Source organism: Leucopleurus acutus (genome assembly GCF_964270905.1).
Source record: "Leucopleurus acutus genome assembly, chromosome: 2".
In the NCBI taxonomy this organism is placed as follows: Eukaryota; Metazoa; Chordata; class Mammalia; order Artiodactyla; family Delphinidae; genus Leucopleurus; species Leucopleurus acutus.
The window spans coordinates 186,714,602-186,785,605 of record NC_139143.1 but is presented as its reverse complement, the minus strand read 5'-3'; the positions used below and the strand labels follow the sequence as shown (position 1 = coordinate 186,785,605).

At 50.8% G+C, this 71,004-nt stretch overlaps 1 protein-coding gene and 1 pseudogene across 4 annotated transcripts in view; both read right to left on the bottom strand.

The window, feature by feature from the left end:
- LOC309975271 (solute carrier family 2, facilitated glucose transporter member 7-like) overlaps positions 1–6,637 on the bottom strand; it is an 18,886-nt pseudogene extending 12,249 nt beyond the window's left edge. Inside the window, exons 1-3 of the transcript in view lie at positions 6,569–6,637; positions 3,005–3,165; positions 565–686 (exon numbers count right to left, since the gene is read on the bottom strand). The product of the transcript in view is annotated as a solute carrier family 2, facilitated glucose transporter member 7-like (transcript). The remainder of the gene's footprint in view (positions 1–564; positions 687–3,004; positions 3,166–6,568) is intronic.
- Positions 6,638–15,874: 9,237 nt separating this feature from the next.
- LOC309972947 (solute carrier family 2, facilitated glucose transporter member 5) lies at positions 15,875–62,402 on the bottom strand (the record flags this gene model as incomplete). Of its 3 annotated transcripts, none has more annotated exons than XM_082856842.1 (12): positions 15,875–16,078; positions 16,171–16,298; positions 16,750–16,825; positions 17,119–17,220; positions 17,697–17,807; positions 17,926–18,113; positions 18,225–18,350; positions 21,054–21,206; positions 25,597–25,721; positions 30,507–30,667; positions 31,462–31,560; positions 62,313–62,402. In XM_082856842.1, the coding sequence occupies 12 exons, from the start codon at positions 62,400–62,402 to the stop codon at positions 15,875–15,877; spliced, it is 1,563 nt and encodes a 520-aa protein (XP_082712968.1). The 3 variants fall into 3 exon arrangements, with proteins under 3 accessions (XP_082712968.1, XP_082712969.1, XP_082712970.1); XM_082856843.1 differs by lacking the exon at positions 62,313–62,402 and adding an exon at positions 48,768–48,821; XM_082856844.1 differs by lacking the exon at positions 62,313–62,402 and adding an exon at positions 38,938–38,970.
- Positions 62,403–71,004: the final 8,602 nt, after the last annotated feature.

Below are 71,004 nucleotides of genomic sequence, written 5' to 3'. Positions count from 1 at the left end.
TCCTCAGACTCTCGGGGACACGGCAGGATATCCTCTCCGTCCTAGCTGCGGAGCTGGGGCCACTCGTTACAGACGAGGACTGTGTTCCTGGGATGTGGGGCTGAAAGACAGGGCTTTGACTTGGGATTATTTTCTGATTTTTCTGAAGCACAGGTTACTTGTATAGAAGAAACCACCCTAGTTAAGAGACCTCGGTCCTGCTGACAGTCCCCAGATTCTGTGCCCTTTTGCTTGAAGCTTCGCACCCTCAGTGCGAACTAGACACCTTCCTTGGACGATACCTTGCAAAGCCTTATCAGTTTGTACTTCAAGGTAAAAGTGTGTTTTTAAAGATCTTCCCCTGATAGAGTTTGTTAAACAAGGGGAAGGGGAGAGAGAACATGAGGTTTTCGAGAGTCTGGGGATGGAGACAAGAGGATGCCCCCAAAGGGAAAAGAGCCATTCAGAACCAGGAAGACCCTGCTGCCCCTGCTTCCCGCCTTGGCCAGTGTGTCTGACTCAGACCTTTCTCCCCACAGCTGACCCTGAGCATGGGCCTGGGGCTTCAGCCATCACTGTAGGTACCTGCACAGAATCCCAGTGCCACTCGAGAAAAGATGATCAGCTCGGAAGGTTTGGTCACGTTGCTGACTCCCTTCGGGAAGGCAGGGATGGCGAAGTCATTGTTGATCAGCAGTGTTCCCTTCCTGCAAGGACAGCAGAGCCCAGAGGGCATGGGGGCTGAGGCAGCAGAAGCTCTCCTGACACCAACTCCTATTCTCCAGGGCAGCCGTTATAGAAGTGCCGGAACGTGCCTGAGAAAGGCTGATGGCTGGGAAGCGCGGAAAGCAAGGACCAGTGGGCAGAGGCCCCAGGAAGGGAGGTTTGGGGTCAGCAGGGGTGGCGGGAGGAGTGGGAGCATGCTAACCATTGGAGCTGACTGAAGACAGTGAGGAAGGAGGAAGGAATGGGCCTGCCTCTGCAAGGAGGGAGCTCCCTGTCACTGGTGGTATTCAAGCAGAGAGTAGGCCGGATGAAGACTGTCAAGAATGGTGAACAGGGGAACCCCACAACAGGTGGGAGACAGAGCTGGATTAGATGATCGCTAAGATTCCTCCCAAGGCTGAAAAACCATGAGTCTATGAAGTGGTGGGAGGGAGTGTCTGAAGAATAGAACACGCTGGATGCCCCTGCCTGTCTCCCAGGATCCATAGCTACATTCCAGACTGTGTTCTGTGCCCCATGCTGACTGGCATCGGTGGCTCCCTTGCCCCCCTCATCCGCACATGTGGCTTGGATTTTGCCAAAGGAGAAAACAGCAGTGGATCAGGAAGGAAGCTGGTGGCCCAGCTATAGGGTGGCTGCTGGCTGCATCACCCTTGGTGATCTCTCCACACGCTGCCCACGTTCGAGGACCATCAGGGCCCTGAGCGACACAGGTGCATCATCTCTGAGGCCAGGAGTGGAGGCGGGGGATCTCTAAACAGAAACCCAGACACCCCTCCTGGGGGGATAGTCCTAAGAGTTCTACAAAAGTCCCCTTCTAGGCAACACTGAGGACTCATCAGATACACAGACTGGTTTTCTCAGGCCACTTTTCTCTTCCTGGGGTGGCCATACCTCTGAGAGAACTGCCATCCAAGCCCAAACTCAGAGCAGAGGATCAGCCAGCCCAGAGGCTGCAGGTCAGGAGAGAACAAACAGCCCACACGAACCCCTTCCTGCTGACCAGGAAGCCTTAGCTTAGCTCAGGGCTGGTCCCGACCCCACTAGGGCAAGGCCAGCTCCACCGCACCAGCTGGTCTCAGGGTCCTCATCTGCAAAATGAGGGCAATGATGAAACCGTCTCTGAGGTCCCAAGTCCTGTAACTCTGGGTTCAGACAAGGAAGTGAAGGCCAAGCTGCTAGAACAGTCCAGGCACTCTTGGTGTAGCTGAGAACAGCACAGTGTGAATTACAAAAAAGCCTGGATTATGGCATAATTGCAAAATAGTGAATGTTTCCTTCATTCAAGTATACAACGAATGGCAAATTAATTGTTAATCAAGTATCTATGAGAAGAGGTCCTATGAGTCCTGCTTTAATACATAATTCATTTTCAATTGCCAATATTTTCTTTGTTTTTGTTTGTTTGGCTGAGCCTTGCCATTTGTGGGATCTTAGTTCCCTGACCAGGGATTGAACCCCGGCTCTCGGCAATGAGAGCTCGGGGTCCTAACCACTGGACCACCAGGGAGTTCCCCAATATTTTCTTTTATGCATGAAAACTGAACTGGTATGGTTCTTCAAGAGCTAGTTTTCTTTAGAGGACTTCCCACTCCTCCCTACAAACTGCCGGCCATGGCACATCAAGTCCAAGTGTAACTGCGAATTCCCAAGAGTGAGATCTGGCCATACGGGATTCCGTGCGGCCTCGCCCTGAGAACTTGGCTCACTCCCTTCCTTCCCGGGAACCTTGATCTGGACATCCCTCCTTATCTGCAGAACCACCTCTTGGCAGCAACTGGGCTTACGTGTAAAGATGAGTGAGTCTGTGCAAACCAAGCAAAGTACAAGAACTATTCTTCATTCTCAAACAAGACACAAGTCAGGGGCACATGGACTGACTCGGTCTGAACCCCAAAGCTCAGAACAACACGGCTGAGGCTGCACGGGGAGAGGCTGCAGCTGTTACAACTTGGAGCCATGGGTCACCCGACCTCGAATTAAACCCAGTCAACGGGCATTTATTGAACACCTGCTAGAAGTGCTGAGTATGGTCAAGACTTTGCTCTCAAAGTCTGATCCATCTCCACGGGGTGGACAACAGAGGGGCTGCTGTTCCCGTGCAGCTGACAAGGGGAAGAAATCCCAAGGTATTCAAGGACTTGCTTTAGGGTCAGGATGTCTATGGCAAAGTGGGGGCTGGACTTCAGGCCTCCTGATTTTCAAGGTCGCACATCTCCCCACCACGGGCACAAGTGCCAAGAGACAGCATGGTTTACTAATGTGAATTTTGAGTGACAGCAGCACCCTTCTTCTTTACCTGCCTCATTTGTCAACCAGCAGGCCAATAAGCAGGGACCCCACCAAGACGCCCAGAGGAGACATGGACATGGTGCAGGACCACAGCAGCAGCGTGACTTTCTTGTCCATGAAGGCTCCGTGTCGCTCAAAGTAGGTTTCTTTATAAAAGGACTTCAAGACCTGGAAGACATTGCCCCATCCATAGACAATCAGGCAACTCATGAGAGACCAAGAAGTAATGTTCTCAGTTGCCCCTGGTCATTGTCCTGAAGGATGTGTCTATCAATACGCTCAGGACACAATTGATTCTCTGTTGTTACCTGGAGATTAAAAAAAAAAAAAAAGCCTACAGTATGATGGGGTGAGATGAGGAACCAGGCTGCTCAAAATGTTAAAAATTCACTGTTGGGAATTCCCTGATGGTCCAGCAGTTAGGACTCCAAGTTTCTACGCCAGGGGGTGCAGGTTTGATCCCTGGTTGGGGAACTAAGAACCCACATGCTGAGCGACATGGCAACAAAAAAAAAAAATTCACTTTGCAGAACCTTGCTGTGCAAGAGGCAACATAAGAAATATTGTTACTTCAAGACAGTATAGTACTGGCACAAAAACAGAAACATAGATCAGTGGAGCAGGATAGAAAGCCCAGAGATAATCCCACACACATATGGTCACCTTATTTTTGATAAAGGAGGCAAGAATATACAATGGAGAAAAGACAGCCTCTTCAATAAGTGGTGCTGGGAAAACTGGACAGCTACATATAAAAGAATGAAATTAGAACACCCCTAACACCATACACAAAAATAAACTCAAAATAGATTAAAGACCTAAATGTAAGATCAGACACTATACAACTTTTAGAGGAAAACATAGGCAGAACACCCCATGACATAAATCACAGCAAGATTCTTTTTGAACCACCTCCTAGAGAAATGGAAATAAAAACAAAAATAAACAAGTGGGAGCTAATGAAACTTAAAAGCTTTTGCACAGCAAAGGAAACCATAAACAAGACCAAAAGACAACCCTCAGAGTGGGAGAAAATATTTGCAAACAAAGCAACTGACAAAGGATTAATCTCCAAAATATACAAGCCCCTCTTGCAGCTCAATATCAAAAAAACAAACAACCCAATCCAAAAATGGGCAGAAGCCCTAAATAGACATTTCACCAAAGAAAATATACAGATTGCCAGGAAACCCATGAAAGGATGCTCAACATCACTAATCATTAGAGAAATGCAAATCAAAACTACAATGAGGTATCACCTCACACCGGTCATAATGGCCAGCATCAAAAAGTCTACAAACAATAAATGCTGGAGAGGGTGTGGAGAAAAGGGAACCCTCTTACACTGTTGGTGGGAATGTAAATTGATACAGCCACTATGGAGAACAGTATGGAGGTTCCTTAAAAAAACTAAAAACAGAACTACCATATGACCCAGCAATCCCACTACTGGGCATATATCCTGAGAAAACCATAATTCAGAAAGAGTCATGTACCACAATGTTCATTGCAGCTCTATTTACAATAGCCAGGACATGGAAGCAACCTAAATGTCCATCGACAGATGAATGGATACAGAAGATATGGCACATATATACACTGGAATATTACTCAGCTATAAAAACAAAACAAAACAAAATTGAGTTATTTGTAGTGAGGTGGATGGACCTAGAGTCTGTCATACAGAGTGAAGTAAGTCAGAAAGAGAAAAACAAATACCGTATGCTAACACATATATACAGAATCTAAAAAAAAAAAAGTTCTGAAGAACCTTGGGGCAGGACAGGAATAAAGACGCAGATGTAGAGAATGGACTTGAGGACACGGGGAGGGGGAAGGGTAAGCTGGGACAAAGTGAGAGAGTGGCACTGACATATATACACTACCAAGTATAAAACAGATAGCTAGTGGGAAGCAGCCGCATAGCACAGGGAGATCAGCTCGGTGCTTTGTGTCCACCTAGAGGGGTGGGATAGGGAGGGTGGGAGGGAGACGCAAGAGGGAGGAGATATGGGGATATACGTATATGTATAGCTGATTCACTTTGTTATACAGCAGAAACTAACACACCATTGTAAAGCAATTTTACTCCAATAAAGATGCTAAAAAAACAAAAAAGAAATATTGTTGCTAATTGTATGACTTTGGGCAAGTTCTACCTCTGTAAGTCTGAGTTTCCTCCTTGGTTATAGAAATAATATATATCCAATAGAGAATTTAAGAGCTTCACTGTGATATAGTGATGGTACATTGCTTGACTGAGAAAAAAAAGTTCCTTCAATGGTAATAATGATAAGTATATTAATATAAGCTATGAGCAACTACTGCAGTACCTCCTATAAAGCAGAATTAAGTGTAGCTATAAAGTAATGAGAGTGATTTTTTTTTTTTTTCTTGCGGTACGCGGGCCTCTCACTGTTGTGGCCTCTCCCGTTGTGGAGCACAGGCTCCGGACGCGCAGGCTCAGCGGCCATGGCTCACGGGCCCAGCCGCTCCGCGGCATGTGGGATCTTCCCGGACCGGGGCACGAACCCGTGTCCCCTGCATCGGCAGGCGGACTCTCAACCACTGCGCCACCAGGGAAGCCCAATGACAGTGATTTTTAAAAGTAGAGCAGGACTCATACACCCATATGCATGGGAACAGACACTGGGTCCTCTCCTTGCCCTTTCAGGGACCTTCTTCCTGTAACTATTCCGTGTCTGTCCTGCATCACTGGTTCCTTTATTTTTTTGGCCATGCGGCATGGCTTGTGGGATTGAAGCTTGTGGACCCAGGTTCAATCCCTGACCTGGGCCCTTCACAGTGAAAGCCACTGGACCACCAGAGAATTCCCAATACACCTTTCTTTATTGCATCCTTCTCATCACAATACAAACATGACTCTTGCCCTATAAAACCCTAACACAACCCCCCTTCTCCCTTCACTAAGCTTCAGTTTTTTGTTCCCCTGTACAGCAAAACTCCTTAAAAAGCTGTCTCTCCTCCACTCTGCCCATTCTCCCCGAACCCACTCCAGTCAAGCTCTCAACTCAGCTGCTCTTGTCAAGGTCACGCATGCCCTCCATGAGGTCAAAGCCAGTGGTCAACTCTCACGCTTCATCTTTACTCGTCATCAGGGCCTGTTCCTCCCTCCTGACTCACATGCTTTACTAGGCCTCTGGGAGACTCTTTTTCCTTTGCGTCCCCTCACCCCAATCCTAACCCCTAAGGGTTTAGTCCTTGACTCCATCCTCTTTGTCATCTGCAAGTGGTCTTCCCAGGGGAAAGGCAGTGAGACTAAGGCCCAAAGCAACTGGGCAGGGAATCCAAGCCCATCTCCTCCCACCCGCTTCCCAATGTGCCTGGAAAGGATGACATGGTGGGGCGGGGGTGGGGCGGGGTGGGGTGGGGGGGAGGGAAATAGCCCACAACTCTAGTCATTCCCCGGTCTGCAGAGGCCGCCTCCCAGGACTACTAGAGGAAGGCAGCTGCTTCCGGAAGAAAGCCGGTGGCTTCCGGAAGAAAGATGGCGGCCTCCACAGAGCAAAATGGCCACCTTCTCCTGCCCACCTTTTGCCCACCCACCCACAGCGATGTTGCAGCCGTATTGGAAGGCCTCGCCAAAGGCTGTGCTCGGCGTGGCCAGCACCAGCGTGGATTAGAGGCGCTGCGGGAGAGGAGGTTTAGGGTCAGGGACTGGGAGGTTAGTCCTGGGACTTCCGGAAGTGGGGCCGAGGCTGGGCTGGAAGTGGGGGTGGAGGACCCCCGGCCATGTCCAGGGGAGTGGGGGAGGTGCCGGAGGTTGGGGGAGTGGATGGCATCATTTCCTGTTCCTTGAACGAATCCCCCTCCTTAAAGATACAGCTATGCGTCTCCTCTGGGCCTGGCCCTGGATGAAGTAGGGGAAGCTTCAGGAAAAAGGTCCAGCGTACTGTGCCCTTGAGGAGCTTATATTCTAGTGAGGGGAGGCCAACAAAACAAAAACACAGACAAGTACGAGACCTCCAAATAACGATAATGCTATGAGGACAATAAAACAGGTAACGGGGTAGAAGCCAATGGGGGACAGAGAAGGGGGCTCTCTGAGCAGGTGCCTTTAAGCTGAAACCTGAAAGGATGAGGTGGGCCTGTGAGCTGCTGCGGGAGGAGTTTTCAGACAGAGGAAGCAGCAAACAGAGGCATGGCTTGCCTTTCACTCCTGGACAGGCCCTGGGGAAAACCAAGGCAATCACGTTTCCATGGCTACCGCAGCACCCAAGGTAGTTCCCCGGGAACTGACCCCCGGGGCCAAAGTCTGAGGAGGGGCCAGCAGAACTGGGGCAGGGTCTGTGGCTGCCTGAGTCGGTGCCACCCAGGGCTCCAAGAAGCCAGCTGGTGCAGAGCCGTGGCCCCAGACCATCCCCCCGCCCTCTGCTTGCCTGTTACCTGTACCTCTGACCCCCACCCCCACTATCTGCCTGACTGCCGACAGCCCTCAGCCCTGTGCAGCCAGCAAACCAGCCAGGCAGACAAAAGCAGGATTTGGGCAACTTCAGAGGCTGGGGGAACGGGACGGGGACAGGGGTCTCCCACACTTCCCTAGAGCTGGACTCAACCCCTCCTCTCTTGTGTCTGAGCTGGGATGTTTGGGGAAGCTGCTTCCCCCCCACTGCTCTCCCAGGGCTAGTGGCTCCCCAGGAAAGGCAGGGGCAGTGTTGTCCTCTCCTTGCTAGAAGCATTTCAGGGGTCTTCCCCTCCCTCCACAGTCCCCTCACCTGGTGGCAAAGGGACAGTGGCAGTGACAGTTTCCTAGACTTGGCACTTACCCCTTCCCTGGGGTGGGGTGGGTGGAGGAGTCCCTGCCCCTTTTTTTCTCCGTCCTTGTTCAGCTGAGAAACAGGTGTGCTCTGCCTCCCAAGTGACACCTGGGTCCTGCTCTGTGTTGACAGCCTGGGGCCTGTGAGACTTTATTACCCTTTTGGTCTCTGGACCCTGCTGACTTTCCCCAGGAGAATATTTTCCTTGGACGTGTTGATAAGATAAAGATTCACACTCAGCATGAATTTTGTCTTTGTCTCCATCAAGTCTCAAACCAGAAACTCTCTGGTTGCACCAAGGAGAAGAAAAACACCACCTGCCCTGGGTCCCTAGAAATGAGGTGTCTTGGAAACCAAGTCGGGCCTGATTGCCGGGATCCTTTATGCCATCTCCTGTGTTATCTCTCCATCTGTGCTTCCTCTTACGAATTTGGACTAATCGTCCATTTGGGGGAAAGAGCAAACTAAATGCTTTTAAAGAGATATAACTTAGTTATTTCTACTTACACTTATTAGTATTAAATAAGTCAATAAATTATTGAACAAAAAAGTGCTTATTTCAGAATTATCACTATTAGAAAGAGAAATATCATATGATATCACTTATATGTGGAATCCAAAAAGAAATGATACAGATGAACTTATTTACAAAACAGAAACAGACTCAGAGACTTAGAGAATGAACTTATGGCTACCAGGGGGGAAGGGTGGGGGAAAGGGATAGTTAGGAAGTTTGGGATTGACATGTACACACTATTATATTTAAAATGGATAACCGCTGATCTACATTTCTATTTTTGTGCCAGTACCATACTGCCTTGATTACTGTAGCTTTGTAGTATAGTCTGAAGTCAGGGACAGATGAATGGATAAAGAAGATGTGGTATGTGTATATAATGGAATATTACTCAGCCATAAAAAATGAAATTGGTCATTTGTAGAGATGTGGATGGACCTAGAGTCTTTTATATACAGTGAAGTAAGTCAGAAAGAGAATAACAAATTTCGTATATTAACACATATATGTGGAATCTAGAAAAATGGTACAGATGAAGTTATTTGCAGGGCAGGAATAGAAAGGCAGACGTAGAGAACGGACGTGTGGACATGGGGGAAGGGCAGGGTGGGATGAATTGGGAGATTAGGTTTGACATAAATCCACTACCATGTGGAGAACAGTTAGCTCGTGGGAACCTGCAGTATAGAGCACAGGGAGCTTAGCTCGGTGCTCTGTGATGGCCTAGTTGGATGGGACGAGGTGGGGGGAGGGAGGTCCAAGAGGGAGGGGATGTGTGTATGCATATGGCTGATTCACTTCACTGTATGGCAGAAACTAAACACAGCATTGTAAAGCAATTATACTCCAGTAATAAATAAAAATAAAATAAAATGGATAACCAACAAGGGCCTACTGTATAGCACAGGGAACTCTGCTCAATGATACGTGGCAGACTGGATGGGAGGGGAGTTTGGGGGGAAATGGATACATGTCCATGTATGGCTGAGTCCCTCTGCTATGCACCTGAAACTATCACAACATTGTTAATCGGCTATACTCCAATATAGAATAAAAAGTTAAAATAAAGTAAAAAAAAAAAAAAAAGGAATGATCTATATTAGCAAAACAAAAACGTAGGGAATAACTGGATAAATTATGACAAATCAACTGGAATGTCAGGCTGCCATTTCAAGGGACAATTATGAAAATTACGTAGGGACATGGGGACATGTTATGAACGTCATGTTAGGTGACTAAAGCAAAATACACTTGTGTGCCTGGGTAAAAACGTGTTGGCACATGGACAGCAGTGTGATGGCCACCGGGATAAGAGAACATGGGGGCCTTATTTCTCCTAACGGTCTGCTCATGACAATTTAGGTATTCTCCCAAGTGCTACATGTTTTGTCTGCTGTGCCCCTCATCCCTTCTGAGGCCTTGCTAGCAGAGTGTTAACTCTTGGAAAAGGCCTGGGCCCGGGACACTTCCCTACCAAGACAAGAAGAGCCCTCACGGCCTGTGCTGGGCTTTTCACCCTGGGAGAGACTATCTTTCCGTTTCAGGCTCAGTGTGCGCTCCAGGGTTCTGCTTAAAGCACGTTCCGCGGTGGCCAAAGGCAGGCCCCCAGCTTCTGTATTTCAGCCCTCACGGGGTGGCAGGGGAGAAGGCGGGGTCCTCCCACGCAGCACAAAGTGGGCGTGTGCAGCCTCCAGGGCTGCGCATCCACTGGCTGTGGGGTGGCGGATGCTTGGCCGGGAGCTGGATTGGCACGTGCTCTGTCTCCTCTTTTGCAGTAAGTAGACGCTGTGCCACTTGAGCATGGTGTGTGCGTGGTCTGTCCTCAGCAACCTTGAGTCATGCACTCATCTCTCCCCTGGGGGGCACCTCCCTGCCTTTTCACCTTGGCTGCACAGCCTGGTCCCCAGTGAGCAGTGAAATCTTAACATTTCTATTTCTACCACGTCTGTCCAAGCCCATCTAGGCTTTTTCTATCACGTCCCTGAAAGTTCTTCCAGCCTCTTTCCATTGCCCCACGCCAAAGCCACTTCCATGTTTTTAGGTATTTGTTACAGCTTCCCCTGCTTCTCAGCACCAAGATCTGTATGAGTTTCCTGTGGCCACTGTAACAAATTGCCACACATTTAGTGGGTTAAAACCACACGAATGTATGACAGTTCTGGAGGCCATAAGTCTGACAAGGGTCTCAGTGGGCTTAAATCAAGGTGTCGCCTTTCTGGAGGCTGTAAGGAAAGGCCATTTCTCTGTCTTTTCCAGCTTCTAGAAGCCTTCCTCCATCTTCAAGGCCAACAATATCAGACTGAGTCTTTCTCATGCTGCCGTCTTTCTGGTTCTTCCTGCCCCCTGTGATTACACGAGTCCCACTTGAATAATCCGCAGCAGTCTCCCATCTCAGGGTTAGCAGACCACAGTTATCTCTCAGTTTGTTCCTAAAGGCTCTCGAATGCTAGCCCACTCCATCTTTCCACTTTATCAGCCGAATTCTGTATCCTTTTGGCAGAAATCACAATACCTAGTCCCAATGCTTACAGTCTAATAACATTGATTCAACACTGTATGCCTCCCCTCCTTTCTCTGAGTCAACTGCAGCAACAAAGTCAAGCTGATGGCAAAACCAAGCTCCTTCCTGCTGTTCCTTCCACTTGAAACATTCCTCCCCCAGGTCTCAGGTCAAATGTCACCTCCTTGGGGAGGTCCTCACTAGCACCACCCTTTTGAGAGTAATCCACACCCCTCACCCGGCGCTCTCCACCGCTTTGCCCTGAGCACTAGCTGAAAGGACCTCCAGTATTTGCTTACTTGTATTTTTGACCATTGGCTCCATTACATCCACTGGCTGGCACATAGTAGGTGCTCAACAAATATTTGTTGAATGAGTGAATGTCCTTGTTTCATGATGCTCCCTCCCCCACTACCCTCCAAACACCTTATCCTCTCTTGCTATACAAATCTCACCCATTCTTAGAGGCTCAGCTCACCACATTTTCCTTGAAGACCACTCCAGGTCACGTCCATTCAGTCAACGTTTACTAAGTGCCAACAAGTGTCAAGCTCCCAATCAGACATCGGCGCTGCTCGGATGGTTAAGACAATGCTCAGAGCAGACTCAAAACTAGACACAACAGTCTTCTGTCGATTCTCATTGCCCCATAATTCCCATTTGCATGTGGTTTGCATCTTCCTGCCTAGACTGTAAATTCCTTGAAGACAGCAGATGCCGCATAGGCAACTCTGCCGTGTCCCAGTGCTGAGCTGGATGTTGGGTGACTGGAGAGCCCTCAGCAGCACGTGATCAGCTGGTTAAGGAATAACAGGGGAGGGGAGGAAGAGAAACTATCCACGGGTAAGAGAACCAAATCACCACGCACTTTTACGATGATACCCATGCAAGTGAGGGTCAGAACGGCAGCCACCTGCCGCCTCATTCTTCCTCTGGGAACTGAGGAACCAGCCCTCGAGGAAGCTGATTGAAGATGGCAAGACTCTGTGTCACTTTCATTCCAAAGTGGGACTTCAGACTCTGCCCTCCAAGCTCTTCCATAACAAACAACGCCAGCGTTGCAGCCCTCCCATTCCTGAAGTCTGTCTGCTGCTGGTTAAGTGACATCAGGACAGAGGGCAATGTAGTGAGGTTTCCATGAAGAAAAATCTATTCGATTTAGAGGACTGAAATTTATTCTGTGGTCACATCCTCCCTATATAGTAAAATGCCCTTTCTTTTAAATCACCTACTTCTCATTATGATAGTAGTTGAGAGTTATTATTATTATTTTAGGTGGTTGTTTTTTTGGCCACACCACACAGTGTGGGATCTTAGTTCCCTGACCAGGGATTGAACCCACGCCCTCAGTAGTGAAAGCACGGAGTCCTAACCACTGGACCACCAGGGAATTCCCTATTTTAGGTTTTTACTTACAAAATAAAAAGTAGGCAGCCCAACGCTAGTTCACCCAGTTTTGGTCTGTGAAATCCAGAAGTGTGGAAACCACGGTGAAAGCTACCTGCCTCATGGGGTTATGAACGTGTTGCCTTGCGGCTGGCAACTCCTCCAATTATGCTCTCCCTACATCAGCTCAGCCTCTCGCTGCTCTGCTCTCGCTCTTAAAATCCTCCCGGACAAGACTCATCGATTCAAAACAACGCCCAGTGAGCCCTGCTGCGTGCTCTCGGCACTGTGGATACACAGCAGCGAACAAACAGGGTCTGTAGCCCCTCACCGCCATCCCTCAGGGCTAACTGCCCTGACGTTGACTGACCTTGAACAGCATCCACGAACCTCCCATCTCCCGACATTTTCTAATGGAGGGGCTCTTTAAATTGCAAATCGGATCAGAATTGTCTGACTCAAGTCAGCCAGTGACTTCCCCTCACGTTCAGAATAAAATCCCCAATCCTCCCGGTGGCCTGCTGAGTCTCTGCCAGCTACCTCCTTCCTTTCCCTTTCTGCTGCAGCCGTTCCACCGACCTCTCGTCACTCCCGAGCTGCGGCCAGCCCTCTCTCACTTCAGGACGTTTGCACCAGGCCGGTGCCTGCGCAGATTCTCTTGTGGCTGCCCCCTCCCTCCCTCAGGGAGGCCTTCCTCCCCCTCCCTGGAGAACAGCCGTTCTCCACCTGTCACCCTCACGCTACCCGATCTTTCTTGATCGCACCTCTCACTCAGCGACATGGTTTTCTTCACTGTTGCAGCCCCAGTGCCTGGAACACAGTAGATGCTTGATAAGTATGTGTGTTTCCCCCAAATCTACATCCTTGCTCTTCCGGCTTCAGAGCCATATGGTCAACTTCCTTCTAGATGTCTGCCGTGTGTTCCGTGAGCTCCCCCATCTCAACAGGTCCAAAACTGTTAGTCTTCTCCCAAAACCTGGCGCTCAGCTCCCCAAACCATTCGCCATTGGCCCCTGTTAGAAACCTGGCACGTATGCCAGATGCCTCACCTACAGTGGCCGAGGGCCCCTAAATCCCACCAAGTCTCTCTGAATTCTCCCTCACTTCTCGGCCTCACCACTGCTGGCTTTGCAGGGCCCTTGTTATTTCTCACCAATCGGTCTCCCTCCCCAAGTCCTGCCTGGTCTTGTTACTACAGCCACACTCTCTGAAACTCAACGGTCACGTACCACCAGGTTTATCTTTATTTTTTGGCTGCGTTGGGTCTTTGTTGCTGCGCACGGGCTTTCTCTAGTTGCGGTGAGTGAGCAGGGGCTACTCCTCGTTATGGTGCGTGGGCTTCTCATTGCGGTGGCTTCTCTTGTTGCGGAGCACGGGCTCTAGGCAGGCGGGCTTCAGTAGTTGTGGCACGTGGGCTCAGTAGTTGTGGCGCACGGGCTTAGTTGCTCCACCATGTGGGATCTTCCCGGACCTGGGATCGAACCTGTGTCACCTGCATTGGCAGGCGGATTCTTAACCACTGCGCCACCAGGGAAGTCCCGCCACCTTGATCTTGAGGACAAGGTTCAGGCTCAGTGTGGCTCACAGAGACCTACAGAATCTAGTTCGGGCTTTCTGGCTTCACAAAGCTACCTGGCGTTCCCCTCAAACCCTCTCATCTCTCTGTGCTGTTCCTCGCCTGGAATGACCATTCTTCTCCTTCCTACTGCATTTTCTCGTGGAGAAATCCTTTTTGTCTTTCCTAATTCCCCATCTTCCTTCTGTGTAACCACAGCACCAGGCCCATCTTTTTCTCCTCCTGCTGTACTTTACCAACGCATGTAAATCCACATGTCTATAAATATTTCTGTGTGTAACCACCTGTGTCTCTATTCAGCTGAACAATATCTCCAACTCTAGTCTATTACCACATGGATCATTCTAGACTCTCTCTCTTGGCTTATCTGTAATTTCCCACTGCAAGAGTGAGATGGTTCCCAGCATCTGCCATCCGCTTACTTGTTTAATCCCAGTATTCGTGTAGAGTGGGGTCTCTCACTGTATTTTACCTGTGTGTTTATTTGTCTACAAGATCAACATCCCAAGCGCTTAAAAATAACTAAGTGCTTAATACACACCAGGCACTGATCTAAAAGCTACAAGCAGAGAATTTAATTCTCATAACCAACCATGTGAGGCCTTTACCATTAGCTCAACCAAAAAGGAAACTGAGGCACAGAAAAACCAAATAAGTTGCCCAAGTCGCTCAATTACTAAGTGGCAGAACCGTGGTTGGTTGACCCCAGAGAATAGACCCGCAGAATCGTGAGCTCCAGAGCCTCCCCTGGGTTAGAGGTGCTGCAGGTAACATGAGCGGAATTAATAATGCCACAGTCCCTTAATTCTGACGTTCTGGCCTTACTGTTTCTCAGCACTGCGAGCTGCCATCTATGGTTGTTTTCTGTGCCCCCTCACACTGTAGGTCCCTGTGGCAGAAGGTAAGGATGGTTCAACCACAGGATCGTCTAGGCCTTCACTATATTTGTAAGTCATGGAATTCACCACCTGGGGAATCCCCATTCCACCCCCAAGAACGCTGCTCCCAACCCCACCTCTGTCCCACCCGGGCCCTGGCCTCTGCCTCCCTAACTCCCGGGAGAAGATTTCACACGCTGTCAGAAGCCTTTCAGCAGGCGGTCCCTCCACTTCCCTTCCTACGCCTCAGTTTTCTCCACCTTTTTGTACACACCCTCTTCACATACACACACACACCCCGCTATGAAAGCCTCTAGCTCTGCTGTGTGTGTGTAGGGGGCACTGCCTCTTTCTCCCGACACCCTTTCCTGTCCACCTTCAGGGCCCCTCGGTGTTCGCTATGCACCTGAACACATGCAGAGGCTTCCCCAGCCTTAAATCTTAAAAATCTCAACTTTGCGACCACCTCATCGCTCACTCCTCCCCTTCTTTCAGCAAGTATCGTCTGAGCGGCCTCCTCCATGCCAGGCTCTTTTAGGCAGTGGGGATTCCGGGATAAACAGAACTGGCCAAACCCCTACCCTTACGGGGCTGACACTCCAGTGCAGGCAAGCTGTTTGAAGGAGCAGGGAATGCCCCCTGCCTTCCACCGGCTCACAGAAAAGCAGCACGTCTTGGTGAAAAGTGATCATATTTGTTTTATTGAGTATACAAGGCAATTCTATTGTCCTCTAATAATATAATTTGGGAACAATAATCTCTGACTTGGTTAAAATCTCCATAGGGACCTGCTTCCCAGATTCCTAGACTTCATGACTCACGACATCATACTTTTCAAAACTAGTGTTTCTGGAGATGGATCTGACAAGAGGATGGATTCCACCCTGAACATGGGCCCGTGGCCCCCGGAAGACTACGGGATTGGAGAAGAACTAGTTTCTTTGGCCACGTTTGAGTCCTTCCATCTCAACACCATGGTAATGGCTTTCATTATAAGAGCCGGTGTTGCCAGGAGCCACGCAATGGCTGACCCAGCATGGCTGAGGGACAGCTGCCCGGCATGCCTTGGGGTTGGTGATGGGACAACCTGGAAAGAGACAGCCTGGCTTTAAGAACTGCACAGAAGCCCTTACGACAGTCTCATCAGGGCCTGCCTTCCACACCGGACTTGTCCTAGTTCTGGATTCATAGCCCAGGAGGGAATCTCCACGCAGACCTGATTCACAGGCTCCTCCTCTCGAGTTACTGCCCCGCAGTAGAGGGCGGAAAGTCCTTTAGCTCCTCCTTTTCTGGGTGCACCTCTGACGTTTTGTTCATCTTGGTGAAGATCTCATTGATTTCTATGAAGGTCTTGGACTTGGTCTCGGGGACAACCAGGAAGGTGTAGATGGTGGTGAGAACACATATCATGGCAAAAATGATAAAGCTGTAAGCTCCGAGGCCCACCTGTGGGAGGGAAGAGGGGTCGCGTTCTTGAAAAGGTTCTCGATTTACTGCTTGAGTATTTTGGGCCTCTGGGGCCCCTGGGTGGCACTTACTTGAATGAATGGGAAGATCAAGCCCACAGTGAAGTTGGAGAGCCAGTGGACACTGCCCCCCACCATGTAGGCGGCCGGCCGGGAGGACTGCAGGAAGATCTCGGTGATGAGCAGTGCGGGGATGGGACCTGGGGAAGGAGAGGAAGAGCTGTCTTCCCTGCCGGCCGAGCAAGCCCACAGAGGGTCCTGGAGCCCCTGCCCGTGCAAGGTTCCAGAGGCATCCGGCCCAGGGCGGGGCAGTGTGTCTCCAGGACTCCTGGTCTCGTGGAGAAGCAGCGTGAGAAGGCACCTAGCAAGAGTCGGACACAACAGGCGACATCCTGTGATGTCCCTAAAGGGGGCCCATGACCACCTGTAAGGCTCTCTGTGCCGACCACACGGGCACCGTGCTCCAGCCTACACAGGCTGCTTTACCGTCCTCGCTCAAAGCCCTCTGCCACAAGAACACAGGCAGAGAAGCCATTTGGGCCGAATTCGCCCCTCCCTGGAGCCTCTCTAAGGAGCTCAGGTCAGCAGTTTCTAGGGCTGGTGGTACAGGAGGGGGCAGTGAAACCACAGAACCAGCTCTGGGGTACATACTGGGCCCAAGGGCATGTCCTATGACATAGGAGATGACGCAGGCGATGCTGACGTAGGGCATCCAGGATATTGTGTCCTGTGGGGAGAAAACAGAGTTGGATCACACCTGGCAAAGCGGAGACAACCTGGGACGGGAGCGTCAGGACTCTCGGTTCCCGGAGGGCCAGTAGCTCTGCCTGGGTTGGGAAGGCGGGCGCCAGGCACCTCCTTCTACAAGCAGCGCCACCTGGATGCCCCTGGAATACCGGCTGGAAGTGGGAAGTGCGCTGCTGGGGCGGGGATCGGGGCTGCACGGGATCCCCAAGCAGCGGACTCGCGCATGCGCACGAGGGCGCAAGCCCCCCTCCCCCAAGGCGCCCCCTTCCTCACCTGCAGAGCCAGGGCGGCCGTCAGCACGCAGCAGGCGGTGAAGCAGATGGCGAAGCCTAGGAGGAGCAGGAATCTCCTCCCCAGGAGCTCCACCACGAAAACCTGGAGGGAAAGGGCGAGGAAACGTGGGAGGCTCAGCAGGCCCACCTCCCCTGTGCGCCCACCCGCTCGTGTGTGTGTGTGTGTGTGTGTGTGTGTGTGTGTGTGTGTGTGTCCTTGAATGGCCAGCGGGCCTCCGCACTGCGCAGTCCAGGGGCCCCATTTGTCACACGGTGGCCCTGGCACAGGTAGTTGTCCCCAGTGTGAGACGTTGGAGAAGAGCCGCCTCTCACGGCGGTAGCTTCCGGAGTGGACGGTGGGGACGGGCCTCCATCTTTGGGGCCACAGGCTACCGCCCCCCCCCCCCCCCCCCGCCAAGAGACAGGCTGGCATCTGAGGACAGCCCAGAGGCTAGAGAGGAGGGACCGAGGGGCACGTCGCCACTGAGCTCCGGGCTCCTTCCTGGGCCAAGACTCCCCACTCCCAAGGTGCCCTCCATCCTGGTGGCAGACAGGGACTCGGCTCCCGGGGACACTCACGGCGCAGACGGTCATCAGCACGTTGACCGCGCCTGTGCCCGCCGTCACGTACTGGACATCCTGTGCCCTCACCCCGGCGCTCAGGTAGATCTGGTCTGCGTAGTAGTAGATCTGGAAGGCCACCCCCGAGGCTGGTGAGGCCGGCCGGGCAGCCTGGACCCCTCGGCGGATCCCTCCCCGACCCCGACCCCGTGCCTGCCCGCTGCCCCGGCCCCGGCTGCCCTGGTACCGCGTTCACTCCCGACAGCTGCTGGCCGCCCATGAGGACGACGATGGAGATGACCTGCCACCGCAGGGACCTCATTCTCAGCAGCTTCAGCACGGAGATGAAGCCCGCGGCCTTCTCGGCCCTGTCCTCCTCCCAGATCTCCTGTGTCTCGGCGTCCACGTCGTCCCAGCCGCGCAGTTCCCTCAGCGCTGGGGGAGGGAGCAGGGAGGGCGCTGGGGGCTGAATCACGCAACCCCCCGCCCCCCAGCAAAGATGCCGCAACCTGCGTCGTTTCTTCCGGTCTCCGGGGAAAGCCTTACCGTTTTTGGCAGCCACGTCATCTTTCTTCTGAATGAGCAGGTACCTGGGGCTCTCGGGGAAGAAGGGCAACAGAAGGAGCTGCAGTGCCGCGGGGATCCCGGTCACGCCGAGGAGGATGGGCCAGCCTGCAAGGAAACCAGTCCTACGTGAGAACTGGCGCCCAGCCTCCTCTCCTGCTTCTCTCCGCCTCCAGCCCCACGGAGCCGCTCTGGCCCATTATCCTGATTGGTTTTCTTTGGAGCTGGAGTTCCTTTCTTCTCTTCCGTCCCCAGCACCTAGGATGGCGCCTAACCAAGAGCGGACACTCTAAATACTTAGAGCATGGATGCTGACGAATAGCCACTACCCACCTATCAGATGAACCAAGTGAAAACTTCTGACAACACCAAGCACTGACGAGAATGTGGGCAGGTGGGAAGTGTCCACACCGCTGTGTGGACACGTGGCATCTTTAGGGGACAGTCTGGCAGGAGCTAGTGATGCTGGACACCCACGTGCTCTAACCCAGCAGTCCCGCTCAGGAACGCACGCCTGGGCCACCAGGACACCGGAAGGACAAGGGCAGAGCAGCACTGATTATAGAAACAAAACCCAGAAACAAGGCGAATGTCCACACAGTAGAATGGACGCATACATCTTGGTTCATTCGTAAGATGGAATTTTATACTGTGGTGAAAATGAAGCAAGTCAGGACAGGAGCCAATCCCACCAATGTGATGTTGGGTGCAATGTGGTTCCACACGATGTGGTCCCATAGTATTAAGTCCGGAAACAGGGAAAATTAACTCTGTCTTCTAGAAAAGTGGTGAAACTCTTCTAGGGAAGAGTGAGGCTGCGATGATCATAAATGTTGGCACAGTGGCTCCCTTTGGGGGCGGGAAGGCTGTGACTGAGGGGCGCACAGGGGGCCGGCGTGGTTCTAGTTCCGGGCCCTTATGTATGTTACATCACTCAATAGAAACGGTTAAATAAGTGAATGAGTGGTTCAGGCTCCTTCTAGGAGCTGTGAATGCCCGACTCACCCCCTTTTCTCCTACACAGGAGGTGATAACTGCAGACATCTGCGTGCCAGGCACTAGAGTCTAACGGCTTTTCACATGTAGCCCACTTCCCCATCATAGCAATGTCTGGAGGCAGGTACCAGGATCAACCCCATGTTACACCTGCAAACACTGAGGCATGGAGGGCATGTAGCTCCCTTGCCCGAGATCAGTTATTTAGGAGCAAAGCCGAGATTCGAACTCAGGCACATTGAACCCTGAATCCCCATCCTCCTAACCTTCTCCCACCTCTTGGCTCTGAATCCAGGGCCTGGCTGATCTGGGTCCCCCTTCTATCACCCTTGCACGGACTACAGCGAGTATGGACGTGCCAGCCATTCGGGCCGTTGCCATCTGCCCTCTGGCTCCCACCCCGCCCCCGACACTGAAACTCTTCTCATGAGATCTCAGTGACCCCTAACTGCCAAACCCAGACACCCTGTTCCAATCTTGACCCCCGTGACTTCTATGCAGCCTTTGTGCTGTGACTGCCCACTCGCTTCCAAGAACTCTGACTATTCTCTCTGGCCTTCCTTCCTTCTTCACTGAGTACCTAGTATGTGCCATGAATTGCGCCGGAGACTCAAAGATGAGGAAGGCCAAGCCCTGCCCTCCACACTCTTGTCTAGAGGAGGGTACCGAGGGCTGGTTAGTCACCATGAAGGATGGAGGGACAAAGTGAGAGTCCACCACCACACCTGCAGCTCCCTGCATGCACAAAGAACTTTATGCTTCCATCCCCTCTGCCCACATCTGGAATGCTGGTCCTACCCGCCCCCCCAAGCCCAGGCCCTCTCTGAGACCCCCTCCCTGGGTGGAACCATGGCTGCCTCCCACACACCACAGAGCACTTCGCAGGTGCCAGGGATCCGTGGCTGTTTCTGGGTGCAGCTGGTTGGTTACGTGCCATCAGCGGGGGACAGGAACCTAGCTCCTCCACTCCTGGGCCCAGCTCTTTACAAGGGCGATTGAAAGGTGGGAGAGCTGGTAGTTAAACTCGGACTCAGGCCTGCACTGCCTGCATTTGTGTCCTAAGGAGACATTGGACATGTGATCCAACTTCTCTATGCCTCAGGTTCTGCACCTGTAAAATGGGTATAGTAATAGTACATGCTTCATAGGTTGTTTGGAGGATTAAATGGATCATATAAAAGACTTCATGTCTGGCCCATATGTTTTGACTGGTGTTTTGTTAGTGGTGATTTCCCTTTCAGAGGTTCGAGACCCAAGACGAAGAAAAGGGAGGTCATGCAAGAACAACGCAGTTATGAGTTGCTGTGCACCTACTGTGTGCCAGGCCCCAGGCTCTTGGGGTGGGGGGATGTGCGGCTCTGAAGTCTGGGTCTGGTGTGGATACCAGCCCTGAGACTCACCCCATCACCCACGGAGGCTGGGTCTTGTGACCCTCTTTCCTGGTCTGTGATGGGATGATCACGGGCCCCTGGGCAGCTGCATTGCTGGGAGGCTCCAGTGCAATGGTGCCGGAGGCCTTAAGCACAGAGCCTGGCACCCTGGTGGCCGTCATTACCACGCCCCGGGTCCCTGTGTGACAGCCACCAAGCAACCAAGAGAAAGAGAGCAGCACCTCCTGCGCCCTCACAACTCCCTCATCCGTGTCCCAAGAGGGACTAGAGAACGTCAGTCTGTCCCCACCAGCTTGTTCAGGCCCGCTCTGGGCAACCTCCAGCTCGGCACCGTGGGGTCAGGGCTGTGCCGGGGCCCCGTCGTTTAGAGAGAAAAGACCAGCTCATAGGAACGGGCTGGGGGTCTGAGGTGTCCTGAGCTCACCTGCTTCGTTTGCGAGGAGACTCCGAAGACCCAAGATCTGGGCCGCAAGGATGCCGACGGTGATGAAGAGCTGGGGCACCACCCCCAGGGCCCCCCGCAGGTTCTTAGGGGCCAGCTCCCCTAAGTACATAGGGACGACATTGGAAGACAGACCTGGGAGGGAGGGTGAAATAAAGACACCATCAGGAAACATTAATCTGGCAGGGATGAGCTCTGTCTTCAAACACATTTATTCTTCCTCAGCAAGGCTGAAACTGTCTCAGAACTGCAGGACTAAGCAAACCACCCCTCTTGCAATTCTTAGGCCTTTTCACTTTAAGAGAAAATAGTCCGACCAAAGAAGTTCATGGACAGCGCGTTTGCTTCCAGACTGGTGTCACCTGGGGACACAGGCCACCCGGACCTCAAGTCTTCCCTCCTGATTGGCTTGGCCTCGGAGAGGAAAAGCCCCGGTGTGGTTAGACTCTCTCTCCTCTCTTGCTCCTTCGGGGGGAAACCTGTTACTAAAGGGCCAAGGACCCCTGCCCCCCAGCTTTACCTTCTGAGACTGTATATTACATAATAAGCTGATGCACAGACATCGAAGCACAAGCTTTATTCGTCAGTAAGCACTGAAAACTTAAATATATATTGTAGACTAACTGCATTCTGGGATTTGTGTCATGACTGAACTACTTCTGACTCCTCAGTATTTGAACGTGTTGGTTTTCCCGTCTTACTGATGTCTGACCCCCTTATGAATAGGTGAAACAATTTAATAGGCTCTAAAGTATTTTCACAGATATTATCCCATTTAGTTCTCCTCAAAGTCCAATGAAAGGCTGGGGGTCTGGGAGGAAGGTCAGATGGGTTGTTACTGGTCCAAGTATCGCACGTGGAGCCAGAGGCAAGCTGGTGCTCAGAGAGACGTGGGGTCTGAGAGGGAGGCTGTGGCCAAGGGCAGACCAAGGGAGACAGTGTGGGGTGCGGGGAGGCTGGAGCCGCTGGTGATGGGAGGGTATTTTATAGCACTGAGATAAGAGGAAACTGATGGCCAAGTTTTCAGCTCTGCAATTCTGCTCAAGGGCATCTCTGCTTAGTATTTTATTATTATTATTTTTGGCTTTTTTTTTTAACATCTTTATTGGAGTCTGATTGCTTTACAATGTTGTGTTAGTTTCTGCTGTATAACAAAGTGAATCAGCTATTCATATACATATATCCCTATATCTCCTCCCTCTTGCGTCTCCCTCCCACCCTCCCTATCCCACCCGTCTAGGTGGTCACAAAGCACAGAGCTAATCTTCCCGTGCTATGCGGCTGCTTCCCAGTAGCTATCTATTTTACATTTGGTAGTGTATATATGTCAGTGCCACTCTCTCACTTCGTCCCAGCTTACCCTTCCCCCTCCCCGTGTCCTCAAGTCCATTCTCTATGTCTGCGTCTTTATTCCTGTTCTGCCCCTAGGTTCTTCAGAACCTTTTTTTTTTTTTAAGATTCCGTATACATGTGTTAGTATGCGGTATTTGTTTTTCTCTTTCTGACTTATTTCACTCTGTATGACAGACTCTATCTAGGTCAATCCACCTCACTACAAATAACTCAATTTCGTTTCTTTTTATGGCTGAGTAATATTCCATTGTATATATGTGCCACATCTTCTTTATCCATTCATCTGTCGATGGACACTTAGGTTGCTTCCGTGTCCTGGCTGTTGTAAATAGAGCTGCAATGAACATTGTGGCACCTGACTCTTTTTGAATTATGGTTTTCTCAGGGTATATGCTCAGGAGTGGGATTCTGCTTAATATTTTAAAAGGGGCATCACAGTTCATTAATTAATACCAATTCTTTCTGATTTTCAGACAAAGACAGACAGTTTTTAGAGCAGCTTTTAGGTGTCTTGTGTGGTGGACGGGCGGGACACTGCAGGCCCAGTGCCCAAAGGGCTATGGAGAAAGCGAGGCCCTCATGTTGCCCGGTCACCATTCAGGCCCTGGTGGTCGCTTCTCAAGTCCAAGTGCTTCTGAACTTAGTTAATAGCAACACTGGAGAGACAAACACCAGGAGGTTTGTGAAGAGATGGGATTCCCTTCATGTCGGTGGAGAACAGTCTCATTCTGTCTTAAAAACAACTCCACGGGGCAACCCCCGGCCAGCCTGTTCTGACACCAAAGCCAGAGAAGCAGCTTTTAAAGTTTAAATTCCGTTAGTGAAAGTCTGAAGCGTTCTTACCAAAGGTGTTGACTAACAGCAAACCAGCAAACTGAGCATCTGGGGGTCCAAGCTGCATTGACCCTGAGCCCCCTTGGTCAGAGTGGCCGTTTACTTCGTTTTTAGGGTGTCTAAGTACCACGGGGCTTGATGACACCCTTTCCTGACTTTTCAGGAAATACGTGAAGGAATGAACAGCAAATAGATTAGGCTTCTGCTGGAGTTCTTCAAGTATGACCTGAAGACACAGGGGGTTCCTGGCACCTTCCAGGGGGTCTGTGAGATCAAGACTGTTTTCAGAACCATCCTGAGATGTTACTTGTCCTTTTCATTCTCGTTCCCTGACCAGTTTTCCAGAGATCACACGCCCTCTGACGTCACACCAACAGAACACAGAAGCAGGTTTGAGAATCTGGCTGTCTTCTGTTAAGGCAGACATTCAAGAGATTTGCAAAAATGTAAAGCAATACCACTAAATTGTTTTGTTTTAGAAACTAGAATTATTTTCATAAAGACATGTAATGGGCTTCTTATTGGTATCTTAAAATGAATTAATACATTTCTTGGTTGCAATTTCTAACATGGTAAATATTGAGCAGTATAACCCATACGAGCTCCTTAGAACCCTCAATAATTTTAAGAGTGTAAAGGGGTCCTGAGGCCAAAAAGTTTGAGAACTGTTGACCAGAAGTCATGCTTATTTAAAAGCAAAGGTTGGTTGGGAATTCCCTGGCGGTCCAGTGGTTAGGACTCCGTGCTTTCACTGCCGAGGGCCTGGGTTCAATCCCTGGTTGGGGAATTAAGATCTGGAAAGCTGTGTGGCATGGCCAAAAAAAAAAAAAAAAAAGCAAAGGTTGGGATGTTAAACTGTGATTTTTCTATTGGAGCCTAACATTTCTTTTTTGGAACCAACTCTGAATTGTTGGCTGTCAATAGAAACGTCACAGCACCTGTCCGCTGCTGACAACTTCCAGGAATCGTCCATTTTTCATAAAGCTGAGCCCGGCTGCAGGGAAAAAGTGCAGGAGCAGGGCCAGGCACCTCGGGACTCCGGGCCAGATGGTAGATGAATGTCCGGGTGCTCGCAGGGAAAGCTAGAATGAATGAAGTTTGCCAGGGGGCCCATCAGTCCCTCCTTGAGGTGACCTCTTCTGTCTTCGGGAATCTTGTTTTCCTCTTCATCTCCCCAGCCCTGCAATCCCTCGCCACTTCCCCCAATACCAGGCTCCTTGCTGTCTCCTCTATTGTCAGTAAACTCCAGGGAAGGGGTTTGCTGACATCCAGCCAAATTATCCCTTCTTCATCCCCATCCCTGTGTTTGGAAGGAGAACGAGTCACTTGAAAATGCCACAGCCTGGTGGGGGGCGAGTGAAGTGCCCAGGGTGCAGCATTTCCAGGGGTGCTTACCCTTGGGGGCCCACTCTGCAGTGCACGGCCCCGAGAGTGGGCACCTCGCTTGCCTCGACGGCCCTGGCCCTTCTGCCTACAGAGGAAGCCAACCTGAAGGAAGGCCATGGCATGGCTGAACCATGTCTCTTCAGTCTGAAGCCATCATGGGGGAATTTTCTATAACCAGGGAAACCCGGCCTGGGCAAAATGGCTTTGGAGAGGTTACTACCATTAACTCTTTTCTGGTAGAGGGATTCATGCATCTGATAATTTCTCAAGCTTTTTTGACCACAACTCACGGTGCAAAATACAGAAATACATTTTACATCCAACTTGGTTCTCACATATGCATAAAGATAAAGAACTGAAACAACGTTTCAAAAGACAATCCTTGGGCTTCCCTGGTGGCGCAGTGGTTGGGAGTCCGCCTGCCAATGCAGGGGGCGCGGGTTCATGCCCCGGTCCGGGAAGATCCCACATGCTGTGGAGTAGCTGGGCCGAGAGGCCCGCGTACCACACACAAAAAAAGACAATCCTTATCTTTACTACATGTGACACAGTCTACCCTAGTTACAGGGGCCCCAACAAAGCCTTGCCTGTAGTTCTTGTCTGGCCTCTAGCCAATTTCTGTTGATTGGGGAAGGCCAAGAACCCTGGTCAGTATCAGTCCCAACCTGCAGTTTAGAAAACATTGAGATAAAGGACTGGTTGGAAGGACCCGTCCTGTCCTAAGATTCTGTATCTCAGTCTTTCAAAGAACAGCTTTCTTCACAGGAAACTCCACAGTGAAGATCTACCCGCGGTCCACACACATCCCTATAACGCAGGGGCTTAAGCGTCTACCCACAGCAGAGGTGTAGGAACAGCGTGACCCTATATGCTTCAGAGACCCCAGACTGGTTCAGACACCAGGTGCCTGTTCTCCCTCCCTCTGACCATCCCGAATCACAGAATGGTTTACCTGCACATATTCCCACCAAAAGTCTGGCCACAATGATCATCTCAAATGACTTGGCAACTTCACTGCATCCCATTAAGATCGCAGGCACGATGGAAAAGATGTTGTTGAACAGCAAGGTTCCTTTTCTGCAGAGGACAAAATACCAGTCGGTTTGGTTTAAGGATCTGCCACTCCTTTAACAAATGTTTGCCGAGCACCTACTCGGTTACAGCAGTTGCTGTTGTGTTGTTCGATTTGCTGTTGACCTAAGATGGATACAGGTCCAGTGCATGGCCTGGTGGGGGAATATTCTCTGTGGGAGCAGATGTAAATGACCCAATGCAGAGGGCATCAGTAGTGAGGAACAGAGGGAAAGGCTCCCATATTACAATACAGTAAAGGGTTCTGCAACCATAAACTAACATGATTTTAGTGTAATCTTGAAACCCAGACTGGATGAGGACATTAAAGGAAAGGTTTAGGCCAATCTCACCTATCAACATAGATGTGAAACTCCTAAATGAAATATTAGCCAATTGAATTCAACAGCATATATAAGACTCTTTCAAGGTTAAAAACACCATATTAAAGATTGTACAGGGGAAAAACATAGGATTATCAATTGAAGTAGCAAAACAAGTCAATAAAATTTGATATTTATCATGATTTAAAAGAAAACCTTAACAAACTATAAAAATGAGGGAACTTATGTAAGCTGATAAAGGGTATCTCCTGAAAACCTATAAAAAAATCAAACTTAGTAAAACTTACAAAACAGTCCAATTTAAGTCAAGACTGGAGTAGGGCTTGGGCCCTGGAGAGCCAGACAAAGGCAAAGGAAAGCTTCTCTGGAGAAGCCCCTCCCATTGGGCTCCCCAGGAGTCCCCCAGCCAGGGACCCCCACCCCCTGAGATGAAGCGTCACCATTACAGGACACACAAGACAATCCACCCCCTGCAAGAGGCCGCACATACAAACAGCACAGCTTCAGACAACAGGATTAGATAGAAGCCATCAAATAGGTTTTAAATGAGTGGTGTCATAAAATAAGGAATCAAAAGCGTACTACAGAAAGAACAAGAACATGCATAAAACAGAACTACCCAAAACAATAGCAAAAAAGATAGATTTTAAAAGCAAATGAATAAAACTTAGAAATGAAAAATATAGTCATTGAAATAAAAACGTAGTAGGTGAATTGCAGCTGAGGAAAGAATTAATGAATAGGAAGGCAGACCTGAGGAAGTTACATAGAAAGCAACAGAGAGAGAGAGAGAGAAGATGGGAAGTATGACCTATTAAGATAGGGAGGATTATAATATCACTAGTCACAGTAGCCAGAAGGTGGAAGCAACCCAGATGTCCATCGACAGATGAATGGATAAACTAAATGTAGTATATTCATACAACAGAGTATTATTCCGCCTTAAAGAGGAAAGAGATTCTGACACGTGCTACAATATGAATGCACCTTGAGGGCATTAGGCTAAGTGAGTTAACCCAGTCACAAAAGGACAAATCTCGTAGGATTCATTCATATAAGGTCCTTAGAGTAGTCAAATGCACAGAGAGAGAATGTTGATTGGTGACTTATGGGAAGATAAGAAAGGGGAGTTATTGTTTAACGGGTACATGGTGTCCGTTTTTGTAAGATGAAAAGTTATAGAGATGGGTGGTGGTGATGGTTGCAGAACAGTGTGAATGTACTTAATGCCAAAAACCTGTACACTGGACTTCCCTGGTGGCGCAGTGGTTAAGAAGCCACCTGCCAATGCAGGGGACACGGGTTCGAGCCCTGGTCCGGGAAGATCCCACATGCCACGGAGCAACTAAGCCCGTGCGCCACAACTACTGAGCCTGCACTCTAGAGCCCGCGAGCCACAACTACTGAGCCCGCATGCCACAACTACTGAAGCCAATGTGCCTAGAGCCTGTGCTCCGCAGCAAGAGAAGCCACTGCAATGAGAAGCCCGCGCACCACAGCCAAGAATAGCCCCCGCTCACCACAACTAGAGAAAAGCCTGCATGCAGCAATGAAGACCCAATACAGCCAAATTAATTAATTAATTAATTAAAATTAGGAAAAAAAAACACCTGTACACTTAAAAGTTGGTTAAAATGGTAAATTTTATGTTATGTATATTTACCACACTTTTTTTTTTTTGCCGCACCGTGCCACTTGTGGGATCTTAGTTCCCTGACCAGGGATCAAACCCGGGCCCTGGCAGTGAAAGCGTGGAGTCCTAACCACTGGACTGCCAGGGAATTCCCACCACAATTTTTGAAAAATAGTTTTTTAAAGAAGTCTCTTTACAGACAACAACAACGACGACAAAGGCACGGAGGAACTTCCAGAAGAATATAGAAAATGGAGGAGAGAAAAGATCTGTAGAAATGATGGCTGAAAACTTTCCAGAACTGATGACAAAGACATGAAACCTCAGACAAGGACCTGCCATGAGTGCTGGGATAAATAAATCAGCCATAGCTTACTCATGAAAGGGAAGATTCAACAGTGTAAGGATGTTTAGTTTTCCTCCAATTAAATGATAAATCCAAATCGATTCCAAGCAGAATTCTTTTTCAGGGATTTCGATAAGCTGATTTTTTTTTTTTTTTTTTTTGCGGTACGCAGACCTCTCACTGTTGTGGCCTCTCCTGTTGCGGAGCGCAGGGTCCGGATGCGCAGGCTCAGCGGCCATGGCTCACGGGCCCAGCCGCTCCACGACATGTGGGATCTTCCCGGACCGGGGCACGAACCCGTGTCCTCTGCATCGGCAGGTGGACTCTCAACCACTGCGCCACCAGGGAAGCCCTCGATAAGCTGATTTTAAAATTAACACAGAAGACTAAAGGAACATGAATAACTAAGATAAATTTGAGAGTAAGTGATTTTTTACATGGAAAAAAATTAAAATAAAATTGGCCTTCCCTCTCCATTCACCTACTACATACAAAATAAAACTATCCCAGATCTATCTGGGAAAGACAAAATTGTAAAATCATTTTTTTAATTATAGAAGATTATCCTTATGACGCCTGGTAGGGAAGACTGTCTTAAGACACAAAAAGCAAAAATCATAGATGAGTTAAATGTGACCACTTGAACATTTAAAGATTTTGTATCAAAAAGATACTACATGTACAATTAAAAATAAAGCAACAGGGCTTCCCCGGTGGCGCAGTGGTTAAGAATCCGGGGACATGGGTTCGATCCCTAGTCCGGGAAGATCCCACATGCTGCGGAGCAACTAAGCCCATGCGCCACAACTACTGAGCCTGCACTCTAGAGCCTGCAGGCCACAACTGCCGAGCCCGCGTGCCACAACTACTGAGCTCGTGTGCCTAGAGCCCATGCTCCACAACAAGAGAAGTCACAGCAATGAGAAGCCCGCGCACCGCAACAAGAGTAGCCCCCACTCGCCGCAACTAGAGAAAGCCCGCGTGCAGCAATGAAGACCCAAAAAGCCAAGGAAATAAATAAAATAAATCAATTAAAAAATAATAATAATAAATAAATAAGGCAACGGATTGAGAAGACATGTGCCGGATACAACAGAGTACAGTGTGGACGTTACTTGCACAATGTGCTCAGAAGTGAAATTTCCTCCCAGCACCCTCTGTGCCTCCTTTTCCTATGTGTGAAGAGGGGATGGGGCTTTTGTAAGGATTAGTGCAATTAGTATCCCCTAAAAGCACTTAGGATAGAGGCTGGCAAGTAGGAACCCATCAATTAATTGTTAGCTGCTACTGATATTTAAAGAACACTGATAAATCTTTAAGAAAACCACAAACAACTGAATAGCATTTATCACATTTTCAATTGGACTAGCAACTGTCAGCTCCATCTTCAGACCAGACGGCTAGTCCTTCACTCAGGAGAAGCAGCCTGCAGATCTGTGACTTGACTGACGCTCTGCCCACCGGTGGTCCACAGGGAGAACTGTGCGTTCAACACCAACCTCCCAGCAAGACTTCAGGACCTTAGATCCTGAACTACAGCTTGTATGTTTCTATTCTCAGATTCTTTTTGAAAAAGACCGGAGAAGAGACCAAGGTCTGGGGTCTGGCCTTGAGCTCACTCGATCTGGGGCTGAGAACGGGCACTTTACCTCAACGCGCCTCTGCGTGCCCATCCTCGAAGGGAGGGGCCTGGAGGGGAAGAACTCTTAAATACTGTTCATAACAAGGCTGCTTGCTCTCTCATGCCCATGGAATTTACCAGGGGGGTGGGAGGGCTTAAGGACCTTTCTTGGAATCAAATACAGAATCTCTGATGCTTCTAGAATTAGGGGCAAAGATTTAAGCTCTGCTCTTGCCACTGATGACACTCACAGTGAGGGTCGCCCTGGGACCACACGGTCTCACGCTGAAGGGCTTGACATTAATCTCAGCCATTTCAGAGTTTCACAGGAATTTAATTTGGGCTACATTTTGCATGTAACTGGATTCCAAGGTGAAAGAACAGAGCAGTTAGCTTGTGTTCATTTAGGAAGCAGAGCTCAGGAGCACCAGTCTATGGTCTGCATTGGGCCTGATGTCTTGGCCATGCCATCCGGCATTTGACTCTTCTAAACGCCAAAAGGAAGTTTTGGAAAGGACGATATCAAGGCAAGAGAGGGTGAGAGAGGGAGTGAGTCCTGATCTCTGAAGCACTCTCTGCTCTTTCCATGCCCACCCCAGACCCTGAGACCCATCACCCCCACCCAACTCCAGCCCTGAGACCTTCATTGCCTAAGTCCCCAAACACCTGGTCAATGTCTGGTCTTCTTAACCACATTAGGAAACAACCACCAGGGAAGCCCAGGAAACAAAAAGCATCGCAGCAATCATTACCTGGTTTTAGGATAATGATTTCTGCTTTAGGCCCAGGTTTTAAACTCTGATGCGGTCTATGAGTTTCAGGGAGTTGAACATTCACCTTGCCTTACCTGCCTAATGTATTCACCAAGGGGCCGACCATGAGGGAGCCGAGGAAGCCTCCAAAGGGAAACATGGACACGGAAATCGACCACAGCAAGGTCAAGGAGAATTCGTTTATGTATTCACCGACTCTGTCATAGTAGGTCTCGTTATAAAATGCTTTCATGAGCTGGAGAGCAAAGCAAAACAGAACACCAAAATAATTCGAGCTGGTTTTGCAGAAAGAACAGTGTAAGTTGTCGGGCCACCCGATGGGATGAGCTGGGCATGTTGGAACATCAACACGATTAAGTGGAGGAGAGGAATGAAGATTAACAGCAATTAGCAGGGGGCACCCACGCCGGGGCGGGCGGCTGGGAGGCCTCTGATGGGCAAGCTGCCGGGGATGTTTCTTTTTTTTTTCTTTAAAGAATTTGGTTGGTTCTCTTTATTATTTATTTATTGATTTGGCCACGCCCCGCAGCGTGTGGGATCTTAGTTTCCCGACAAGGGATCCAATCCGCGCCCCCTGCAATGGACGCTTGGAGTCTTAACCACTGGACCGCCAGGGAAGTCCCTGCCCAGGATGTTTCTAACCCCAGAAAGGAATGACTCCAGGCTTCCAATCACGGAATCAATGCTGGATGAGCCTGGCCCCTCCAGACTCTGCTGTGGAGTACGAGGCTGCGGAAGATCAGAGTGCCCCCAAACCTACCCCCCATCCCTGGAGGCCAGCCCACTATGTGTCCAGCCAGGCCTGGCTCTCCACGAGAACCTGGTGTGTCCCCATGACCCTGTGCCTGTGCAAGTCCCTTGGGCTTGTGCTGTTTATTTCATGGGTTTCCCCTACCCTTCACTTGAGGTCCCACTGTGTGCCCTCAGCGTCTGTACAGTCCCACCCTAGTGGCCACCCGGGGAACCGGCTGCTCCAAACCCACCTCCCCATTCCCGGGGGGCTGCGTCTCGCCCACCATAGCGACCTACCTCGGCAGGGGAGTTAATAGCAGCCACGTTGTACCCATACTGGAAGGATGACCCAAAGGCAGCTATCAGCGTCGCCAGGGCAAGCACTGGTGTCAGCCTCTGCAGGAGGAGAGACCGCGGCTTTAGGTAAGGAAGCAACCCGGGGCTCCAGGGAGCTCCTGATTTACTCAGAGTCTTGCAGAAAGATGGATGTAATGGGATCTGAAGACCCGTGGTCTTTCAGCCACTCCGTGTCTGGAAACCTACCCTCCACGCACCTTGGGTGGAGCAGGTTTCTTTAACTTTAGCACTTAAGCCTGGATAATCCTTTGTTGTGGGAGGCTGTCCTGTGTGCACTGTAGAGACACCCCTCACCCCATCTGGGACAACCTAAATGTCTCCAGACATGGCTAAATGTCCCTGGGGGCAGGTGGGGAATCGCCCCTGGTTGAGAATCACTGGGTCTCAACAAAACCGAAGGGTCACCCCCTCCAACACACCACCTAATGCCTGAGCTGCTCCTGTGACATTCCTGCGCGGGACTGCCTCTGCTGATTGCAGCAAATGCACTCAGGCACTGCTTCAAACACAAACCCCCCAAAAAGTCAGAGAGAAAATGTGAAAATTTTTAATTTTTTAGGGCCACTGATTAACTTCCTTTAGCCTCTGGACTGTTGCTCTAAGAGGCAGAAGGCACGGTGAAAGAAATATTTAAATATAGACTCCTGGGGACTCTTAAACACACACATCCTGTGACGATATCCCCTTTGACACCTGGGTAACTGAACACTCATTTAAGAAAATCTTTAATGACACATGGGAATTCATTAGTAAAAGAATGAAAATTGGGAGAAAAATAAAAGTGGAAAGAGCTTTGCTCTTAGAATCTATGGATCTCAGTTTGAATTTGCTCACTGCCACTTTCTGGCTTAATTTCTGTGACCTTCAGTTTCCTCATCTTTAGCGTTAGGATAATAACACCTCTCGGAGTTATTGCAAGGATTCATTATGGAAGCGTCTAGCTGTGGAGGTGAATCCACTGACTGGGGGGGGGGGGGCCTGAGCTCTCTGAAGCCACCATTGACGCCCTTCGTCCTGTACTACAACCGAGGTCCCCATCGCATGAGGCTCAGCCCGTCTGGTGGAGAGCTGAGGTCCTCATGTCTCCCCTGGGCAGCATCCCTCCGAATCTAAGGGGGAACCTCTTGAGAGAGGCAAGTAGGAGCAGGACAGGCAGAGAAGCAGTGGGCACCTGGGCCTCGCCTCATGCCCGGGGGGACTGCTGAGCTAGTGGCCCCCTCCCCGACCCCACAGAGCAGGTGCAGGACCCGCAGGAGTCCTGGTCAAGAGCAGAACCGCAAGTGAAACTTTGCCCGTCTCCCCTCTTCCACCAAATAATTAACAAATGCTTAATTCACAGGAAGTTTCTGGTAAAGATGATAAGAGCCACAGACAAGGCAGCCTATCAAGGAGCAGCGGGCTCTGGTTTCCAGTCTCTCCTCAGGCCCCACCACCCCCTCGGGCCAGGGGGGCAGCAGGTGACAGAAGTGGGGGGAGCAGGGGATGGTGCCCAGGAGGGGAGGCGGGTTCCAGGGCTGTTGCTACACCGTGTTTTCTAAAGGCAGGGGGTACACAAGTAGGCATACCCACCCCACCCCCAAAACCCCACCTAGGAGGTAGCATAGGGCCAACCATGTTACACTTCACCTCCTGAAGTGCTCTAGGTATTCATTCATTCATTCATTCATTCATTCACACATTGAGCACCCACTGTGAGCCATCCATGGTTCTAGGTTCTAGCTACTAGGGATATAGTGGAGAAGAAAACAAAGATCCCTGCCCTACAGCTGTCCTATTGCTTGATTTGGTGCAAGGGAGGAAGGAAGGAGGGGAGGGAAGGAGGCGAGGAAGGAAAAAAAATGTTGATTAAAATTTCTCCTCTTCTAATTCCCTTCCCAGTAAATGATAAACTATAAATGCACCAGGCTTCATTCATACTGCAGGTGCAACTCCAACATTCTGCTTTAATGGGTCCTAAGATTTGAAGTCCTTAGCAAAGCTCAGTGGGGGAGCTGGCTGGTGTCCCTGGCCTCATGCCCCAGACTGGGGGGATCCTGCCAGGTACGTGGATAGCCAGCTCTCTGACTGCTTTTATGGGATTCTAGCAAAAATTATCAGAGACCTAACGCTGTAGAGTGTCTAAGCCTAGAGCACATAACTCAACTTCTATTCCTTGGCTTCCTCCTTGAATTCAGGCCATAGGCACATTCTAAGGACCCGTAGGAATCAGGGCTCACCCTTTGTGGAAATAGCAAAGACATTCTGGGTAAGTTCTCAAGTTCTTACCGACCTTGCTGGTCCAAATGCCTTCACTCTTATGAAACAAAATTATTTTTAAGGCAGGAAAAGAAAAATTTAACATAAAATTTTCTCTGCCATTTAAGCTACTATCCCCTCCCCTTTAGTGTGCATTAAGCATATGCATTACACATTAACTAGATCCCCTTAGAAGACACAGGAATGCCTACTCACACAAAAAAAGAAAAGAAAAACAACAAACAATACCCTCCTGGCACCAGCAAGCTAAATCCTTAGGAGATAACATTCCTTTCCCAATCCTGTAAGGGGCCACAATAACTCACTACTCACCTTGTTAGACTATGTAAACTGTCATATGTTACTTTGATGTATAACACTTCGTCTCAAAAATTATATAACTGTGCTCTGACTTCTAACAGGAAGAACAGTCCTCAGAGCTTTCTTTTTTTTTTTTTTTCCGGTACGCGGGCCTCTCACTGTTGTGGCCTCTCCCGTTGCGGAGCACAGGCTCCGGACGCTCAGGCTCAGCGGCCATGGCTCACAGGCCCAGCCGCTCCGTGGCATGTGGGATCTTCCCGGACCGGGGCACGAACCCGCGTCCCCTGCATCGGCAGGCGGACTCTCAACCACTGCACCACCAGGGAAGCCCCCTCAGAGCTTTCTGAAAGACTGGCTGCCAGGTTATAATCCTCAGGTTGGGTCGAATAAAAATTTCCTTTCTTTCTTAGGTTGACCGTTGATTAATTTTTTTTCATGGACGATGCAATAAACATTGCATTGCATATTTATTGACAGCTGTCTATGATCTGTGTACCATGCTGTAGTCCAGTGAGCAAAACAGCTGCCCTCAAGAAGACTGTGGTCCAATGGGAAAGACAGACATGTTTTTAAAACTTCCTAATAATTTAATAATGAAACTAGAACTGGAGTAAGGTTTATGAAGAAAATCCACAGAAGTGGTTAAAGAGGGGAGTCAGGAAAGTGACTGAGAGAGGATGGGGGCCCGGGTAGGGGAGTGGCTGAGGCAGGGCAGCAAGAGGTACCAGCTTTGAGGACTATTTAGGAAGTATTTATTTAGGAAGTAAAATCAAGGGATTTGGTACCCCTTGAGAAAAATGGAAATCAAACCACAACGTGACACCACTTCTCACTCATTAGGATGGTTAAAACCAACAAGACAGGTAAATGTGTTTACGAGGATGTCGAGAAAATTGGGACCCTCTCACGTTGCTTATGGGATTGTAGAATGGTGCAGCCACTTCAGAAAAGAGGCCGGCAGTTCCTCAAAAAGTTAAACACAGCGTAAACATATGACCCAGCAATTCCACTCCTAGGTATATACCCAAGAGAATGAAAACACATATTCATGCAAACTTGATCACAAATGTTCATAGCAGCATTTTCATCATAACCAAAAAGCGGAAACAACCCAAATGTCTATGAGCTGATGAACTGATAAGCAAAATGTGGGCTATTCATGCAATGGAATATTATTTGGCCATGAAAAGGAATGAAGCACTGATACTCGCTACCAAGTGGATGAACCTTGAACACAAGCTACGTGAAAGAAGCCAGTCACAGAAGACCACCTGGTTCCATCGATGTGAAATGTCCACAATAGGCAGATCCACAAGACAGAGATAAATCAGCGATTGCCCAGGGCTGGGGGAGAAGAGAAGGAGATGGGGGGAAATGCGGAGTGACTGTCAGTGGGTAGGGGGTTTCTTTTAGGGGTGATGAAAATGTTCTAAAATTGATTGTGGTGATGGATACACAACTCTGTGAATAGATATTGAATTATATACTTTAAAGGGGTGAATTGTATGGTCTGGGAGTTATAGTCTCAATAAAGTTACTATATAAAAAAGGCATGTAAGAGAAATTCAGGGCGTAAGCTTTCTTTCTCTTTCTCCTCTTTTCCTTTTCTTTCCTTTCCAAGAGGGGAAAAAAAAGAATTTGGTACTGGGCAGGATTAGGGCATGAGGGAGGATGTCCAGGTCTCCGACCATCTTATTGAAAATGACAAATGGCTCAGTGGCCTCAAGACATGAGAGGGGACCCTCCTCAGAGGCCAAGGGAAGCCGGGACGATGAACTGTGCTTTTGAGAAAAACTAGGAACCAAATCCCTCATGCCCAAGGTAAACTGGCTTCCTGTTTTTCAAAATGCTGAGAACATTCTGAGACTTCAGTGAAGCAGCCACCTTCAGGGCTAGCCTTCTGACAGGGTGTGATTCAAGCTCTCTGGGAAGAAGGCCCCACCCAAACCATTTCTGTCTTAGGAATTTGTCTCCAGTTTCTCTCCCTCCCACCAGAGAGACACTCTCAGTCTCAGACTTTTCTTTGTCAGGCGTCTCCAGTCAGAATGCAAATATGCCTGGAAAAGTGAGTCCCTATGAATTATTAACACTGTAAGTCACTCTATCACACTATGGAATGAACCCAAAGTTTCACAAACATTCCTTGAGGTCCGAGTGACGAGGGGAGAGAGGAGAGACAAACGTCATAACATTTTAGAGCTGGAGGGGCCAGGTGTTGTCGCTGCGGGGGGTTTACAGCGTGGCCACTGCAGCCCAAGAGCAAGGGGTTGCATCCTGCCTCTCCTGCTGCTGGCTGTGTGGCCTAGGGCCGGCTACTAAACCTCTCTGTGTCTTGGCTCCTTCATCTGTACAATGGGGACAATGATACTGCCTTCCTCACAGGACTGATATGGGGAATAAGTGAGTTCCTATATGTGAAACAGGCCCGCAGCTGGCTCGTGGTGGTACACACTCCAAGCATTACACACTATATCACGGTTTGCTATCAGTATTAATTATTAACAAGGAGGACCCAGAGGGGAAGTTAGTAGCTCAACGACACTCAACTAGTTGGTGGTGGAGACACTCCACGAAAAATTCTGTTTTCACTTTCCAAAGCATTTTGGCATGTTTTTCTAATCATCTTATTTGTTTCTTTCAGGCCAGGAGTCCTTTTTCCCGGCGGAAAGTCCTTGATGCCCACCAGATTCATGTCTTTTCTCTTTACATATGAGGAACCCAAAGTCCAGTGAGGCCGTGGTCACACAGCCACCAGGGCACAGCCAGCCAGGCCCTCCCCACCAGCCCTGCGCGGCCCCCTGGCAGCCCAGCCTCTGCGGCCTGAGCTGCCCCCCACTGCCACTCAGCTCCCAAATCCCTCCTTGGCTTCACTTTGTGATTTGAAGGTTCTTGTACGGTCACCACTGGAATAGTTCTGTTTTGACGTCTCCTGGGACACCCGGCGTATATTCACCCAAAGGGCCAGGTCTGCCCTCAGGCACCTGGGAAGGGGCAGCCTGCATCCCCCTGGATGGATCCCTGGAGGAGGCCCCCTTCCCTGGGGGACTGCAGGAGCAGGTGGCTGTGATCAGCCCATATCTTTTGCATGTGACCGTTGAATCGTCTCCTTTCAAAACGTATCGCGTTTTCAGGGACCGCCACGCAGGGTGTGTCTGTCCTTTTGCAGCCCCACCTGGGGGCACAGCTGGGCGGTGCACGTCTTTTGAAGAGACGGCAGACCAGACCAGGGCCCCCCCGACCCCCAAATCCCTGAGTTCTTATTACCTCACAGTTCATTTTCTATAATATAGAGGTGATAACATTTGACCTAACACGTTCTTGTTGTCATGAAGTCCACAAGACAATCCCTGTGGAGTGACGCAGTAATCTCTAAAGCAGGCAATCTCGTGGGTGAGAGTGCTACTGGCATCTAGTGAGTAGACACCAGGGATGCTGTTCGACATTCTACAACACCCAGGCCAGCCCCCCATGGCCAAGAACTATCCGGCCCCCAAAGTCAGTAGTGCTCTGCTCTAAAGGATGGTCACAAAATAATAACACTTATGGGGGATCCACTCTGTGCCAGGTAATTTACACCCATGAGCTCATTTACTTGTTCCAGCCTCCCTCTGAGGTGGTATGGTTATTATTCCCATTTTATAGGTGAGAAAACCAAGGCACAGAGCAGTTAAATAACTTGACAAGTTCCCACAGCTAGAATAGGATGGAGCAGGAATGGATCCCAGGTACTTCTACCTCTCAGACCTGTCCTTAATCTGTGAGCTACAGAGCATGGACCCAACCTGTCTACAGCAAGGCTCTCCTGTCCACGACTGAATAAATAATAATTTGCACAAATAAGTACCTCCCCCATCAATATAAGCAGATGCTGTTGTGATGAATAAAATGCAAATTTCTTAAAAGTGTTAATAAATTTATGTTACCTTTCTGTCCTTATGCATTTTCCTCAATCAAAAGACTCTAGGACTTCCCTGGTGGCGCAGTGGTTAAGAATCCGCCTGCCAATGCAGGGGACACGGGTTCGAGCCCTGGTCCGGGAAGATCCCACATGCCGCGGAGCAACTAAGCCCGTGTGCCACAACTACTGAGCCTGCATGCTGCAACTACTGAAGCCCGCGCGCCTAGAGCCCGTGCTCTGCAACAAGAGAAGCCACCGCAATGAGAAGCCTGCGCAGTGCAACGAAGAGTAGCCCCCGCTCGCTGCAACTAGAGAAAGTCCGTGCGCAGCAACGAAGACCCAACACAGCAAAAAAATAAATAAATAAAAATTTAAAAAATTTATTTAAAAAAAGACTCTAAAAGTACAACAGCAATTATATGGAGGGCAAGGGTGGGTGGGAAGAGGTGCAGAAAAATCTTTCGTCTCTAAAAGAAAAGGATTCTGATTATCTAAAAGGGAGGGAACCTCTGCTACAGATCTGCAGAGGTTCAAATTCAAATCCTGCAACATCTTTTCTATCTTCTTTTCGTACTGGCTTAGTTCTTCACCTGCTGAAAAGGTTAGTGAAAATGCCCTGAAGCGAAAATCAAAACAAATAAAAAAACTCTCACAGGCCCTATTGTAAGGATTTTGTTGCTGGTTTCCGAAGCCCTTCACCTCAAGTTCTTACGGTGAGGGAAGTTGTGACAAACTCTTCCTTTGAGTCTCATCATTTCGGTTCCAGCCCAAAGAACCTCTAAATCTAAGTGTCTAAATGTCTCCTCTCTCTAGTCCCTGCAAAAGTCCAGCTGCTGGGTGAGCTCTGAGGGGCAGGTGCCCCAGTGGTCCTCGCCGTGCACAGAGCTCCGAAGGGCATCCCCAGCAACGCCGAACAGGCCCTGCCGTGGGGCTGCTGCTTGCTGTCTCGACAGCAAACTTACCCCTTCCCTCCTGACTGCGTCCTCTTGCTCCATCTTTGCTCTGGAAGCGCAGGGTCCTGCTTATTTCCTTTCAGCCCAAATAACAAATGCACTGAATGGCGAGAGAAGACGTTCTGGCTGTACTTTGGCCAAGCCAGGTAACAGCCAATAGCATTTTTATAGGCGGGCTAAGGCAGAATAACCCTTTCGGGAACCCAGAGGTTTGTCTCGTTTTCGCTTCTTCTTTTAAGGGAGATGTCTGGGGTCTAACTCAGCAAGTGGGCACCCCCCAGGGACTGCAGGCGCAGTGCCTTCCCGATTGGGACAGTCTGCGGTATTTCCTTACTGCGAAAGTCAGGCTCGTGGTGAGTGACTGGAAGGGTTATTTCGGTCACAAACACATGGAAAGCAGCAGGTTCCAGTGACCCTACAACACAGCAGGTAACATGGGGGCAGGAGATGGGGTCATTAGAGGCTTCTCAGGAGTGGTCCCTGGCAGGAAGCCTGCAGCCAAATCTCTCCACTAGGAAGTCGGCTTTTGCCCAAACTACCACGTAACACTTTTCTCAGAAAGTTTATTTTCCTTTTTAAGGAACTCAGAGTCGCCTAGAGATGAGATTTTCCATGTAATCATCACTATTGCAAAAGCAGTAAATATTTCAAATCCCTTTATCTGCAGGGCAGGGAAAGTGAGTCACAGCTGCTCATCTGGGTCCTCCATGCATGGCCAGGCCCCTGTCGGCCCCCTGTGCTCAGCACGTGTGCGGCTGCCATGTGGCCACCACACCAGGTCAAGTGGCCAAAATCCAGGGCAGGCTCGCAAAGCCGATGGGCTTTCATCTTTAAAGGGCACGTTCCCTGTTTTATTTGCTGTGGCGCAAATCCAGTTAATGTAGTCACATCTTCCCCTGTTCACCTTCAAATGACAGTTAACTGGGGGTCCACTGTGTGTCGGGCACTGGTCTTGGCATCAGTGGCAAACTCGGGAATTGTCATCAGGTGTCTCTGTGTGGGAGGCTGAGAGGAAGGTGACAGCGTGTGTGTGTGTGTGTGTGTGTGTGTGTGTGTGTGTGTGTGTGTTGGTCCCTGCTTCCCCATTCACGTGGGGGGGGGGGTTTGGGGGGATAGGGAGGTGTTGGGAGCAGTGGGGGGCGGGACTGACCATTTCCTTTCTCTAACTTCATTTCCTGTCCTTTTTCTCCTGGGTCACAGCCCTAATACCATGATTTCCCACTGAGGTTTGGCAAGACCAGAGGTTCCCAATTATTTCAAAGAGTTTTGAAAAATTATCCAAAGAAAATGCTCTTTAGTTGCGGGGCGGCGGGTGGGAGAGGGGTGGGGGGGTGAAGGGAAGGGGACAGGTTGGGAAAGCAAAAAGAGCTGTCAGAAGTTTGCCACTATGGGTCATTGCCAGGTCCAGAGGAAATCAAGAGAACCACTTCTAGGCCCAGAGCTTCCACTTCGCTCCCTGGGGAGCTGAAAGCTGAGAGATGGGTTTGGTGTCGGCCGATGCAGAGATGCAGACCTCCCCTCCCCCGGCCTCGACCTCCCACCTGGAGGGGAGGTGGTGGGAGGAGCCGGTGGCCCGGTCTGGGCCGGAGGGGGCTCTCCTGTCCCGGGGAGCGTGGGGAGGGGAGGGGAGGGAAGGGGGGAGCCGCAGTACCTGGCTCGGCGGCCCCGGGGCAGCGCAGGTACAGCCTCGGCGTCACCAACGCCTCAGCGGCGGGAGCGCAGCGCGAGCGGAGAGAACGCGGCGGGGAGGCCGCCGGGATGCTGGGCCGTGGGGCGCTGTCCCCTCGCCCCTGCCCCGGGTTCCCCTCAGCCCTGCCCGCGGCCTCCTCAGCCCGGGACCCTCGAGCCCCGCGGCGGCCAGTAGACACCGAGGGAGGGCACCTGGGGGCCAGGGAGGGCACCTGGGGACCCCGGAGGGCCGGGAACGGTCGGGAGTGGGCCCAGAGCTCGAGGACTGTCCCCACCCAAGTCCTCTGTGTCCCCTGCCCGGTCCTTCCAGGACCCGGGACCCGGGCACAGCAGCCTCGGGGTCTCAGGCCGCCTTTAGGCCCTTGGGGGAAGGGGGTCCTTTGGGCGCCCAGGGATCTGGGGGCTCAGAATAGGGAGTGGCCCACTGGTCCGAGGCAGGGACTGTCCCTGCTGGGGTCTTGCAGGACCCTAGCGTCAGGGCGACCTGAGGTGTGTGGGCCGGGCTCACCCACTGCAAGTGTCTTTTTGGTTTTGTGAACTTTCCACGTTTACTTCTTACCCGCGGGAGCTGAAAACGGGGACGGGGAGGAAGAGAGTGTCCCATCTCTGGCCCTCGCCCTCCCCACCCTGCCCTTGTCTCTGTCCTGCCTGCACTAGGAAGGGGACCTGCCAGTTGAAACCTATTTTTGCCTTGGGGTTTAAAATGACAATAATAAACAACACTGATTAACCCAAGGATATTTTGGTTAATTGCACATAGCAGGCCAAGGTGTGTCACAGGAACACGTACTAATGTTTCCAAGAAACGGACCTGTGCTTGAAACTACCTCTGTTGAGAGCCAAAGAATCACTTTTAAAGTCAAAGGAAAGTGACCAGACCCGCGTTCTGCCAGGGCCTTCCTGACTTTCTCTTTCCCATCTTCCATACAGTTTGATTCATTACAGGGAAATTATATTAGGATTTTATCGTTGAGGGAGAAAAGGACCCAAAGGTAGTTTTCCTCTTTCTTCGAGGGCTGTGTGTTAGGTCCACCCTAACCTGTCACAGTGGGGAAAGTGCTTGCTAAGATCCTTGCTTGTCAAGGATTCTGACGTGAAGATTTGGGTCCCAGATCTCAATTCCCAAATCATTATTATTAACATATATTATTACTATTAAACGTTATTATTAACATAAAATGTAAATATGTTAGCACAGGATTTTAGAAGACTTATCAGAATCTGAAAACAGTGGTTATTCTGGGATGTGAGATTAGGAGTGGTTTCAATCCTAGCATATGTTTACATTTATATGTACTGAGTCTACTACTGTCCTAGAGGGGGGATACAACAGGGTGCAAAAAAGAAAAAAAAGCCTTGTCCTCAAGCAGCTTAGACTCCAGTTAAGAAAGCAGAATTCAGTCAGATAAATACACTGATGAATTTATAACTATAAAAGAACTCTAAAGTTCTGGTCAGGGAAGGCTTTCCTAAAAAAGTGAGCTTGGGGCTTCCCTGGTGGCGCAGTAGTTGAGAGTCCGCCTGCCGATGCAGGGGACACGGGTTCGTGCCCCGGTCCAGGAAGATCCCATATGCCGCGGAGCGGCTAGGACCGTGAGCCATGGCCACTAAGCCTACGCGTCCGGAGCCTGTGCTCCGCAACGGGGGAGGCCACAACGGTGAGAGGCCCGCGTACCGCAAAAAAAACAAAACAAAAAACAAAACAAAAAAAAAGTGAGCTTGAGCTGAGATGGGAAGGAAGGATGAATAGAGCTTACCTAAGCAAAGGGGGGTGGGGTGGGGACGGGGTGGTGGAGAGAGCCTTCCAGATAGGGAATAGTATGTGCCAAGGTCCTGTGGTACAAGAGAAATTGCAATCAGTGTAGCTGAAGAGCACAAAGCAGAAAGGAAGGCTGGATGGAGAAGGAGGCTGGGGAGGCAGGGCCAGACTGTATTTAGCACCTATAGACCATGTGAAGGAGCTTCATTTTTGTTCTAGGAGCAGAAAGAAGGCCTTAGAGGGTGGAGGGTGACCAGATTTGTGTTTTGAAAAGTTTACTGTGGCTGCCTAGAGGAGAACTGTTGAGGGGACAAGAGACCAGTGGATTTGGGGAAGAGGAGAGGGAGGTGTTCTTTGCTGCAGAGCAAGTGAAATATGCCAGTGACTTGGACCTGCGTGGTGGCAGAGATTAGAGAAGCAAATGCATCCGAGAGACATTTAGGTTGTAGAATTGACAAAACTAGGTGACTGACACCAAGGGGAATTAAGAGGATTTCTGTATTACTTTTAAAATAAAACAAAAAATAAAAATGGTCTATCTGAAAATGAAGCTTTTCAGAATTAAAAAAAAAAGTTTGTATAGGAAAATTTAACCAGGATGTAAGCTGTTGAATTAGCATCACAAAGCAGGTCAGCAAATCCCTGGGCTGTTCTTGAAACCGAGCAGGACCCTGTGGTGCTCTTGGGCACGGAAGCCTTCCTGTCCCCCCGCTTTCTTGTTTGTAGGGAACAGACTCCAGCCTCCATGACCGTCCCTCAGTTCCAAAGGGCAGATTTGAACAGTTGCCAATCAGGGAAGGGAGGGGATGCAGAGACAAGGGAGGAACATGCAAGAAACAATAGTGCAGCCTTGGGGCAGGTCCTGGTTCTGCCTCAAGGGATGCACATGACAATATCTTTAAGCTCTTTATGGAACTAAAACCCCCAACAAATGGAAGATTTCAGCATTCTTCATTCCAGAGAAGCTTTTCAAGAAGACCACATGAGGCCAGATTAAAGGAAGCACAGAAGCTCATCAGATTACCTGAGACCAGATTAAAGGAGTACAGGCCCTGCACACACCCTAATCTTATCAGCAACCCCATCCTTGAACTATAGCTATAAAACTCCTCACCAAATCCTCCAGGGTTGGGACTTATAGTTTGTGAGGGGCACGAGCCCACTGTGTCCCCCTTTGCCTGGCAAAGCAATAAAGCCATTCTTTTCTACTTCATCCAAAACTCTCCGAGATTTGGCACTGGCACACAGATACCGAGTTTCCGGCATCATTCTGAGACCAGATGATACCAGGACTTTAAGTCACTCTTGGTCTCATCTCTACTAGGAATGTTCTGGAATTTTAAAGTTTTGTCGTGGGCCTCTATTGTACAGACTGCTGCGGCTCCCCCAACCCATCCTCAAATCCATTTGCCCAGTCCTTCTAGTAATAGAATTTGGGGCAGGACCTGAGGCTGCCCAAAGGAAAGACTAGGTTTCCCATCACCCTTGCAGTTGGCAGGGACATACGACAAGTTCTATCTAAAGCAACGTATGTGAAGGTGTCGCGTACTGGCTTGTAAGAACCTTTCTCTCTTCTTTGTTCCTTTTGCCATCCTGCTGCCTGGAATACGGGTGCCACCAGCTTGGGCCACAAGGTTGAGGCCACACAGGACAGAGCAAGGAGATGGAAGGAGCTTGGGTCCCTTCCCCTTCGAAGTGCTGCTCCTGCCCAGACCACTGCCTGGACTTTCCATGAAAGAAAACCACTCCTCTTTTTCATTTTCTGTCACTTGCGGCCAAACCCATTTCTTACTGATATAACCATCAAACATTTGCCTGAAAGTCTGTTAGGACAGAAAATGGGAAAGGACTCTTACCCTTGAAGAAGCTGTGAAGACATCTCTCTTCTCTCTCTCTCTCTCTATATATATGTATGTATGTATGTATGTATTTGTTTGTTTTGACTACAGCCTAAATCGGGTTTTAAAATGTGATGACATGGCTCTCAACTGGAAGCGAATGGCCTAAGAACACTCATTTTAAAGAAGAAAGTGAGAACCCCCTAGCTGCTGGGTGCAAATGTCAGTGGAGATTTACCCAGGCTGCTGTTTTCATTAGGACTGTATTTGTTTGTGTTCAGATTTTAAAATTGCGTGGTGGTCTGCCCCAACCCTATTTTCCCCTTAAATCCTGTTATTTACTTATGTGGCATATGATAGAAAGTGGAGTTCTTTAAGAACATGTGCATCGCATTATAGCAGAAGCGCCTGCACGTGCCTCGGAGGGCACAAACTGAGGCTGCTACCCAGGTGCAGAGTGTGTGTGGATTGCTTGATTGGAGGGAGGGGTGGGAAGGCAGGAAACAGCTCTGGGTCATCCCCATTCCAGGTGTAGATAAGGAAGAAGTAATTAGCAGGTCCCGGCATGCATCCAGCTATCTACACAGGCAGCGCTCCTGCTGCAGGGGGCCTGGTAGGATGACACAAGACTTCCCAAGCCCAGTGCCCAGTGGGGCCAGCTACACCTCACCCAGGCCTGCCTGGATTCTGGCCATCGGAACCCAACTCTGCAACGTAGGTGGAAGGAAGAGGGAGAAAACAAGCCTGGTCCAAACCTTCTTGCTCCACAGGCCAAGATTTTATCAGATGCCCCCAAGGCAGAAAGGCTGTGGCTCTTGCTGACACACCCGGTGAGTAAACTTCAGAGATGCTACAAGGTTCCTAAGTTTTCTTTCCAAGAATAGAATTTGACCTCACCTATCAGAGTGCCCATGCACTAAAGAGTGACCTTTGGGAATCATGGACAGAATGCATGAAAGCCAGGGGCTCAGGAAGCTTCTCAGGGACCCAAGTGGCTTCGTTGGTTACACATTACCTTGGGTAGACAACTCTTTTTTTTTCAAACTGTGGTAAAAAACTTATAACAAAAATTGGCTTTTTTAGGTGTACATTTCAGTAGTGCTAAGTATACTCACTGTTGTACAACCAGTCTCCAGAACTTTCTCATCGTGCTAAACTAAGGCTCTATATCCATGAAACAATAATTCCCCCCAGCTCTGGCAACCTCTGTTTTACTTTTCGTTTCTATGAACCTGACTACTTTAGTTGTTTCATATAAGTGGGATCGTGGAGTCTTTGTCCTTTTGACTGTCTTATTTCACTTAGCATAATGTCATCAAGGTTCATCCATGTCATGAGCAAGGATGTGGAGAAGCTGGAACCATTGTATGTTGCCAGTGGGAATGTAAAATGGTGCAACTGCTGTGGAAAGCAGTTTGGTGATTCCTTAAGAAGTTAAACAGAATTACCATATGACTCAGCAATTCTACTCCTAGATATATTTTAATTCCAAAAGAGTAAAAACAGAAACTGGCACTCAAGCAAATATATGTATATGCATATTCACAACAACGCTATTCACAATAGCCAAAAAGGGGAAACAGCCCACACGGCCACCAACGGATGACTGGATAAACAAATTGTGATATATACACACAACAGATTATGCAGCTGTAAAAAGAAATGAAGTCCTGACACAAGCTACATGAACCTCGAAAATATTATGCTAGGTGAAAGAAGCCAGGCACAAAAAGGTCACATATTGTATGATTCTATTTATATGAGAAATCCAGAAAAGGTAAATCCAAAGAGACAGAAAGCAAATCGGTGGTTGCCAGGGGCTGCAGGGAGAGGGGAATGGGGAGTGACTACTTAATGGGCGTGGGGTTTCCTTTGCAGGTGATGCAGATATTTTGGAACTAGATAGAGTGGTGGTTATATAACACTGTGAAGGTACTAAATGCCACCGAACTGTACACTTTAAAAAGGTTAATTTTCTGTGAATTTCTCCTTAGTAAAAGCAAGGGAACAAATGCTGGAATACTCTAGAATAGCATGCTACTGTGCCCGTGTCTTTCTGACTCTGGGGTTAGTGACCTTACATTAATAGTGTTAGAGGATAATTTTCCAGAAAAAAGGTAAAAATTATGACATTTTTCCTTCCAGTTTTATTGAGATGTAACTGACAGCACAGTTTGAATGTAAGGTGTCCAGCATAATGGTTTGACTCTCGTGCATCACGAAATGATTTAGTGAGCATCCGTCATCTCCTATAGATACAAAATCTAAGAAAAAGAAAAAAAATATTTTCCTTGTGATAAGAATGCTTAGGATTTACTCTCTTAACTTTCATCTATGACAGGGTTCCCCGACCCCCAGTACCGGTACCAGTCCAGGCCTGTTAGGAACCGGGCCGCACAGCAGGAGGTGAGCGGCGGGCGAGAGAGTGAACCTTCACCTGCTGCTCCCCGTCGCTGGCGTTACCACCTGAACCATCCCCACCTGCCCCCCCCCGCCCCGTCCGTGGAAAAATTGTCTTCCACCAAACCGGTCCCTCGTGCCACAAAGGTTGGGGACCACTGATATGTAACATACAGCGCTATTAATTATATTTATCATGTGGTACTTTACATCCCTAACATTTATCTTATAACTGGAAGTTTGTACCTTTGGACCACCTTCCTCCAATTCCCTTCCCCCTGCCTCTGGCAGCCACGAATCTGACCTCTTTTTCTATGCGTTTGTTTGTTGTTTTTGGAGTGTAACTGACCTACAGCGCTATGTTAGTTCCTGGTGCACAACAGAGTTATTCTATATTTCTATCCTTTTCAAAGTGATCACCACGATAAGTCTAGTTACATGAAATAGGTCACCATACAAAGATACTACATAGTTATTGACTATATTCCCCACACTGTACATTTCATGCCTGTGACTCATTTATTTTGTAACTAGAAGTTTGTACTCTTACTCTCCCTCATCTATTTCTCTCCTCCTCCCACCTCCCTCCCCTCTGGCAACTGCCTGTTTGTTCTCTGTAACTATGACTCTGAATCTCTTTTGTTATGTTTGTTCATTTGTTTTGTCTTTTAGATTCCACATATAAGTGAGATCCTAGAGTATTTGTTTTTCTCTGTCTGACCTGTTTCACTTAGCATAACACCCTCTAGTTCCACTGGCAAGATTTCATTCTTTTTTATGGCTGGGTAGTATTCCACTCTGTGTGTGTGTGTGTGTGTGTGTGTGTGTGTGTGTGTGTGTGTGTGTGTGTGTGTGTGTGTACCACCTCTTCTTCTTGGCTGTGTCTCCCAGCTTGCAGAATCATAGTTCTCTGACCAGGAATTGAACTCCTGCCCTTGGCAGTGGAAGTGCAGAATCTTAACCACTGGACCGCCAGAGAATTCCCACCACCTCTTCTTTATTCATGTTTCAATGGACACAGGTTGCTTCCATATCTTGGCTATTGTAAATAATGCTGCAGTGAACATAGGGGTTCATATATCTTTTCAAATTAGTGTTTTCATTTTCTTTGGATAAATACCCAGGAGTGGAATTGCTGGGTCATATGGTAGTGCTATTTTTAATTTTTTAAGGAACCTCCATACTGTTTTCCATAGTGGCTGAGCCAGTTTACAGCTGGGCCAGCTTACATTTCCACCAGCAGTGCGAGGGTCCCCTTTTCCCCACATCCTCATCAATACTTACTTTTTGTCTTTTTGATAACAGCCGCTCTGAAAGATGTGAGGTGATATCTCATCGCATTTCCCTGATGATTAGTAATACTGAGTATCTTTTCATGTGCCTGTTGGCCATCTGTATGTCTTTGGAAAAATGTCTATTCGGATCCTCTGCCCATTTTAAAATTGGGTTGTTTGGGGCTTTTTGATGTTGAGTTGTGTGAGTTCCAGCATCAGTTACCTACAACTTGCAGAATTGTAAGCTCAAAGGTAGTACAAGGGCAGAGGGCTGTGCCAGCGGGAAGGATGCTGTAAACCATGCGCGACTCTCCCCTGAAGCTCACACTCTTCCCTACAGTCCGTTGAAAAGAACCTCGGTGGGAGCATCGCAGATATCAGCACAGGCTGTAAATCAACGCCACCCCCGCCTCCCACTGGTCCGTTGTTGAACGGTTACAGCGTCCCACAGAATCTAGTGCTACGTGACGCCCCAGGACCAGAGAATACATTTAACGTGTCCAGCCTGAGGCCTTAAGGAGCATATTACGGAATCTAGAAGCCCAGTGGGTACTGCCGGGCCACCCAAGTTCTCCTTGAAGCCAAGCCCTGCAAGCATCCGCCCACGCTTTTGAAGCCCCCGGAACCAGAGTTCCTCTAGGTCTCCTAGGTCTGCAGCAGCCGCCTTACCTGGGAGCTTGTGAAAAATACAGACTCACAGACTCCACCCCAGACCCACTCCATCAGAACCTGCATTTTAACCAGAACCCCGGGTGGTCCTGGCTCTCAAGAAAGTCATAAGCACTGCTCCACGCTTTTCCTGAACATGGCATCGGCGACTCTCCGTGGACACCCAGCCCCGAGGTCTCCCGGATCTGTGCCCAGCCAGGGTGGACTCACCCCCAGGGCTGACACAGCGTCCCCAATGCTCTCCTCGTCACTCATGTCACTCATCATGGCGCTGGTTGGGTAACTTCAGACAGCACCTGCCCTCCGACGCCCAACGCTCCCCGTCTGCTTTTCCTCCTGGGGTGGTGGTGCCGAGACAGGGAAGAGACAAACGCTGTCTGCTGGTATTTGAGAGAAGCTCTCCCGGATGCAACAGGTCCAGGCAAATCCAGTGATTTGCTGGGTGCCAGGGAGAAGAGAAGCTACAGAAAATGTTAGCCAAAGGGAGAGTCTGCTCCCATCTCTGACATAATGGAAATTCATGGGAAATTCCCCAGATGCTTGTTAAATAGGTACTGCTCAACAAGAGCAGGTGTGAGATTGTTCCGTCTGGAACTGGGCCTGGGGCACTGGAAACAGGGGGGAGGATTCAGCTGTGGGGAAGGGGCAGGAAGTAGTAGACCCTTCAGGGGCTCTTAGGTAACACAAGAAAAGCTAACCGAGAATAATGACAGCTGCGTCTTGTAGAGCTTTCCTCTGGCTCAGTCCTTGTACTAAGCACTGGGTCTCATGTTAGTTTCATTATTATCTCCTTTTTAGATGAAATCGAGACTAAGAGAGGTCACAATTATTGCCCAGAGTGACACCATTAGGAACGGCAGAGGCCTGGTTGACCCGGTTTCTCTCCTTCCAGAGCCTCGTTGTTCACACACCTGTCTCTCCTGACCCCCTTTCTTGGACCATGGTTTGTCTGCCAAGACATGGCTGGGTAAAGACGTGGCTGCCCTCATCAGCATCACTTTACTACTCCCAGGAGACTGGCCCAGAAAGATATAAGTTGCAAGTGTCATCTGGAAAAAAATAAAAGCTCGACGTAAGGGCTGTGAGTTGAGTTTTATTCAGTATCTTACTGATGACTATGGCCCAGGAGACAGCCTCTCAGAGAGCTCTGAGAAACTGCTCCGAAAAAGGTATTGGAGGAGCATATATATGAAACTTTTTGACTGGGAAATACATGTAGCCAAGCCTACATCTTGTTAAAAGATTAATGCTAATCACAGAAAACAGATATCTCCAGTTAATGATTTTAGTGCTTTGCTATGCATGGGAAGGTGCATAGAACCTGGGGTCATCAAAATTCTTTCTCAGACATGTATCTTAACTATCTTGGGCCCCATGTGCCCAAAACACAGAGTACTTCATCCTGAATTCCTTTCAGAGTTTGCTATAGGTCAGGGGCTAATTACTTCATCCTTGTAGAACTGGAATTGTGGGCAACATTCTTTTGTTTCCACAAGTAACTTCTACTTCCCTCCAAGAACTTTTAAGAAACCACGCATTCTTTAACAGAAAGCATCGTGACAGTTTCCACCCAAAACTCTTTAAATTCTTCACCTCCCGATGCTTACCCCACTATGCCCACTGATGCAAAACTGGGATGTCGTGACCCTCGCCCAATCCCCAGCACATTAAAAGGCCCACCTTAAACCACACTTCAAAAATGCTGCTAAAGGGAATTCCCTGGTGGTCCAGGGGTTAGGGATCCATGCTTCCATCGCAGGGGCCACAGGTTTGATCCCTGGCTGGGGAACTAAGATCCTGCAAGCTGTGCTGTGCGGCAAAAAAAATTCACTAAATATCCCACTAAATGTCCCTCCCACTCTGAGACCCTATTAAGGCCCTGTTGGGAGTGCTTTTCCTTATCCTGCAAGCAATGCACGGTTTTGCCTTATCAACAGGCTGGGCCGACTCTATGGGAGGCCTGCAACCTGTGTGGTCACTAGGGCCTCTGCTGAGAAGGGTGACCTCACTTGGCCCCAAATGTAATAAGAGCTCAGTAAACATTAGCTGTCAGCTACTATCAATGTCCTGACCCCATAACACCAGGCAAACCTTTCCTTCATGGAGCCTGGATTCTGCTCCAATACGTGATTCTGAGTTTTGGGGTTTATTTTGGTGGGGGAACCCACATGCTTCATTCAGAAAGTCATTTAGGGACTTCCCTGGTGGCGCAGAGGTTAAGAATCCTCCTGCCAATGCAGGGGAGATGGGTTCAAGCCCTGGTCTGGGAAGATCCCACATGCCGTGGAGCAACTGAGCCCGTGCACCACAACTACTGAGCCTGCGCTCTAGAGCCCGTGAGCCACGACTACTGAGCCTGCATGCCTACAGCCTGTGCTCCACAACAAGAGAAGCCACTGCAATAAGAAGCCCGCGCACAGCAACGAAGAGTAGCCCCCGCTCGCCACAACTGGAGAAAAGCCTGTGCGCAGCAACAAGACCCAACGCAGCCAAAAACAAACAAATAAAAATATATTTTTTAAAAAATGAAGTCGTTTACCTCTTCCTCCCAAACTTCTAACTTTTTGGATGTGAAAGGCTTAAGCCCCACGTGCATGCTGGGTTGGACCTAACATCTCACTCTGTGCCCAGAACTGGGCAGGCTCTGGGGGAACCGGCCAGGTAGAGTGGTCCCTGGAACTTCTGGTCTTTATGGACACCGTGGCATCTCAGAGGTCTGCTTAGAAGGCCACGGAGCAGAGGGAGGTGGTCTTCAGGGTGTCTGCTGGCTAAGGGCAGAAGCAGGGAGCCAAGCAAGAAGGGAAGAGAAGGGCTTTCCAGGGAGAGGGAACGGCATGGGGCAGGAGGGAACAGCACCGTGATATTGTGATTTATCATCAGAAATACATATTTGGTCTTCATCCCATCCCGGCACATAGATCCTAAAATCTTGGAATCTCCTCAGCATTGAGAGTGTCTTTGTTATGTCAATGAGGTGACTTTTGGAAAAGCCCCTAGGTAAGCAAAGGATGGGGCTGGTTGCCAGGGGAACCAACCCTGTGATTAGGGAGTTGGACATTTCAGTCCTACACCGCCAGCCTCCTGGGAGGAGAGAGGGGCTGGAGGTTGAATAAACCGCCAGTAGCCAATAATTTAATCAATCATATAATGAAGCCTCCATAAAAACCCAAAAGGACAGGAAAACACAGAGGTTTGGGGAGAGTAGGACTTGGAGGACATGGAAGTTCTGTGTCCCTTCCCCATACCTTGTCCTGTGCATCTTTGCCATCGGGCTGTTCTTGAATTATGTCCATGGTAATAACCAGTGATCTAATAAGTAAAATGTTTCTCTGACTTTCGTGAGTTAATCTAGCAAATTAATCGAACCCAAAGAGGGGGTCTCCAGTGGGAATCTCCAGCCTATGGCTGGTTGGTCAGAAGCACAGGTGACAACCTGGACTTTCAGTTGGTATCTGAAGTGGGGAGACTGTCTTTAGGACTGAGACCTTCACCTGTGGGTATGATGCTGTCTCCAGGTAGACAGTGTCAGAACTGAACTGCAGGACACCCAGCTGGTCCTACAGCTGGTGTCAGACGATTGCTTGCTGGGATTGGGAGAAACCACAAGCATCACCAGCATGGAAAGGTGTGCTGTTTGCTGGGGTGAGGAAGGCGGAGGTGACTCCAGAGAGGGGGACAGGTACAGGTCAGAGGAGGCCTGAGGGCTTGGACTGTTCACTGCATCCCCTGGAGTCCCTCAGGCCGGGTCGCCTGGCCAGACTGTGCCTTGGGTCGTGCTCAGAGCCTCCCTAAGCAGGATGAGGGGGCTGGTGGGAAGGTCGGGGAAGAGGTGATGAAGGGTCACCGAGGGGAGACGGGGTGGATGGGGAGAGGTACACAGCACCTAATGAGTGGAGGGTCTCGGGAAGGTCTCTCAGCGCCGGCCGGGAAAGGCTTCTTCCATTTTCTCACAGGTAAGCACGTAGCATCTGGTTCAAGGTATGGAGACCAAGGCAAGAGAGAGTAGCTAAAACACCCTCCCAAGTGGTTGCCCGGAAGAAACAGGACAGGACACTGCTAATTTTGTATTGTTTAAGTTTGTGTATGCTGTATCTTTTTGAGTGTAATAATTTTATTGTTTTTATTTTTTTAAATTTCTTTTTAATTTTTATTTTATACTGGAGCGTAATTAACAATGTTGTGTTAGTTTCAGGTGTACAACAAAGTGATTCCGTTATACATGTATCTATTCTTTTTCAAATTCTTTCCCATTCAGGTGATTAGGTAGTATTGAGCAGAGTTCCCTGCTCTATAGTAGATGCTTGTTGGTTATCTATTTTAAATACAGCAGCGTGTGCATGTCAATCCCAGACTCCCAATCTATCCCTCCCCGCCAAGTTGCATCTTAATAAAAAAATTAATATAAAAAAGATGCAAGGCATTTCTAGGGGCTGGTCAATGTATTTTTAAATTAATTAATTATATTAAGACTTTATTTTCGTAGAGCAGTTTTAGGTTTATAGCAAAATTGAAGGGAAGATACAGATTTCCCATGTGCCCCCAGCTCCTACACCTGCACAGCCCTCCCCAGCATCAACACCTCCCACCCAGGTGGTACCCTTGTCACCTGGGATGAACCTGCACTGACACGTCATTATCACCCAGAGTCCAGAGTTCACATTAGGGCTCACTCTTGGTGTTGGACATGGTGTGTTTGGACAAGTGTGTATTGACAAGTATCCGTCATCATAGGGTCATACAGAGTGGTTCCACTGCCCTAAAAATCCCCTGTGCTCCACCTCCCTCACCCCAACCCCTGGCAACCACTGATCTTTTTACTGTCTCCATAGTTCTGCCTTTTCCAGAATGTCCTATAGTTGGAATCGTACCAGCATGCAGCCTTTTCAGATCGAATTCTTTCACTCAGTAATGCATGTAAGTTTCCTCCATGTCTTTCCATGGCTTGATGGCTCCTTTCTCTTTAGTGCTGAATAATATTCCATTGTCTGGATGCAGCACAGTTTATTTATCCATTCGTCTGCTGAGGGACATCTTAACTACTTCCAAGTTTTGGGCACTTATGGATAAAGCTGCTATGAACATCTGTGTGTAGGTTTTTGTGTGGACATATGTTTTCCACTCATTTCGGTAAATACCAAGGGGCGTGATTGCTGCTAAGAGTATGTTTAGTTTTGTAAGAAACTGCCCAACTCTCTTCCAAAGTGGCTGCACCATTTTGCATTCCCACCGGCAGTGAATGAGAGTTCCTGTTCCTCCACATCCTCGCCAGCATTTGGTGTTGTCGATGTCCTGGATCGTGGCCACTCTAAGAGGTGGGTAGTGGTATCTCGCTGTTTTAACTTGTGTTAACTGGTGGCACATGATGTGGAGCATCTTTTCACATGCTTATTTGCTATCTCTGTATCTTATTTGGTGAGGCGGCTGTTAAGGTCTTTGGTCCATTTCTTAATCGGGTTGTTTGTTTTCTTATTGCTGAGTGTTAAAAGTCCACTGTAGGGCTTCACTGGTGGCGCAGTGGTTAAGAATCCGCCTGCCGGGCTTCCCTGGTGGCGCAGTGGTTGAGAGTCCGCCTGACAATGCAGGGGACACGGGTTCGTGCCCCTGTCCGGGAAGATCCCACATGCCATGGAGCGGCTGGGCCCGTGAGCCACGGCCGCTGAGCCTGTGCGTCCAGAGCCTGTGCTCCGCAACGGGAGAGGCCACAACAGTGAGAGGCCCACGTACCGCAAAAAACAAAACAAAACAAAACAAAAAAGAATCCGCCTGCCAAAGCAGGCGACAGGGGCTCGAGCCCTGGTCCGGGAAGATCCCACATGCCGCGGAGCAGCTAAGCCCGTGCACCACAACTACTAAGTCTGCGCTCTGGAGCCCACGAGCCACAACTACTGAAGCCTGCATGCCTAGAGCCCGTGCTCTGCAACAAGAGAGGCCACTGGAATGAGAAGCCTGTGCCCTGCAACGAAGAGTGGCCCCCACTCGCCACAACTAGAGAAAGCCCACGTGCAGCAACGAAGACCCAACGCAGCCAAAAATAAATAAATAAAAATAAAAATTTGAAAAAAAAAGGGTCTGCTGTATATTTTGGTAACAGTCCTTTATCAGATGTGTATTCCCCCCAATCCCCAGTTTCACTGAAAAATAATTGACACACCTCACTGTATAAGTTCAAGGTGTACAGTGTGAAGGCAATTCACATACATTGTGAAATGATGACAATAGGTTAGCATCCATCATCTTGTATAGATACACAGATGTGTCTTTTGCAAATATTTTCTTCCAGTCTGTGGCTTGTCCTCTCATCCTCTTGACAGTTGATGTATTTTTAGCTTTACAAAATCCAGAAAGTATAACAAATAAACAAGGAACGCTTCTGGGAGCAAAGTTCCCAAGATGTAGCAGTTAAAAAAAAAAAAAAAGACTTGATGGCAGGGCTGCAGGGCTGCGAAGGTCTGCACCGAACGAGGCAGCTGGCTCCGATGGCTGGTTTTGGAAGGCTGCTTCCTTCAGAGAAGAGCCCTTGTGCGCCAGCAGTTCCCGGCCACCGGGGAGCCTTAGTTGCCACTGCAGAGGGTCACCGGGTGTCGGGATAGAATCATGCAAGAAGGGAGACATGGTTGGTGGCCCAGTATCTGGAGTGTCTCACTCGTGAGGGTTTAGCCCTAAGCTGCGGGTCCTTGGAACTTGGCTCTGTTGATCCTCATATGGGACGGGGCCTTGGAATCTGTATTCTAAACACCACCACCCCTGCTCCCCAACCCAGACCAGGGATTCTATCAGGCAAACTCAGGAGAAGCTGGCTATACCAACCAGGTGGCCACCTACCCGACAGCATTTGCCCACAGAGAAGGACACAGACGTGGTCTCCAGGGCCCAACCGTGTGGAAAGCTCTGGACCTGCCCCACAGCACAGGCCTGTCTGAGCCGCACTGCCGACCCGCACCCACATCAACGGCAGTCGGTTTACCAAATACACAAAAGAAATATAGTTTATTTAATTTAAAATAGCAAGACTTTGGCCTTGACCCAGACGGTCAGGGTTTGCATTACAATTTTGCACATGCACAAAACCTCCCGCAATGCCATTATGCCGAGACGGGAAGCCTGCAAAAATGTTCTTTTCTTGCTATGGACACAGGCAGAGCTCTGTCTGCACCCTTAACACTGGGCCAAATCATAATCTTTATTAAAAAACAAAAACAGACAGACACAACTCTGAAGCACAAAGAGGCAGAAAGTGTTCAGTAAACCTGAGGAAAAGACCAAGGTTCAGCAAGTGCCTGAGAAGAGCGGGGCTGGGGGCTGAGACGCAGCCCCTGTCCAGGCCGAGGCCACACAGCTGTGCCCGGGGGCTGAGGGTGGATAAACATTAACTACACTGGCCGAGAGAGAGAACCCACGGGCGCCCAGCCACGTGTAAAAGGAACGCGCTTTCGTCTGGCTCTGATCCGAGGTAGGAGACTTTCCTGGGCTTCACCATGGTGCTGTTTGCAACGCTCTGGGCACCAGGACGAGCCCCTCCCCTGCCCGCATGTGTCCGCCACTCGCAGTAACATGTTCACCCATCTGCAGAGACAGGGTGGGGAGCAGAGGGAGGGAAATGGAAATACTCAGCAGCGGCAACTCACAGGTGGAATGAGAACGTGAGGGAGGCCCGGGCACACGGAGATGTTCTTCTCTGAGCCCCGACTCCCTCTGCGGGTGTTTTCCGGCTGCAGCCGGTCTGGGGAAACCCAGGTCTCAGGCCTGTCCTTAGAGGCCATGCCCAGCGGGCATTCATGTTGCACTATCTGAGCCAAGGCCTCTGGGGCCCCCTTCAGAACAAGAGGTATTCGAGCATCATTCCCCCAGGGCCCATACTCTAGCTCAGCCGTGAGTCCCTTCTCTTTTGCAGCAAGGAACTTCCTGAATTTCTGCTCCATTCTAGAAGCTAACGTGAGGCTCTTTACCAGCTAGGCACCCATGATGAGCTGTAACGTCTTTAGGGGAACCCCCGACTCCCCTCACGTGGGCCATTTCTGTAAGGAGACCGCCTTACTGACAAGTAGCTTTCTGTAGGGCAGCCCAGAGCTTTCTTTGAATCCTAAAGGGATGTTTCACCTCTTGCTGATTTTCATAAAACCTTCTTTTAAAAAGGGAACCCAAAAGGAGCGTTTTGGACCTAGTTCTGTAGAGGACTATTACTTTCAGAGTCTCTTCCTATTACAGATTTTGCTTTTGAGAGTAAAAGAGGAATCAACAGTAGGGTGTGGCTTTGGTTTTCATCCAGAACCCTTTTACAGGTTCAGAAAATCAGTTTTGCAGAGTTCTCATGGGCCCCAAGGGAGGGGCACCTATCAGGTTAGTTGTACTTTTCTTCCCCAAGGCCCCGCACGCACAGTGACAGTTACACCTCCCACTCTTAGCCAGTGGCTTCCGCGACTGAACAGAGAAATTGTTTTCTGACCTAAGACGAAAGGGTTGGTGGAAGAGTCATAGGTTATAGAGATACGGATGCTTCTTTTAAATCCGTTTTCTTTTAAATCACCCCATGATGCATGCGTCACTCTCCCCAACCAATCCCCCAAACCTTCACCTTCAGGGAGGAATCAGTATTTGGGTGTTCCCTAACCCTCTGGTCGCCTTTCCTATAAAAAATTAACCTAGGAAGTGAAGGAGCCAGATCCTTCCCCGACTCACCCGTTTCAGTCTTTACAAGAACAGACCCAAGTGACAGTGCGGCGTCTGCGGGGACTTCTGCAGTGGCCTCTTCCTGTCCTGTTCCAGCCCTTGCATTGGAGGAGGGACCTGCATTTTAATTTTAAGTGCCTGGGGGAGACAGGAGTCTGGATCCTGGCCTCTGCTTGAAACGCAAACGCAATCCATATGTCCAGGGCTGGCAGCCCATGGAGAGAATTCAGGAGGCCCCAGGAGACCAGCTGCCCTGCAGCTGTGTGCGGCTGTGCTCATGCTGGTCACCAGGGGGGAACCTCCTGGTGAAAGGTAACTGGCCCTTTCGTTGACCAGCAAAGCCATCCGAGAAAAGCCAGGCTCTCAGGGGAATCTCAACGCCCTGACAAACCAGGAGTCTGCTCTGTGATACCTCAGTGGGGGCCACGTCGCTGGTACCCCCTGACATTTTCTTGAGGATGGGTGCCCAAAGTACATATATCTCTATGTGCTTTTCCCACCGGTGTGGGTCCCTCCAGCTGTAAACAGTGCTGTGTGGTCATGAGGCCGAAGACGCCCGGACCGCCAGGCAACCTGGCAGTGATCAGGTCCCACGGGTTTCCCTGAATCTCAGTGCAGCCCTCATGCTGACGAACTCCCCTTCGTGCAGAAGGATGCGGTGTGAGGGGGTCGTGCTTGAGGGTCGAGGAGGTAGACAAGCTGAGTCTGCGCTGCTCCCCACGGGGCTTGAGCTTCGGCAGCCGAAGGCGGACAGCGCAGCTGACGCCCCGCTCCCTGCAGAGGGGACTCGGCGCCGCCCGCCCCAGGTCGGCAGCACCCACGCACAGAACTAGGGGGGCAGCAGCTCAGGTGCTTGGAAGTTCATCCGCGGCCCGGCTGGGCCCCTGAGACTCGCCCGCCCGTTGTGGAGGGCGCAGAGGCCTTGGGGGGCCCAGCGGGCTCTCGGCGGCAGCGGAAGCCTGAGGGCAGCAGCAGGAGCAGAGGGAGAGGAGACGAGTCCGGACGGTGCGGGTGCAGAGGACGAACGTGATGCAGTTGGCGCCCCCCTGAAAGGTGTTCCCGATCCCCTGGCAGGGAGAAAGGGAGAGGCGTGAGTGCCAGGGCCGGGGCGGGCCTGAGAAGCACACGCAGGGAGGCCGGGAAGTGCTGGGGACCCAGGACCCGGTCCTCCACCCCTGAGGCTTGGTCTGCAGGGGACCCTGTCCACGTGGGCCTTGGGCTGAGCACCGGGCAGGCCTGGACTTGCAGGCGTGTCCCCGGGTCTTCTGGGCTGGGAAGGACTCAGGGTCAGTCAACTCTGCCGGGGCTACTCCTAGGCCACTGGACAGCAACTCAACACCCCCGGGCTGCCCCCGAGCCACGCTGACCTTCCATCTTCTCTCATCAAGGCTCCCTGTGGGGCAGCGAGCAAGGCGAGGTGGGGCAGAGCCCCCGCCTGCCTGCCTGCCGGGGACAGGGATCTGACCCTGCTGACCCCGCGGTCGGCTGGGAGCCGCGAGGGCGGGGCGGGCGGGGGCGGGGCAGACCTACGTGCAGAACCACGAGCACTGGCGTCCGCACTGCCGGGGAGCCACAGAGGGTCAGGACGAACCGCACGGTGCTCCAGATCCGGAGGCAGACGAAGATGAGCGGGATGAGGGCCAGCTTCTTATCCGCCGCGGAGGTGCGGCGCTGGAGCTGGTGCGCCTGGGACACGAGGGGCCGGTACTCGGAGAGAGCCTCATGCTGCGCGAGGAGCACACAAAGCAGACGTGAGCGACGGGGCCCTCCCCCCCACTCCAGCCCCACCGCAGGCTGCCCTCCCACCGGGACGCGGAGGTCGTGAGCCTCGCAGTACCTGAGGCCGGCAGCCCAGGCTCCCACCTCTGCCCGGTCTCCTCCATCCACTGTCTGCTCCACACCCCACGTGGGTGTCTAAAGCACGTCGGAACCTTCTCAGGTCCGAAACACATGCCTGCTCTCGACCCCCAGCCTGCTGCCTGCTTCCCCATCTCAGCTAACGGGAGCTCCGTCCTTCCAGCCGTCCAGGCCCCAAACTTGGGAGTGGCCTTTGGTCCCTCTCTCTGTGCGACAGCTCACGTCCGATCCATAGGTAAGCCCTGCAGGCCCTGCCTTCAAAACAGACCCAGACCTGGACGTCCACTGCCACTGCCACCAGCCCGGTCCAAGCACCACCACCCCTTCTCTGCAGAGTTGCCACTGCTTCTTCACAGGTCTCCCTCTATCTCCCTGACCACCCCACCCCGTCCCCACTGCAGTCTTACTCTCAACACAGAAGCAGCGTGGCTCGTTGAAAACCTAAGTTGGATCAAGCCAGTCTTCCACCCAAAGCTCTTGGTGTCTTCCCATTTCACACGTTCCTTACGATGTCCCCAACCCTAGTCTAGCTCTGACCTCATTCCTGTTACGAACCCGCTGTTTACTCTTCTCCAGACACACGGGCGTCCGTCCGAATGCTCCAAACATGCCAGGCACACCCCACCCCAGGGCCTTTGCACAGGCTGCTCCCTCGAGCTGGAATGCTCTTTCCCAACCGTCTACGTGGCTCACGCCCTCACCCTCTTCAAGTCTTTGCTCCAGTGTTGAATTCTGGATAAGGGCTATCCTGACAACCTACTGAAACTGCAGAGGCGTTTCCCAGGTGGTCCTGTCCCCACCTCCAGCTCTTTATCCTTGTCTGCTTCTCATAGCTCTTCTCCTCCTCCTTCCTGGACGCCATTCACCCTCGTTTATCAGGCCCATCGCTCACGGTCATCCTCCTCCAGAAGGCAAGCCCCCCCTACCCCCCGGCCCTGCTGTGTCCCCCCACCCCGCCGGCCTGCCCCACAGCAGGGGCTCTGCCCGAAGCTGGGATGGGAAGAAAAGGGGAGCAGCCGCCAGCTTTGGTTTCCCTGCTCCTCGGAATGCCCTTCAGGGACAGGAAAGGCAGTTCCAGATCACAACCGAATTTCTAAAAATAGATAAAAAAACACTGCTCCATAACAAAGATGTGTTTTTGAGCCTGGTCCTCTGTGGGGGACACTGAAGGCGCAGGTAAGGAGAAGAGCCACACCCCTTGGCATCTCTGAGCACCCAAGGTGCTGCAGCTCACCTGCTCAGAGCACGTGCTTCCTCCCCGGGGCCTTCAGCACCCAGAGAACGGCACCACCCATCCCCTCCAGGACCACACGGGTGGGCGGGGGAGCTGGGCACTAGCCAGGGCTGCTGATCCGCTCTTCCTCAGGGCAAGGCTCGCCCAGTTCATTTATTTTTAGCTCTCCCTCCTAGCTAGAGGCAGGGAACCACCCGCACATTCTCACCTCCCTGCTCACTAGTATTCCTTTTCTCTGGAAACACCCGCAGAGCTGTAGGAGAGGACCATTCTCACATGGGGGGGGGTCAGCCTCACAGGCAGGACCCCAGGCTTCCTGCCTCCGCTACAGGAAGGGCAGGGAGGCCGACAGACACACGAGGGACTCCCCTGGTGCTCCAGTGGTTAAGAGTCTGGGCAGGAGGGAGAGCTGGCAGTGCCAATTTAAAATCTGGTGGTCAGGGGGACTTCCCTGGCTGTCCAGTGGTTAGGACTCTGTGCTTCCACTGCAGGGGGCACGGGTTCTCAGGGAGCTAAGAGCTCGCATGCCCTGCAGCATGGCCCCCCCAAAAACACACACACACACACATGAAAAGGCAGCTGGGGGAGGGCATGGGGAGGTCCTGGGCAGAGCCTGGTGGGGCTCCTGGGAGCTTTCATCGGGGAGCCCGGAACCTTCCCAGGGCAACGGAAAAGAGGAGGTGAGAAGGGCAGCCCCGGCCCAGGCAGGAGACCAACTAAAAAACCCTAAGTAGACAAAGAGGATCTCAAACCCATCGGTAAGCCCTGCCAGCATCTCTGTCAACGACTCCAAGCTGAGCCAGAAGAGGGTGGCAGGGAGGGGTGAGAATCAGGTGAATTCTGGAGTAAAAAGAGAACCCGAAGTGTGCATCCCACATACAGGGTGGCGATCACGTGTCAGCTGCGAGGAGCACCCTACACACTTGGAAATGACTGCTGAGCCAGCAGCACACCCCAAAGTCAAAAGTTGGGGACATTCTCGCCTACAATTACAGCCTTGAAAACTCAGAGCAAAACAGAAACACAGGCACCACACCAGCAGAATGAGCTTGGAAGTCTATCCCCAGAGCTTTCACGATGTTACTGCTCCAGCCCCGTTTCATCTTCCATCGTAACTACACTTCTCCCCCTCCTGGGAGGGCAGGATCCATGCCTGAGCTCTCATTAGCATTCCCACCGACACACACATTTTGTGCATAGTGGATGCTCAATAAAAACGCACTGAATGAATGGTTGAGCGGATCAACGGATGGGCTAACCTGAGGCTTTTTGGGGTAGCAGTTTGCTTGTGGCTAGGAGAAAGCCCATACTTTATATGTGCGGAACCAGTAGTCCAGAGCAAGGAACAGTTTGGCCAGATCATCAGAGGGAAACCATTCTTTCCTAGAATTTCTGGCCAGAAGTCTAGGAGACTTCAGAGCAGCCCAGCCTATTGATTTATGAATTCCTGACAGCCTGAAAAGTCTACCACTTATAATATTTTAATCATCAAGGAGAAAGAATTGAGTTATTTGTATCGCTGACTGTGAAAGCCTGTGGCCTCCTCTCCCCAGGGGCACGCCAGTTCAATTCTTAGTCGGCTACTGTACATCTTTCATCCAAAATTCCTCTCCAGGTTAAGCGACCGTGGTGATCTGTCCAGGAGGGGGCAATAGAGAGCTGCGGCCCAGAACACAGGCTGAGCCTGCAGCCTCCTCGGCTCCACAGCAGGTCAGTCAGAGTTGGGCGAGTCTGGGGAGCCCCTTAACTTCGGTGAGCCCCCGTTTCCTCATCCACAAACGGAGGATAACAGGACCCGCGCCCGACAGGGCTGCATAATTAGCAAACCAGTCAACCCACGATGCTTATTAATTCAGTGCACGTCACGGCGCCTGAGGCACAGCAAAGCCTCCGTCACTCTGGTCGGTCACCAGTCCCGACCCCTACGGCAGCCAAGCCCGACGCCGGGACACGGTGGCCACACAGAGCTCTGGGCCGGGGCCCCGCGGGGCACCTACCGCTCTATTGATGTGCTTCCGGATGAGGAGGTAGATCACGGGCAGCGTGACGTAGGCGAGCATCTCCCACAGCTTCCCGGTCAGCAGCATCCAGAGCACGCGGTCCTCCGCCTCCAGGTCGATCCAGCACCAGCCCACGGACACGTCCGAGGCGTCGTAGCCGATCTTCCTTAGAGTGACAGCCGCCACGGTGATGACCAGCGGAATCCCCCAGCTGAGGAATAAGGAGCAGACAGGGGGCGGTGAGGTCAGACCCGGCTCCCGGCAAAGCCAGCGAGGGCGGAGGGACCGGGATGCTGTGTCGGCAAGAAGGACGGTGCTCTCCCAAGCATGCAGCAGACAGTGTTCCCGGAGAAAGGAGGGGCGGGCGTCCTCAAACCCCCCCACCCAGCCCTGCTCTGCCCAAGCCCTGCCAAGCCCGGGATGCCCTGGCCTCTCTCCCAAGCCCTTGGAGGCCGGGTTCTATTTCAGAATTGCCAGGCTCCTCGGAGACGGGCGCTGGGACGCCGTGGCATCGGGACGGCCGGCTCCTTCCCGCGCCGAGGGGCCTGTGCACTGGCCCGCAGACACCAGCCCACGCGGACGAGCCTCACCCACACACCCCGCCGACAGGCCCCCCGGCCAGCCTGGGCCCAGGGGTGCACACACTGGTGGCCCGGGGCTGTCTGGGTCCCGTGCACCCACAGCAGGAACCAGAAGAGGGGCCCCGGGCTCCGGGCGGACACATCTCCTCGGTCCTGAGTCCTCCTTGCTCTATGGGAAGGGGCGGGCACTGGCGAGGGTCCAAGGGGGCCCACTAAAGCCCAGAGCCTGGGGCGGGGGCCCCCTCTCAGCGCAGTGCTGGGCTGACTTTTCTAGAGTTCACTGCAATGGCGACACAGCTGGGATTAGGGCTGAGCCCCAAGGCCCCTCCCCAGTGGTCCCCGCACGAGTCTCCTCGCCAAGCCTTTTAAATCAGTCAGGGGGACACACAGAAGCTATGTGGCGGCCCGGCAGGGTGGTTAAGAGCTTGGACTGTGATGCAGCAGGCTGGGTCCGAGTCTCGGCCCTGCCCCACGTGGCTGCAACACATCCGTGTTTTTCTCCACAGAGTGGGGATGATCACGGTGCCTGGAGCAGAGCATCGTTGCTGGTTGTCACGAGAATAAACTCATCAGCGTTACATCCAGCATGCGGGACAGGGTAAGCGTGTCCGCATTTACGACCAATGTTGTCAGTGAGGCTTGTCCCCAGGTCCCAGGATCCGGGCCTGCGGTGTAGCCACCAGGGATGATGAGGCCTGCGCGGTCTCTGCCCCCAGGAGGACACACGGGCCTACGTGGTAGGTCAGCCGCCCAGAGAACAAGCAGTAAGTAAATAGGACAGTGTCATCAGGAAAACGTTTAGTTCAGAAACTGGTTCTGTCTTGAGGGCTCTGTGTAAGGAATATCGGCTCTTTCTGAAAGAAGGTCGTAGAACAATGATGAGGCCACAGTTGCACTTAGTCTGTTACCAAAAGGAGGCTAGAAGGGCTGTGATTTTATAAGGTTCTCCAAATGCTGCAGGACCGGGGACAAGGCAGGGCAGGGATGGCGAGGAAAGGGAGAAAGTCTGCTTCCTGGGCCCAGGAAAGACTTGGTACCTCCTCCCCTCACTGGCCTCTGCAGGAGGGACCAGAGCCTGGGGCGGGCCACTGGGTGCCACCCTCAGCTCTGCTGCCCCGACAGCCCAGCAGAGGCAGAAGCAGCACATCCTCCTTGAAGTCACAAGAGCACGGAAGGGGCCAAAACCCCATAGAAATTAAAGGATGGTGGGGACTTGCCTGGTGGCACAGGGGTTAAGAATCCGCCTGCCAATGCAGCGGACACGGGTTCAAGCCCTGGTCTGGGAAGATCCCACATGCCGCGGAGCAGCTAAGCCCGTGCGCCACAACTACTGAGCCTGCGCTCTAGAGCCCGCGAGCCAGAACTACTGAGCCCATGTGCCGCAACTACTGAAGCCCCGTGCCTAGAGCCTGTGCTCTGCAACGAGAAGCCACCACAGCGAGAAGCCCGTGCACCACAACGAAGAGTAGCCCCTGCTCGCTGCAACTAGAGAAAGCCCGCGAGCAGCAAAGAAGACCAAATGCAGCCAAAAATAAATACATAAAATAAATAAATTTATTAAAAAAACAAGGATTATGAGAAAGGTACCAAGTTACACTTCAAATGGATGGAGTGTGTCTATTTTAAATGTTTGTGCTATGCAAAGTTATTGATCTGGTGAGTTAATATATATTAGTATCAAACCAAAGGGTTACTGTTTTAAAACTCACGCCATCCTGGGATTTTAGGACAACACATGTCAGCTATGAGCTCCACGAGGCGAGGGCCATGTGGATTCACTGCTCTATCTTGGCATCTACACCAGTGCCTGGCACACGACAGGGGCAAAACTAGGACCTGCTGAATGAATGAATGAATGAATGAATGAATGAGTGAACGAATGAAGTTTGAACAAGTGACTGAGACAGCTTTTCCCAATTTACTCTTTAAATATTCACTGCAAGGACTTTACTGAAAGGAGGTGAAAGGCTTTTAAAGGGCTGAACCGGAAATCCTGAAGTTAGAGATGGGAGAGCAGTGCTTAGGGACCAACACCCGGCAGGACTGGAGCGGAGGATTCCCACCCCAGCGGGAAGGGAGAGCACAGGCTTGGCGGGAGGAAGCAGCTTCTTTCCCTCCTCAGCATTCCTACGGCCCCTGGGGACCAGGGCCCCTGGTGACAGCCCCACATTTCACAACTTTAGGTTTGTTGTACAAAAGCTACCCAGTGACGTATTTCCTCTGTGTTACTGGGCTGTGCCTGGAGCTGAATCTGTGATGGAAAATTGCTAGAGGGAAGACCAAATAGACGGCTTTGAAAGGGCTGAGCACGTGGGTTGATCAATCAGAGCTGCTGTTTGAACTCAAGCACAGACAGCAGCTGTGCTGAGGCCAGAAGCTGCCTGGGGAGGTACCTGAGTGGAGGTGGAAGAAAAGGTGACCTCAGAGAGCAGTGGGAATGGAGTGGGAGGGACGGTCTAATAACCCCGCCAGGCAGGCTCCACCAGACTCGTAATTTACAGGTACGGACAATGGTGTGCTGGTGATGTTTTAACATCAGAAAGACATCTACGCACGCGTGTGTGTGTGCGTGCGTGTGTGTGTGTGTACGTACACAAACATAAACTGATTATGAATTTTACTGATCTAAAGGACGCGGGGCACACAATTTGTAAATAATAATAAAATACACAATACTCCTTATCGTACATTCCACATAGCCAACTGATTCTCACAGGAGGCTTCTGTTGAGTTTTGCAGAACTCTGGTATCTGCAGCCAACCTGCGGTCGCGGTCAGCCCATGAGAGTAGTTCCGTGATGAGAAGGTGGCTGACCTTTTCATTTTCCTTAATGACTAAGATGGAAGTGAAATGAGGAAGACCTGGGGGACCAGACGAGAGCTGGGACTTCACTGGGTCGACTTGACGTGAGCAACCTCTCTGTGGATCAGGTAATACTTTTCCAACACTGGAAGAATGTTTCTTCTTTTTTCCTGCCCCTTCTCATCACCTCCCCCTGAAATATGCGGCTTCCCACCTGCCCCGACGTGGCTGCCGCCAGGGCTTAAGTACAGAGACAAGAAACACTTTTGCATTTAATCTTTACTACTAACACTTTCTCTATCACTTTCTTAAATCTACAACAGGGGTCCAGCAAACTAGGGCCCTCAGACCAAATCCAGCCCAATCTGTTATTTATTTATTTATTTTATTTTTTAAATTGGAGTATAGTTGATTTAAAACGTTGTGTTAGTTTCAGGTGTACAGCAAAGTGAATCAGTTATACATATACACATATCCACTCTTTTTTAGGTTCTTTTCCCATATAGGTCATTACAGAGTACTGAGTAGAGGTCCATTAGTTATCGGTCTTATATACAGTCATGCGTATGTGTCCATCCCAAGCTCCTGATTCAGTCTGTTTTTTAAAATAAAGTTTTACTGCATACAGCCACACTCACTGGTTGTATATCATCCATGGCTTCTTCCAAGCTACCAGAGCTGAGCTGAGCAGTGGCATCGGAGATCGCATGGCCCACAGATCTGAAAATACTATCTGGTCCTGTACAGGAAAAGTCTGCTGACGTCTGCTCTACAAATCAACAGAAGTATAATTAGGGGGCTTCCCTGGTGGCACAGTGGTTAAGAATCCGCCTGTCAATGCGGGGGACACGGGTTTGAGCCCTGGTCCAGGAAGATCCCACATGCCGCGGAGCCACTAAGCCCGTGCACCAAAGCTACTGAGCCTGTGCTCTAGAGCCCACGAGCCACAACTACTGAAGCCGGCGCACCTAGAGCCCGTGCTCCGCAGCAAGAGAAGCCACCGCAGTGAGAAGCCTGCGCACCACAACGAAGAATAGCCCCCGCTCACCGCAACTAGAGAAAGCCCAAGCGCAGGAACGAAGACCCAGCACAGCCATAAATAAATAAATAAATAAAATAATTTTTTTAAAAAGTATAATTAGGACCTAAGGAGTTTTGAGTATGTTACTTTTGTTTTTAATGCAATTTATTTAATTGTAAGTTTATATAATTTAATTTTTAACGATGTTCTATCTAACAATCAGCCCACAAAATGTCCTGAAATTTAACAATCGGGTCCCACAAGCCAGCTCCAGGCCACCACTGGACAGAGGATGAAAAGGATAGGGGGCTGAAGCTGCCCTGCCCCAGGCTCTCACCTATAGAGCCAGGAGAAAATCTCTTTGGCAACCTCAATACGCCAAGCTGTTCTCTGGCCAAGTGGCCACCCTGAGTTTTAGGTGGTGTCCAACTCTGGGAGGAACTCTACAAAGACATGTGTGACCTAATTCTCACTTTCCAGAAACGTCTACTGCTAATTTCTGACATGCACCACCTAACAGTTTTTTATCCCTCCAAAAAAATAAAAAGCACCGATCAATCAAAAAACACACAAAATCAGAACAAGTAAGATACAGCTTAACAACAGCACATGAGAAACAGACCCAGGGCTGTAGCTGACTGGGACCCAGAAGGTGTTTGGTCGGAGGGGTTGCCCTGATGCCCAGACGTGCGTGATGGAGAACGGCCAGCAAACTGTCCTGCCTCCGTGTGGACACCTGGGACCCACATTCTAAACCTGAGACTGTGAAGCTGTCACCAGAGCGGGCATGTGAGGGCGTGCTGGGCCTGGAGCTGGGCCTCGAGTACTGGAAGACTCTTGGGGACGTCCTGCTAGCAGAGCAGACTCAGGCGGCTGAAGGAAAGGACAGGCATCCTGCTCAGTCCCAAAGCCAAGGGCTAAACCGGCAGCGTACCCCATCAGGAGAAGGAAGCCATGTGACCACGTGCAGGGGATGCTACGAAAGGCACTGAGGAGGGACATGGTTAAAGCAGGTGACCAATGAGGCTCCTTCTCTCCAAACCTGTGATGCAGGCAGAGAAGAAGCGTGGCTGGGGTCACCTAGATGGAGGGGGCCTGCAGACCACTCTCTGAGCAGAATCCCCCACTTGGAGGGGCACCAAGAGCTGCTCCCAGAGGTGCCCAGGCCCCAGCTCTCACGTGTGTTTGCGTGGAAACCGAGGCCAGACTCCAAGTTGGCTTCCTCCCCCTTCGGAGGCAGTTATAGGCTGAGTATATCCCCTCCTGCCCCCAAATTCCTGTGTTGAAGTCCTAACCCCCAGTACGTCGGGACGTGACGTATCTGGAGACAGGGTCTTTAAAGAGGTGATTAGGTTAAAGTGAGGTCACTGGGTGGGTCCTAATCCAATAGGACAGGTGTCCTTGTAAGAAGAGGAGATTAGGACGCAGGCACTCACTGAGGGACGACCATGTGAGGACACAGGGTGCAGACGGCCGTCTGCAAGCCAAGGAGAGAGGCCTCAGCGGAAACCAACCCTGCCTACACTTGGACCTCCAACTTCCAGCCTCCAGGACCGGGAGAGAAGGGATGTCTGTTGTTTAAGCACCCCACCCAGTCTGCAGGCTTTGTTAGGGCTGCCACAGCAGATGAGGGCAGGTGGTCTCTACCAACTCTGGGGGAGAGACATGCCAGGGCAGGGGATGGCAGCCCAGCCCTGGGACACCCCCTGACACCCAGACCAGCAGAGCTGGGGGCCCTCAGCAGGCTTAGGGGAGGGGTAAACTGACAAACGCCCTGCAGACTGGTCATGAGCTTGGCTTTTGGAACTCAACATTCACTTTGTTCTTCAGTCGCCCCATGAGAAGTTGAAGCACCGTGGGATCAGGCGGTCGGTGAGCAGGCCGCGTCCCACACCTGGATTCCGTGGCATTTGTCAGACGACCACGAGAGGCGGCCGGTGCCCCTGAGAGCAAGGCTCTGGCTTTCCTTCAGAGTTCCCGGTCTGCCCAGCTGGGGATCTTCTGAAACAACCTGTCCCACCAGTCAGGGAGGGGGACACCTGCGGTGACAGAGCCGCTTTCACAGTCAGGGCTGGGAACACCCTTCCCCCTCCGCACCAAGGGCTCAAGGTCTGCTCAATCCACCGCTGGATTCCTGCACACCTCCCTCCCCCCAAACCTCACCCTTCCTACAGATCTCTGGTGCGGGGTGGCACCTGATGGGAAGGCCACAAGAGGGTCTTCTCCCCCAAACAGCAGAGCCTGGTCCATGTGCCTGGGGCCTATGGAAGGCCTTGAATGTGACCATGACCCCAAGATGCTCTGAGAACGAAACTATCCGGCAACCATGTGCCAGTTTTGAAAGCTCTTGGGAGCAGGACAGAGCCGGGCCCGGGCCGGAGGGATGCAGCTGCAGGGGGCACAGCCTGGTGCAAGGAATCCAGGCCCGAGGAGGCCGCCCGGAGGTTTCTGCCCCAGCAATGGGCTCTTATTGTTATGGGTGGGGCAGGGGGCAGGACGTGGGAGCTCAGGGTGTCAGCCACCGGCCAGGCCACTGCGAGGTCGGTCGCTCGGTAGCCCTGGCCGCAGAGGCGGGGAAAGGCGTCCAAGGGAGCGTCTAAACGCTCAGCCCCTGGCACGGGCTCTGCAGCCCTGGCTCTGTGGGCGCCAGGAGCACTGTGCAGCACTCAGGGACGCTCTCCTGCGCACCTGGGCCCGGGGAGACTCTGACTCTGCCCCGGCAGGGTCAAGGGGCAGCCTCTGGTGCCGCAGCGGGTGTCCCACGGACACGCAAATGCAGCGCAGAGACCTCACTGCAGCAGGGCCCTCAGCAAACAAAGCCGGTTTAGCTCTTGTCATTTTGGGGAGCACTGTCTGACGTGGGGTGCTGTTCACACAACCACTGGGTTCACCCCCCATTCAGACACTGCCCACTTGGGGCCTTGTCACTGGGCCCCACTGTGAGTGAGCCAGTGTCTGATTAGAGAGCTTGCAGGCTCTCCCCTTCGGGGCCCCCGGGGCCCCTTTTCTCTGCGCTGGAACTTCCCAATCCCCACAGCAGGGGTTTTCATGGTGAACTTGGGATGCCATAGACTTCTCTCTTCCTCCAGAGCCTCCAGCAAATGCCAGAGGGTGGGTGGGCACGTGGGCCGGGGGTCATGCCCACACCTATCCCCACTTCAGTGGGGCCAGAAGAAACCCAAAGGCTGCTCGAGGCTGCCAGCTCGGCCTGGGCTCCCCTTCTGACGCAGCGAGACGAGGAGCCCCAGCCTGACCTCCCCCCGCAATCACAGGACACACCTGGCCCAGCGGTGAGGGGACAGTCCATGACCCTGCCGTACTGGTTCAGAAGGAGCCCACCACCTTGCAGGGGAAGAGGGGCGGAAGACTGCTTTTGATAGGCAGGTCACCTTCTGCAGGGAGACAGAGACGGTTTCGTGCTTATCTTATCTGAAAGGAAATGACCCCGCCCATAGCTGCTGCAGGCTAAGCTGTCCAGCCCTTTCTTAGGTGAGAACTGCAAACACACGGTCACAGATGCTTATCCACACGCATGTAAGATATGGGTACAGACTTAGAAAACAAACTTGTGGTTACCAAAGGGGAAAGCGGGGTGGACAAATTAGGAGTCTGGGATTAACATAAACACACACACTATGTAAAAGAGAGAAACAACAAGGACCTACTGTATAGCACAGGGAACTATATTCAATATTTTGTAACAATCTATAAGGGAAAAGAATCTGAAAAACAATATAAATATATAATGGAATCACTGTGCTGTTCACCTGGAACTAACACGACATTGTAAATCAACTATACTGCAATCACTAAAATACGTGGTGTCGGGACCGCGCCGCCTCCACAGCTAAGACACAGTAGAAAGGGGCTTATCGCAGGGCTTTCCCTGAACACAGAATATTCTCACACTTTAAAAATGTGGCAACATCCGGAAGAGTCACCGCAGAATGCTGTCGGAATCAGGGGATGGGAAACCCTTGGGTGAGACTTCGAGGAGTTCCAGGAGGTGAACGGGCAGATAACACCTTGACCAAGCAATCAAAGTGAACATCACCGGGAACGGAACAAATCCAAGTCGCCAGCCACCACCAGGTAGGAAGCAAGAACAGGTTTCTGTGAGATTCCAGCCCAAGGTGCAGATCCTGAATCCACTCCCGAGGAAGCATCAGGCAACCCAGGTGAGGGAGGACATCCTACACAATAACGGGCCTGTACTCTTCAAAAAGACCAGTCGTGAAACACCAAGGAAGACGGAAACACTGCTCCCGACTGAAGGAGGATACAG